A 71,643-nucleotide genomic window follows, 5' to 3' on the forward strand; every position below is an offset into this window, starting at 1 on the left:
GGATGTGCTTGGCAATTTTCTGCCAAATACCACGGTGTGTGAGAAATCGTATAAGCTCTAGATGAGCTCTAGTTCCTGATGGGCGGTTATATAAATTACCTTGATTCAGTTAGCTAGTGAGCTAATTCAAGTTGGAGTATCAATCTTTTAAAGCTCTGGTATATATTTACCTCTTCCTAATTCCTCAAGTCCTTCAGAGATTCCAGCTGGGGGTCTTGTGGTATTTACCAGGGCCCTTCACCGCTGGTGGGATCTGAAGTCCACGTTAGATCATCTTGGTACATGGTCTGCTGAAAGCTCTCCTCGGTACCTCAGGCACGTGGCTGTTGTGCATCTCTCTCATAATTTATCTTATGCCATTTACTGGTCTGCTCCTTATGGGAAACAAAGCTCTACTGGGCTTACTTTTCTTCACTTCTCTTGTCTCCAAAGTTTTGCCACTCAGGTCCTACTGTCTTAGCTCAGAGTTCCCTCAGGTCCTAGAAGCCAGCTGCCATTCTTTGGCCCATGGGTTTCCTCAACATGGCTGCTTACCTCATCAGACCAGCAAAGAAAGCTTCTTTCCAGTCTGCTAAGATGGAGTCTCATATGACACACTCATAGGAGCAACATCACACCACTTTTGCCATACTCTATTGTCTAGAAGCAAGTCTCAGTTCTGCCCACACAAGGGGAGAGGATTCCATACGGCACAATTAATTGGAGTCACCTGGAAAGTGCCTGATAACAGGACAAGAAGGAAAGGAAGTAATGTGAGCAAGTAACATTCACAGATATCACAGTGAAATAAGCTTTATATTTGTTTGGTGTCAGTGGTCAGTTTTGTCTCATTACTTGTGCTATCTTTGACCATTCAGTACATCTCATCTGTGAAAATCTGTTAGCTGATAACTTATGTCACAGGATTTGATGAACTATGGAGGTATTTTTATTTTTATTTAAAAATCACATATAGATAATAAAATCACAGGATACCCATTCTCAACATGCAAATATATTCTCAAAACCAAAGGCAAAGCTGAAAGGGAAAATGGATGGGAAGGAAGAATCCAGTATATACAGGATTACTGTAAATAATTTATTGGCAGTTTCTGGAGACTGTGCTCAAAACATTTAAAAACCGATTTCCCAACACCCAAATGATAATTTGCTTAATAATTTGGTATATTTCCTTCCTAGCTTTTTGTTCTATGTGTCTACTACCTACATATACACATCTAAATAGATATAAATACAAATAATATATTTGCACATAATTTTACTCATCATAAGGTTGCCATATTTCTACCACTCAGAATCACTGATACAATGGTGCATATGCTTCCTCTATGTATTTTTTTACACATTAACCATATATTGTTTTATAACCCATTTTTTAAAAATTTAACAGATTACCACAAACATTTCCCCAAATCCTCAAACATAATAAAGAAAAGATGATTCTTAATTGGTCCATATTATCAATTGGCTATTACAGGATATTCATTTGTTTTTCAACTTAAATAATATTGCTCTTACAGGAGATACTCTGAAAATTAAAAATCTCTTATTGTATCACCATAAAGTGATTACTCTTTCTTAAAAGACAAAGAGTATTAAATTCTAAGCACTAATTCTAAGCAAGGTGAGCCTTCTCTGTAAGGGATGTGCATTTTTGCACTTAAGATGATGAGTAACATGTATAAGATCTCTTCGAGCCCCTTTGTTCCAGGGATCCTGATGATTCATCCTCTCTCACGCTATTTAAGGGAGCAACTTTTCTATTTAAGAAGTAACATGGGGGAGTTTGCCCCAGCTGGGATTAATGGTTTATGCTCTGTACTGTTCTTTCAAAAATGTGATACTCTATTCTACAGTGAACCTCACTTTTTATATTTAAGTGCTTGTTTGCAACCTCTGCACCTTTCCCACAAAATGTTTGGTGTAGAATATGGAACATGGGGGTGCCTGGGTGGCTCAGTTGGTTGGGTGACTGGCTTGGTTTTGGCTCGGAGCATGATCTCAGGGTCCAGGCTCGGCAGGGAGTCTGCTTGTCCCTCTGCCCCTCCCCCCACTCATGCACATGCTATCTCAAGTAAATAAATAAAATCTTTTTAAAAATTATGGAACATGTTTCTTTCATAATTGCTAACACGGTTTTCTAAACTCATTCAATTCTTAGTTCTTCCTAAGCATAAATACCCTGACAGGCAATGGCATTTAAATTCTTTCTCAAGGATATCTCACTCACAATTTTGCCACCTTGGAATTCTCTGATATATAATATTCCACTCACGGGTAAGAATTCTGGGTAAAAATCTGATCACATTTACTGCATGCTCCTGGAATTATGCTTTTGTACCATTTTTATATCAAGGTACATTAAATAATATCTTAAGAGTTTCCGACATTCTTGGCATTTATAAGGTTACTGACCGGGATGAACGGATACATAATGAGATATAACGAATAGTGACATTATCTCACGCTCAAGTGTCTTAATAGGTTTTATCTCCTGTGTGGCTTCTCTGATGTTTAATGAGAGTTGACTTCCCACTAAAGGCTTTTCCACAGTCCCTGCATTCATAGGGTTTTTCTCCCGTATGAGTTCTGTGATGTACAATGAGAGTTGATTTCACACTAAAGGCTTTCCCACATTCACTGCATTCGTAGGGTTTTTCTCCTGTGTGTATTCTCTGATGTTTAATGAGAGTTGACTTCCTACTGAAAGCCTTCCCACAGTTACTGCATTTGTAGGGCCTTTCTCCTGTATGAATTCTCTCATGTTTTATCAGTGGTGACTTCTCGCTGAAGGCTTTCCCACACTCATTGCATTTATAGGGTTTCTCTCCTGTGTGAGTTCTGTGATGTACGATGAGGGTTGACTTTTCACCAAACGCTTTCCCACATCTTCTGCATTCATAAGGCTTCTCTCCTGTATGAGTTCTATGATGGACAGAGAGGTGTGATTTCCCACTGAAAGTCTTCCCGCATATGCTGCATTTGTAAGGCTTCTCTCCTGTATGAATCCTCTGATGAACAGAGAGGTGTGACTTTCCCCTGAAGCTTTTTCCACATTTACTGCATTCATAAGGTTTCTCTTTTGTATGAGACCTCTGGTGTTTAATGGGGTTGGCTTTCTCGTCAAAGATCTTCCTGTGTTTATTGCACTCAGGTTTCTCACCCTTATGAGTCCTTGGATGCATAAGGCTGGACTTACCACAGCGAATTCCTTCACAAAATGCTTGTCTAAGGTGTGTTTTCTCATGTCTAATAAGGTGATAGGAACTCTTAAAGGCTTTTGCACATTCACCACATACAAATGGTTTCTCGGCTGTGTGAGTTCGCTTGTGTTTAATCAGAGTCGACTTCTGGATGAAGGTTTTCCCACATTCACTGCACTCATAGGGCTTCTCCCCTGTGTGAGTTCTCTGGTGAGCAATGAGGGTTGACTTCTGGCTGAAGGCTTTTGCACATTCAAAGCATTCATAAGGCTTCTCTCCTGTGTGAGTTCTCTGATGTACTACAAGGTTTGCTTTCTGGATAAACACTTTACCGCATTCAGCACACTCATTGAGTTTCTCCTTAGTTTGAAATCTTTGGGTTTTATTAAGTGCTTGCTTCTGATGGAGGGTTCTTCTATGTTGATTAGGCTCAAAAAATTTCTCTACAGGTTGAGCATTATTGAGATTAGAATGGAAGCATAATTTCCAATGCGCCTGACGTTCACCATCTTTCTTTCTTACATAGCTTCTATTTTGACAAAGAAAGTTTAAATTGTGTTTTGAACACCTTCCCCAGGAACAATATTTAGGGAGTCTTTGTCTTATAAAAATAAAGTCTGTGTTTGGATACACGATTTTCCTCAAGGTTGTGAATTCTTGGCCACTTTGATCCTTCCGTGCTTCCTTGTCTGCTAATGCAGCTTGCCACTGAGGTTGGTCTCGGCTTTCCTTGTGGTTGTCTATCTGGTCATGAACTTTCCAGAATTCTAGAAGAAAAATGCAAGGAACTCTTCAAACTTGTAAACATTTCTACTACAATGTTATGGGATAAAATTAGTTCATAAATGTCTTGCTATGAACTCCTATCAACAGGCTATGAGCTGATGTGGGTGGGCTCCCTCAGTGCCTCACTAGCGCCACCTCCTCTGACTGTAAACACAAGGAAATGCTGGCCCACATTTAACAAAAGTAATTTAATACACAGTCAAGCTCAAAACCAAGAAAAGTATTAGGTGTCAAAAGTGAAGCAGAAATTGAAAGCGATGAGGTGAAGAGAAACTGAAGCTTGAGGATGTGCAGTAAAATCCAGACCAAAGGGTAAAAATGCTCAGGAAACTGGTATGTAATTCCCACTTATAGCTGGAATTACAAGGGGCTTCCATGTTTGCTAATGGGGAGTTAGAAAGACTCTCCACTGGTCAAGGAAACTGGAAAGAAAGGTTTTATATATAAGAAAGCAAAAGCCTAGTAATGTAACTCAATCTGAAAACATCATAGTTATAGTACAGAGGCCCACAAGCTGAAAAACTAACATAAAAATTGGTCCTATTATTCACTGATTCCTAGCAGTAGCAAACTTGAAAGATATATTCTTACGTTTTTATAGCTAAGGACTCACAGAACTTCTGTGGAAAACCAATTCTCACTGAAGAGTTCACAGTAAAATAATTTAGATGAACCATCTTGAGAGATACTCAGCAGATACATTTAAAGATGCCCCATTCCTAGAACTGTAGCTGACAGAACAATCTAGAGTTTATAATTTCAAATACTCAAAGAAATAGCGTAAGATCTACATTATGGGGTTAAAAAAAAAAGGAACATCTGAGAAAAGAAACATGTAAATGGAAAATATAGGCATTGTTGAAACTAAATAGAGAGGTTGAACGGTAGAATAGTCACAGATTAAGAGATTTAATGAATCAGATGACAGATCTTAGGAAATCACCCAGAATATAACATGCAGAGCTAAAAAAAATGGAAATATGGTAAGACAAATAGAAAAACGTAAGTTCCAACACAGATTTTAATGTAAAATCCAAATGGAAAGAAGAGACAGAAAGCGCCAGGGGCAATATGCCAAGGAAAGGATTAATAGAGCAGCCCTGAGGCTACCATACTTAGGCTAGCCTGGGATGCTTGGGTGGCTCAGTTGGTTAAGCGACTGCCTTCAGCACGGGTCGTAATCCTGGAGTCCCAGGATCGTGTCCCACACTGGGCTCCCTGCTCAGCAGGTCCCTCTGACCTTCTCCCCTCTCATGCTCTCTCTCACATAAATAAATAAAATCTTTAAAAGAAAAATAAGAAGAAGAAAGGCTAGCCTGCAAGGTTGGACCTTGGCTGACATCTGGGAATTTGGAGTTCAGGAATGTCTCCACCATTCCCTAACGGATAACGCTGCTTGTACAAACCATACGATTTATGCTGAACATTTCCTTTCCTTCTGCGAGTCTGGAGTTTTGGTATGTGCCATGCAGAGTAACCAAGGGTGCTGAGTTTCTAATGGGCTTCTGTGCACACACATGTTATTGCATTTTCTCTGCTGGGAGAAGTGTGCCCTGTGTGACCCTAGATGGGAGGGAGGGAGCACAAGGAATCCTGTACATGGATTCATTCAGATTCTGCTGGTGTCTTTTCCCCTTGTGTTCCAGTAGACTATCTTTACTACATTGCTGTAATAAAGCATAGCTGTAGATACAATGATATGTGGAGTCCCAAGAGTCCTTCTCAAAAATTTCTAAATTTGGTAATGGTCACAGGGATGCCTGAGTTGGGCAATATTTGAAGAGACAATGACTGATAGTTTTCTAGATGGAAGAAAGGTACATCCTACCACTGAATGTCCAGAGTCCTGAGTGTGGTCAATAAAAGGAAAATTGAATCTGGGCATAGTTTAGTGGAATGACAAGAGTTTTAAGTCAGAAAGTAAGTACGGAAAGCTACCATGGAGACATTTCTTAAATCACCTATAGAGAAACAATGAGATCAACATTAGATTTCATCAGCAAGGAGCCAAAAGATTAAACAATGTATTCAAAGTCCTGAGAGAAGCTTGATGTCATCTTAGAACTCTATTCCCAGATAAATTATCTCAAAGAAAGATGATAAAATAAAAGTGGTTTTGGACAAGAAAAGGTAGGGAACTTACCACACCACAAAGCCTGGCTAACAATAATGCTTGATACTTAAATTTTTCAGGAGGAAAATAACCAAAGGGAAAAAGTTGGGGAGGGGGTTAAAAATGCAATAAGGGCAGGAAAAAAGAGGTAAAGAGAGGGCACCTAGGTGGCTCAGTAGGTTGGGTATCCAACTCTTGATTTTGGTTTGGGTCACGGGGAGCCCCGTGTTGGGCTCTGTACTCAGCATGGAGTCTGCTTGGGATTTGCTCCCTCTCCCTCTGCCCCTACCCCTGCTTGCTCTCTCGCTCTCTCTAAAATAAAGTCTTCTAAAAAAAAGAGGTAAAGAAAAAGCAGGATATGTAGAAAATACAAGAAATACTAACATAGTAATGGCACAATATATATTAACCCCATTCATTAAAGGGCAACCATATTAAATTATACTTTTGTTTTTTTTAAATATTTTATTTATTTGCCAGAGAGAGACACAGCAAGAGAGAGAACACAAGCAGGGGGAGTGGGAGAGGGAGAGCAGGCTTCCTGCTGAGCAGGGAGCCCAATGTGGGGCTTGATCCCAGAACCCTGAGATCATGACCTGAGCTGAAGGCAGACGCTTAATGACTAGAGCCACCCAGGTGCCCCAAATTGTATTTTTCAAAATCAGCTTTATGTTTTCCAAAGACAATTAAAGCAAAATGAGAGAGAAATGTTGAAAATAAAATTATGGAAAGAGATGTACTGGTACTTAATAACCAAAACACAGGTGGTAAAACAATGCTTATGTTACATAAAACAGATTGACCTTGATGCCAAAAGCAAATAAGGACAGAATAGGAGTATATTTTAAAGCAATTTCGCTTAAATAGATGCAAAACTTTTTTTAGAAGATTTTATTTGCAACACGGGACTCAAACCTACAACCCTGAGATCAAGAGTCACACACTCCAGTGACTGGGCCGGGCAGGTCCCCAAACAGATGAAGAACTCTTAAATATACAAGGCAAATTGATTCTATGGAATAACATCCAGTGATGTTGAAAAGGTACATAACCTACTATGTATTCCACTTGTAGTTCTACCACAGGAAGTTCTGCCCGTGTGAGCCAGGGTACATGTCCAAGAATGGCAACAATTCTAGGGAACAACGAAGTTCTCAGTAATGGAGGTGCAGACTGATGGACTGCAACGGTCAGATGGCGGAATGTTATACCAGAGTTAAAATGAATGAACTACATGTAATGTATCAGTATAGATAAGACTCAAAGGGCAATGCTGAATACAGAAAGAAAGTCTTAGAAAGAACCTTATAGTTGAAGTCCGCTAATCTGACTACAGATACAAATACATGTTCTGCAAGTATAAACACTTGGGTGAGAAGGATACTCACAATTCATAATTCTGTTTGCCTGGAGTGAATAAGGGCAACAGGCCTCAGGAAAGGAAAAGGGGCTTCACCTTTATTTGTAAACCTCTATTTCTACAGTTAAAAAAAATACCACCACCAAGTATCAAAATATTGACATTTGTTAATTCTGGGAGGTAAGTACAAGGGTATTAGTCACGATGATGACTTTCTGTACCTTTCTGTAGTTTTAAGAGAAATGCCCTAAGGCAGGACTTCTGGAAAGGCAGTGAGGATCTCAGTAAATCTCCCCCATGGAAATACTGGCAAAATAATCAATATCCATCCTTTTGAGACTCCGGAAACTGATCAAAAGCATACAACAAATTAAGAAGCATTTACTCAAAAAGAACCAGTGAACCTGGGTGAGAACAGCCAAATCTATGGTGTTTCACTTGGCACTACTCACCTCTTCTCACCCAAGCCACTAGCTCTCCAGGTCTGGCCCATAAGCGGTGAAAACTGGTGGTCTCACAGCAGCGCGGGGCTGTCCTGTTCTGGATCTCCACCAAAGCCCCATCCGCACATCTGCTGTGCCATCTGACCTAACTTGAAGCTAAGCTCTAAGAAGGAAAGGACACGAAGAAACGAAGAGCACCAGTAAAGGTAGCGGGCAAGTGAGTGCTCACACAGCAGTCCTGGCTCCTGGCTCAAGTCCAGGAATTCAGCTTTTGGAATGTTCCCTATATTGATGACTATTTTGCCTGCTTGGGGGCACCGGACACCTGTTGCTTTTCTGGGAGCCTAGATGCCTGATCATTAGAGGCTGATTTGAAGATGATGATTTTCTGACCCAAGGTGCCTGTTTTTACTGGGTTACCTTGGAATCTTCCACAAAGTGAAAAGGATTTAAAAACAAAACCAAAACAAAAACCAGTCTTGCCACTTAGACCTGAAATGTAGCCATCTAGCTCTTCAGCATCTTGGCTCTGCACTAGAAAGGAGCCTAAGCCTGTGGGGATTTATCTCCTACCCCAATGCCCAGCAATACTGGTGAAAAGGATCCCATATCAGGGCACATGGAGAAATGTCAGAGGGCATGAGATAAAGGGTGAAGGGAGAAGTGTACAGACAGAAAAAAAATTGATACCAGGTATCAATGATCAGAATATATTCAGAGCCCTCAAAAGGAACACTGAAAATCAGAAGACAATGGTGCAATGCCTTCAAAAGTCTACGGGAAAGAAATGTCCATCCTAGAACTCTACCCCAAGCTCAGCTCTCCATCTAGGACAAGGATAACAAACATGTCTAGATATTTAAAAAAAAATCTCAAAAAATTTATCTCCCCTAGACCTATATTCTTTCTTAGCTAGGTACTGGAAGAAGGCTCCAGTGACATGTGGAAGAAGGCATGGCATAAAGCAAATGGGGAAATCCAACGATGCAGAAAGTAGAGAAAATCCCCAGAATAATGGGGAGGGATGTAAGGAGAAGTCACCCAGAAGGGAGACGGTCAAATGGCTCCGCACAAACTCGGGGGCGTGAACTGATGGAACACCTGCTAGCTGGGGAGCCACTCAGAGTCACTCTCGACAGCTGGATAAGGGAGTATTAGAGTTGAACTGGCGGTAAGGACATAGAGAAAGAAGCAAATGGAAGAAACAAAACAATTATTAACCAAAAGAAACAAAAAGTTATGCAGTAAAGCTAAATGAATCCTAGATTACTGCATGGCTCAACTGTGTCCAGTGTTTACATAGTCATAATGCCATAAACAGCAGTCCTGTTGGAAACTGTATTTGGGGTATAATCGTACTGGGAATATTGGGGAACCAAAAGTCTCTGTGTGTGAGTATGTGTGTGAGTGGCGGGAGCAATGAGGTGAGCTAAGTCTCAATCTTCTGCAGCAGAAAATTCTGTATAATTATTTGAAGATACAGTAAATTATAGTGATACAAAAAAAAAAACCTGCCTATCCTCCACTCATTAAAAAACAAATTATCGTGGGGTGCCTGGTTGGCTCAGTCATTAGAACGTGTGACTCTTGAGCTCAGGGTCGTGAGTTCAAGCCCCATGAGTTGGGTGTGGAGCCTACTTAAACAACAAAAAACCCAAATTATTGTTACCTTTGAAGTTGATGTGCCCACTGCATTTTCTTTCTTCTCAGGTCATCACTATTCTGAATTTTATGTTTATATGCCTTTGACTTTTCTTATAGTTTTATCACACTTATTTTATTCTTTAAACCTTGGCCATGATTTACTTTGACAAAATCAAATCTATTTTTCTTTTCATCAAGGGAATCCTGCCATAAGTCAGTAAATTAGAAATACTAAACAAAACATAATTAACTAAAAAAATGACTAGAACTGGCAGAAGAGGTACAAAACATGAATAAATCAGCAATTATTTTTAAAATAGTAAAATATATTCTGTGATCAAAAGTCTTGCCCTAAAAAAGGGCATCCTATCTAGATATTTTTGTAGATGATATCACCTCACAAGAACAGGTATATATCAGTCAATACAGTTTCAGGAAGTAGAAAAAGAAGGAAAAGTACCCAGTATGTTTTATGCAGCCCATATAACTGTGTATAGCAGAGTAAGAGGACAGCACAAGGAAAGGAACTCTAAGCTCCTTTTCCTTTCTAAACATCAATGCAAAACTTTTAAACATGAGGAGACCAACTTCAATGAATTAAAAAAAAATCCTTCACAACTAATTAGAGTTTAGCATAGGAATGCAAGAACAGTTCAATATCAGAAACTCTAGTAATATAATCCACGCCATTAACAGATCAAAGGAGAAAAAATTATCTTCTCAATAGATGTGGAAAAGAAGCATTTGAGAAAATACAGCATCCATTCATGATTTTTTAAAAGATTTTATTTATTTATTTGAGAGAGAGGGAGAGCAAGCGATCACGTGAGCAGGAGAGGAGGGAGAGGGACAGGGAGAGGGACAAGCAGACTCTGCACTGAGTACAGACCCCAATGTGAGCTTGATCTCATGACCTCGAGATCATGACCTGAGCTGAAATCAAGAGTCAGATGCTTAACCAACTGAGCCACCCAGGCACCTCTCACAATTTTTGAGAAAGTCTTAGCAAACTAGGAATATAAAAGAAGCTTTTGGTGAAAGGGAGCCTTCAAAAATACCGAAGCAAATACACTTAAGGAGGAGTTGGAGAAGCTCTCTCATCTCTCTGTGCCTCAGTTTTCTCATCTATAAAATGAGGATCACAACTAGCCTAGTTAATAGAGTTGATCAGAGGATTAAGTATGTACGATGTATCCAGAACGCAGGAAGCATTCAGATACTGCCTATCATTATTTTACTGTCACTGTCCCACTATTTTCATTAAAATCAGAAACAAATAAGGAATTCATTATCACTGCATCTATTAAACACTACACTATAGGCCCTGACTAACATAAGAAAAAGAAAGAAAATGTGTAATTGTTTTTCTTAACTTTTAATTTAAATCACAGTTAACATTAGTGTAGTATTAATTTCAGGAGAATTTAATGATTCATCACTTACATACAACACCCAGTGCTCATCCCAACAAATGCCCTCCTTAAACCTCATCAACCATCTAGCCCATCGCCCCTCTCACATCCCCTCCAGTAACCCTCAGTTTGTTCTCTATAGTTAAGAGTCTCTTATGGTTCGCCTTCCCCTCTTTTTCTTTCCCTTCCCCTGTGTTCATCTGTTTTGTTTCTTAAGTTCCATATATGAGTAAAATCATATGGTATCTTTCTCCAACTGACTCGTTTCACTTTGCATAATACACTCTAGCTCCATCCATGTCATTGCAAGAGTTCATTTTTTTGATGGCTGAGTAGGATTCCATTGTACATACCACCTTTTCTTTGTCCACTCATCATTTGATGGGAAAATATATAATTGGAAAGGAAAGGACAAGATTGTTTTTATGAAGAGAAGTGTTTACACAGAAGACTCAAGAGAGGGCACCTGGGTGGCTCAGTGGGTTAGGCCTCTGCCTTCAGCTCGGGTCATGATCTCAGGGTCCTGGGATTGAGTCCTGCATCAGGTTCTCCGCTTAGCAGGGAGCCTCCTTCCCCCTCCTGCTCTCTGCCTGCCTCTCTGCCTACTTGTGATCTCTCTCTGTCAAATAAACAAATAAAACCTTTAAAAAAAGACTCAAGAGAATCTAAAAACTATGATTATTAAGAAAAACATCTAGAAAGGTTTCTGTTCATAAGCTGAATATATAAACATCACTAGCATTCTCATGTACCAGTATTTACCAGTTAGAAACTGTCATAGGGAAAAAAAAAGATCCCATTCATAACTGCTATAACAACTAAGAGATATCTAAAAAGATGTGCAAGCACTTCCTGAAGACAAATTCAAAACACTACTGAATGGCAGAAAAGAGAAGCTGAGTTAAGAGTTCACTGATGGGAAAATTCAATAGTGTCGAGATGCCAATCCTCAGCCCACTCCCAGCTCGTCTCTAAACACAGTGCAATTGCATTAGAGATCCCAAACAGGGTTTTCCATAAACTTGAGAAACTAATCCTAAAATTCCTATATGGATGACCAATGAGTCAAAGGAGATAAGGGGGAGCATCCGACCAGCTATTACTAACATCAGTAATGTAAGAATGGTGGAGCAGCTGACGTTTATATCACATTCACTAAGTGCCAAGCAGTTTTCAGAGCTTCGCATTTTTTTTAACTCATTAGAATAATGATAGTGGCAGAACGACAAACAGACCAATAGAACAAAATAGAGAGCCCGGGCACAGACCCATGCCTCTGAGGAACTTGACCTCTGACTGAGGCATCACATACCATGGTGGAAAGAGTTCCATATGTGGCATGATACGAGTGGGTGTCCGTGTGGTGAAAAAAGGTGAACTAAGGGCTCCTTCCTCATGAGTTACATAAAAACAAATTCCAGGCAGATTGTAAGAAAGTAAAAAAGCAAAATTTTCCAGTGTTAGAAGAATACTATGTGACAATATCTTTATGACTGCAACCAAAAAAAAAAAAATTTCAATTTACACAAAAAGCACCAACTAATGAAAAACTGATAAATCTGATTACATTATAATAAAAACTTCTCAAAAAACGCCATCAATAACCCAAACTAAGATACTGACTATACACAAAATTGCAATCTAGAATATACAAAGAAGTCATTTAAATCAATAAAAAAAGACAAACACCCCAACAAAAAAACCAAGGATATGAAGAGTGAAGCCACAGAGAAGGAAATCCAAACAGTCAATGCCATTTAAATGATAAATACCTTTACTAGAATGGAAAATGGAAATTACAATAAGATACCAATTCACACTTAACAGATTACTAAAATGGAAAGAGTGTGCCCACACTACAATTTTATATATAGAGTAGAAACACTGCCATCAGTGCAAAAAGTTCTACTGGGCGGCACTTGTCTAAATCACACCCTGTCTGTACTAACAGTTCGGCCACATAAAGTTACAGAGCTTTGCATTTTAACATCGATGCTTCCTGTTCCAAACCTCAAGTTGCAGACATTTCAGGAAGCTCTGTCTGTCCACCCAGCTGCAACCCATGCTCTTAGGGAATTGGTTTAACATGGTATTAAAACCCATGTAAAGCAACGTGACTATAATTAATAATACTGTATCATGTATTTGAAAGCTGCTAAGAAAGTAAATCTTAAAAATTCTCATCACAAGAAAAAAAAAAGCCCACTCTTTTTATTTCAAAGGCTGGTAATACAATTCTACCAAGCGCTACTCCAGTCCAGAGCCCCTTGCAGAACCTAACAGGAGCAGGTCAAAACCACTTCATGTCCCTCAGCACTAACATATACCTCAAGAGGTTAAGATCAAAGAAGCTTCTGGGAGAGCTGTGGCAAAACCATAACCTTTTCTCTCTCCAACATTACGGGTGGGAGGAGTATATCCATCTGACCCTGAGTCTAGTAAGGACTTCAAGTAGACAATGTGCTTGACACATGTTGGCTAGAGTTTGGGGGACACAGAGGACTTGGCACCTAGTTTGCTCCTAGAAAACCTATAAGTGTTGGTGGGCTCAGGCAGTCCGTGGCAGCAAAGAGGTTGCATAGGGGCTAAAGAGATCAAGGTGCTGGACACATATGGATGACACACAGACACACAGACACAAACTACAGGGCTGATGTGGCCCCTTAGGATGTGAACAGGGCCGGATTACTCTGGAAAGAGGACTTCCTGCTAGCATCAAGGTAACCTCAGCAAAGAGAGACTGGAGGTGTGCCATGGGGCTGGAGGTTTGCTAAACGGGGAGGAGATACGCTAAATGCCTTGCTGGAGTAGAGACACTGCCTATAAGGAGAAAATTGCAATCAGGGCCCTAGCCAAGGCATCTCCAGGAAACCACAAAAGTGCCAAGGACAGGAAGAAGAATTGGTCTTTGGAATGTGCTGTGTGCAGAGGGCACCAATAGCAGATTACATGTTTATCAGTCAGGTCAAACGATTTTTGTCCTTTGTACCTCCTTCCTTCCTCACTTGCTTCAGCCAGGGATCCAGGGAGCCAGAGATGGCCTAGTTGTGGAGTGGGGGATGAGGAGAAGGGAGAAGAGCTAGTGAGGAGAGTAAAGAAAGAAAAAGCTAAGCATGCTTCTTTTGCCACGAAAACTGCTCACCCAAAGCAATGAAGGAGGCACTAGCTGGGGGAGAGATTTCCCTTTCAATGAAGTTCACAGTTTTCACTATTACATGTCATTAGACCTTTAAAATGAGAATGAGGCTACCAGGGACCCTCAGACATTAAAAGGAGAGTAAAAGAATATTATGAACACTTTATGCTAAGAAATTTGACAACTTAGGTGAAACAGACAAACCCCTTGAAAGACACAAATGACCAAAGCTCATTCAGGAAGAAATAGTATGAATAAACCAATATCCGTTAAATAAATTGAAACTATAGTTTAAAGCCTTTCCACAAAGAAAACTCCAGGCCCAGATGACTTCACTGGGGAATTCTACTGCGAATTTAAGGAACAAAGCATACCAACTTCTATTCAAATTCTTCCGATGAACTGAAGAGGGAAGAAATCCTTCCCAGCTCATTCTATGACTTCGTTATCTTTTTAAAAAAAGATTTTATTTATTTATTTGTGAGAGAGAGAGCAAGCAAGCATGAGAGGGGTAAGGTCAGAGGGAGAAGCAAAATCTTCCCCTGATGTGGGACTCAATCCTGGGACTCCAGGATCATGACCTGAGCTGAAGGTAATTGCTCAACCAACTGAGCCACCCAGGCACCCATGGCTTCATTATCTTGATTGTGGTAATGGATTCATGTGTGCACATGTCAAAACTGACCAGGTTGTACAACATAAAGATGTGCAATTTCTTATATACCACAGTAAAGGGGTGAAAACAGCTAAAGTAGTAGTACTCGAGACAGTCAAAGATTTCCCAATGCTTACATTAGAAAAGGAAGCATTCAAAGCAATTACCTAAGCTTCTACCGTATGAAACCAGGAAAGGAAAAAATTCAATTCAAACTAGCAGAAGGACAAAAATAGCAAAGATAAAAGCAAGAAGGAATAAAACCAAGGTTTTCATTACTGGCCACAATGGAGGAGATCTACCACAGCCTCTCTCTCCTATTGATTCTTGCAGTGAATAACTCTGGACAAAATACATAAAGCAACTTCTTGAGGATTCTGAAAAAATAAACAATGCCGGCACTCTGAGGGGGAGTCGAAAGGTAGAGAAGCAGCTCATACAGTGGGTTTCCTTTTTGTCCCCCCTCATATTTTTGCAAGACTCTGTCCCCATGGCATATGAACTCATCCAAGGGTTATATGTGCAGGGGTAAGGAAAGCCTTACACCAAATCTTTAAGAACTGAACTAAACTAAGATTTAAACAGCTCCAGGGAGGCCTGGGTGGCTCAGTCGGTTAAGCACCTGCCCTCAGCTCAGGTCATGATCCCAGGGTTTTGGGATCAAGTCCCACATTGGACTCCTTGCTTGGTGGGGAGCCTGTTTCTCCCTCTGCCTGCCGCTCCCCCTGCTCGTGCTCTCTCTCTGACAAATAAATGAGTAAAGTCTCTAAAAATAATAATAATAAAAATTATTATTGTTATAATAAAACCCACAGCTCAAGTCTGAGAGTAACACTGGAGTGACAAATGCATGAGACAGGCCCAACGCACGACAGCAAAGTCTTTGATAATTGCACAAAGACTTAAATCACCACTCAAATCTCAAACTAACCCTTGAATGGTGCATACACAGGAAAGATCCAAACAAGCATGGCAAAGTCTTTGAAAACTGAACTGAATGGAATTAACACCCAAAGAAGGTGAGATAAAATTGGTGGTCTGAATCTAACCAGGTGTATTACGTAGTAAACAAAAGTTAAAAACAAAACCCATCTCCATTATTCAAGATAGAATCCAAAATTATTCAATGTAACAACCAACCAGCAAAGTATGACCAATTATTAAGGGAAAACACAATCAACTGATGCCAATCCTGAGATCACTCAGGTACTAGAATTATCAAAGACATTTAAGCAACAATTACAACTAAGCTCTATGAGATAAAGGTAAATACATTTGAAATAAAAGGATAAATAGAAATTCTCAAGATTACAGAAACTGTAAAGAAGAAATTGAAAATTTAGAACTAAAAGACACAATTATCTGAAAATAGAAAACCAACTCATGGGATGGACTTAGGAGAATGACAATGACAGAGGCAAGAGTCAATGAACTTGGAGTTAAGCTGACAAAGATGATCCAACCTGCCAACCAGCAGAACAGTGAGGAAAAAGACTGGGAAAAACAAAAGAAAGGAACAACAGTATCAGATACCTATAGGACAATATCAAAAGGTCCAATATTCATGTCATTAGAGTTCTCAAACGAAGAGACTAGTGTAGAAAAAAAAAGATTGAAAGAAGTAATGGCCAAAAAATTTCCAAATTTGGGGGCACCTCGGTGGCTCAGTTGGTTAGGCATCTGCCTTCAGCTCAGGTCATGATCCTAGGGTCCTGGGATCAAGCCCCACATCAGGCTCCCTGCTCAGCAGGAAGTCTGCTTGTCCCTCTTCCTCTGAAGACCCCATCCCCACTTGTGCTCTCTTTTTAGCTTTCTCACTCTCTCTCAAATAAATAAAATCTTAAAAAAAAATACTTAAAAAAAAATTTAAAGTCTCCAAATTTGGAGAAAGACATAAATTTACAGATTCAAGAAGCTCAGCACAGGGGCACCTGGGTGGCTCAATCGGTTGGGTGTCTGACTCTTGGTTTCAGCTTAGGTGATGATCTCTGGGTCATGGGATCCAGCTCTACACTGGGCCCTCTGCTCAGCCAGAGTCTGCTTGTCCCTCTCCCTCTGCTCCCCCTGCTCCCTCTCTCTAATGAATAAATAAAATCTTACAAAAAAAGAAAAAAGAAGAAGCTCAGCACCCCAGAAAAAAATATAATCAAATTGCTGGAAAGGAAACAAAACAAAACAAAACAAAACCTTGAACTGCATATGAGGAAACAATGATCCAAATGACTGTGAAGTTATCAGAAACAACGGAGGCCAAAAGATAATGGAACATCTTTTTTTGTTGTTTTCAGAATTTTATTTAAGAGAGGGAGGGTGGGATAGGGCAGAGTGAGAGAGAGAATCTGAAGCAGACTCCATGCCCAGCACAGAGTGCCGTGTGGGGCTTGATCTCACAACCCCAAGATCATGACCTCAGCCGAAATCAAAAGTCAGACACTTAACTGAGCCATTGAGGCACACTGATAAAGGAACATCTTAAAAATACTATAGGTGAAGAAATGTCAACAGAATTCTATATCCAGCAAAAAATATCCTTCAAGAATGAAGATAAAATTTAAAAATTCACACAAATGAAAGTGAAGAGATATTGTCACCAGTAGATCTGTTGTAAGAGGAATGATGGATCTTCAGAGTGAAGGGAAATAATATCAGAGGGAAGCACAGAACTTCGGGAATAAATAAAGAGCAGCAGAAAGCATAAAATATCTTCATAAGCCTAACATTATTTTTCTCCTTTTGAAGTCTTTAAGATACATACGGTAGTTGGAAGCAAAAATTATAACATTGTCTAGGGGGGTTAAAATGTATGTAGATATATAATGCATTTGAAAACTATAACAAAGAGAAGATAAGGTAAAGGGACCTATATTAAAACTTCCACATATTGTTTGAAATGTTAAAACATAAGCCTGAGTAGCCAGGAGGAACTGCATGGTGTGTGGTCCCGAAGGCTCCATTAACTCTAACCCTGGGGCAAGGACCATCTCCAAGCCTGGTGAGGGCTGCCTTCCTGCCCCCTCTGGACCCTCCTCCCCCAGGCTGCTTCCCAGGATGAGGAGGCATGGCCCAGGCTCCTCTGAGCTGCTGGCTGCTGCTAAACCTGCCAGAATCTGTTGCCATAGCAACCTGCTAGGTTACCAAGGCTCCCCAGTGGGACGTCCTTGGAGCAGCTGGTAACATTTGAATACAGACAGTGTGTTAGCTACCAGTACTATATCAGTGTGAAAGTTCCCAATTGTGGGAATCCTGGTTTTTAGAAAATATACAGTGATGTGTTATGGGTGAAGGGATATTGGACCTCCAGTCTTCAATGGTTCAGAAAAGTCTATTTAAATATATGCCTATAGATAACAGACAGACATGGACACAGGACACAGCAAAGCAAACAGGGCAAAATGCAACCCGCTGGTGAATCTGGGCAGAATCAACAGGAGTCTTTGGAATTGATTTTGAACTTTTCTGTAAATTTTAAACTGTATCAAAACTGAAAGTTATGAAAACAACAAAGCAAACTAAAATACATGTCTAAGCAGACTATAAAAGGTTAACTATGTATCTTAATCCCTAGAGCAACTATTGAACTAAAACAATGAGATATTGACAAAAAGTAAATGTATTAAAAAGAGAATAAATTACAAGTGTACGTCCCATACAAAACTACAATATCACTGAGATAGATTTTAAAAGACCTAAATAAATAGATATATCATGTTCATAAATTGGAAGGCTCAATATTGTTAGCATTTCAATAATCCAGATTCAGTGCAATCCCAAACAAAATCCCCGGAGGTTATTATGCAGGAACTGACAAGCTGATTCTAAAATTCATATGAAACTCTTTAAGGATCTAAAATAGCCAAAATGTTATGAAAAGGAAGAACAAAGCTAGAGGAGTCACACCACCTGATTTGAACACTTAACGTAAGGCTACAGTAATTAAGAAGTGTTAAAAAAAAAAAAAAAAGAAGTGTGGTACAGACCAACACAGATGTGTTCAACTGTTATCAACAAGTAGACCAAGGTAAACCGATAGAGGAAATACAGTATTTTCAAAAATGCTGCTGGAGTAATTGAATATGTTTAGGCAAAAAGAAAGAACACTGATCTTTACCTCACATCAGGTAAAACATACTTCTCTCATTATGTGCATTGGCCTAAATATAAGAGCTAAAATTGTAAATCTTCTGATTTAAATCATATGAGAAACTCTGTTACCATGGATTAGAATGAGAATTGTTTAACAGGGCACAAAAGGCATGGATCATAAAAGCAAAGCTTGACAAACTGGGCATTATCAAAATAAAGCATGTCTTTTTTTTGAAAGATCCTATTAAGATAAAAACAAGCCACAGCCTGGGAGTAAATGCACAGAAAACACATAGGTGCTAAAGGACCTGCATGCAGAATATATAAAGAACTCGGAACCATTTGATAGTAACAAAAATGGCAAAATGTTACCACAGACAGTTCACCCAAGACATAGAGATGGGAAATAAGCACTGAAAAGATGATGAACATTAGTTAGAAAGACTAACAGTACTCATAACACCAAGTGCCAGCAACGATGCAAAACACCTAGAACTCTTGCACTGTTGATGGTCGACACGAATGGTATAGCCATGCTGGGAAATGGTGTGGTGAGGTCCCGTGAAGTGAAACATATGTTCACTATATGACCGAGTAATCCCAGTCTGGGTATTTACCCAAGAAGATAAATACGTATCCATACAAACATCTGGACATGAAATTTCATACCAGTTTCTTTCATAATAATGAAAAATTCAAAAAATTCAAATATGCATGAACTGCTTAGTGAATAAACAAATACAATGTAATTTACCTTTGAAAAGGAAAAAAAATGCTAATATATCTTAAACATGGATGAACCTAAAAAAGCATCAAGTAAAAGAAGCAAGACACATGAAGTTTTTTTACTATAAAATGCATTTATACGGTAATGTAGAAAGAATAAAACTAGAAGAATAGAAACGAGAAGAATCCAAACCCAAATCCCAGATATGGGAGTGAGAAAGAATTTTTAATTACAAAGGGGCACAAGGTGATGCTTTAAGGGAATGAAGAGGTCCAGTATGTTGATGGTGTTGGTGGTTACATGACTAAATCTTTGTCAAATCTATAGAACTATACACCTAACAAAGGTGAAGTTCAGGATACATAAATCACACCTCCATAAACCTCACTTAAAAAAAGAACAGTCATTATCTGCATAAATACATAATGAAAATATGTGAAAGATATATATATTTAATTAAAACATTATTGTATACAACCAAATACCATATGCTGCTATTTATGAATTTCCTTTTATTAAAATATCTACTAAGCATTAAGACTAAACAACATTAAAAAGTTGTGACCTCTAGTTAATGATTTGCCTGTGGAAGTATTTAGGGGTGAAGTGTACCGATCTCTGAAACTTACTACGAAAGTTGTCACAAAAAGAAAGGACTGATGAAAACACAGAGGAATTAGTACTTAGAAGACAAAGCAAATACAGCAAAACGGTCACTGTAGAATCTAGGGGGAATTCTGTGGGTGTTCAAGCTATAATTCTTTCACTTGTCCACTGTGAACATTTTTGTAATAGAGTGTTGGGGGGAAAGCCTAGATAAAGAATAGCAAAGTAAGGGGCCCGTGGGAGACTCAGTCATTAAGTGTCTGTCTTTGGCTCAGGTCATGATCCCAGGGTCCTGGGATCAAGCCCCGCATCTGGCTACCTGCTCTGTGGGAAGCCTGCTTCTCCCTCTCCCACTCCCCTGCTTGTATTCCCTCTCTCACTGTGTCTTTCTCTGTCAAGTAAATAAATAAATAAAATCTTAAAAAAAAAAAGAATAGCAAAGTAAACCCAAAATATGTAGAAAAAAAGAAATAGAGGTAAAAGGAGAAGTGAGCAAAACAGAAAACAGAAGACAGGGAAAATTCAGAAAGGCAAAGACTTTTCTGTGAAAAGCTCAACAACATTTTGATGGACTTCAGACTTCACAGTACATGTGAAGTACTGTGAATCTCACTACATGGGTTTAGACAAATCGGATTACTACAGTGAGGCCACTCCTGGGACTAACTATTCCTAGAAGATTTCTTTTATTTCAGAAGAACCAGAGAATTTTTTAAAAGATCTACTGAGAGAAAGAGAGAAGGAGAGACAGAGAGACAGAGAGATGGAGAGGGAGCAGAGGGTAGGGCAGAGGGAGATGAGCGGACTCCCCGCTGAGTGGAGAGCCCAATGCAGGGCTCGAGCCCTGGATACCCAGATCACCACCTGAGCCAAAATCAAGAGTCACACACCCAACCAGCTGAGACACTCAAATGTCCCATCAGAACAACCAGGGAATTCCTGGGACCTGCCAGAAATTTCTTCCAGGGCCCAGGGGAAGAGGCAGTCTGATGTAGCTTAAAGTCTGGAGGAATGAGAGAAGAGAAAAAGCTTTCCGGTAGTGAGTCCACCTGCTCCCATGGTCTCATCCCACCTGCCCCCATGCTCCTGGGTGAGGCCTGGCTGTGTCTCTTGAGCCTTTGGACCCTTCCCAGGGGATATTTAAACCAGTGCATCCTACATGGCCATGGGCGTCAGACTATCTGCAGTGTGACTCACAGTGCACAGAATCAGAACCACCCTGGGGCTTTCTGGAACAATTACCATAGGATGGGGCCTAACTGTGAGGATCCTGAGAGGTTCACAGGTCACTACATGAATGCCTTGGGTTAACAAAGATGGTGGTAAGACCTATTTTATCATCAACAATAGAATCAGTGGTAACATCTCCGGAAATCTCCTGGGGGCCAGGCACCCTTTTTTGGTGCTTTACTTCATCCCCTCATTAAATTCTGGCAATCTCACAAGTTCTAGCATGAGCCCCATTCTATAAACAGGCAAAGGGGCTCTGAGGCGAGTGTGCAGAGGGACAGCTAGAGAGTGAAGATACCAGAAATGCAATCTGGGCTGTGGCTCCAAAGCCAGAGCTAGTGACCGCCAGCTGTGGATGAATGCTGAACCTCCGTGCTCGGCCCTCCTCCAGAAGGGAAGATTATCTATCGAATGTCCCACCAGAGCATCGTAGGTAAGATGCAGGCGTTCTCTCTAGGGTTTTGTGTTCTAGGCAGAGAATAAGCCACAGACACTTAGGTAGGTTTAAAAACAGTTACCAGGGGCACTTGGGTGGCTTGGTCATTAAGTGTCTGCCTTCAGCTCAGGTCATGGTCCTGGGGTCCTGGGATGGAGCCCCGTGTCGGGTTCTCTGCCAAGCAGGAAGCCTGCTTCTCCCTCTCCCACTCCCCCTGCTTGTGTTTCCTCCCTCGCTGTGTCTCTCTCTGTCAAATAAATGGCTCAGTCATTGGGCATCTGCTTTCGGTTCAGGTCATGACCCTGGCGACCTAGGATTGGGCCCTGCGTCAGGTCCGATGAGAAGCTTGCTTCTCTGTCTCCCACTTCCCCTGCTTGTGTGCCCTCTCTCGCTGTCTCTCTCTGTCAAATAGATAAATAAAATCTTTTTAAAAAGATTTTATTTATTCATTCATTTGTCAGAGAGAGAGCATACAAGCAGGCAGAGGGGCAGGCAGAGGGGCAGGCAGAGGCAGAGAGAAAAGCAGGCTCCCCGCCGAGCAAGGAGCCCAATTTGGGACTCAATCCCAGGACCCTGGGATCATGACCTGAGCCAAAGGCAGCAGCTTAACTGACAGAGCCACCCAGGCATCCCAAATAAAATCTTTTAAAAATAATAAGAAACAATTAAAAAATTTAAAGTTACCAAATGGAATGCCGAAATAGAAGCTTAGCTCTGTTACTTCCACATTAATGTAACCAACAGAGAAACTACAAATAACTTAACAAGCCTTGTGAAGAGCTGAGAAGGCCAAGGTGTACTTGAGATAAATCCTGACTTTTCATAGGGGGAGTTAACTAGCAATCTCCAGAAATGTAGGTGTGAAGGGATTCCCGGGACCTAGGAGGTGGCCATCCACAGAATGACAAAGAGAAACCCTGAGAAGAGGCAGAACTTGGAGGTGGGGTTGGGAATGTGCTGACAGGACACCAAACGCGGGGACAGCTCCTTCCGACATATGCGGTTACTGGACTCAATGACTGTGCCTCTGACCTGGCGCTTCCTCCTTCTAGGTCACCACTGAACTGAGAAGGAGACTCAGCCACTTCGATTCCTGAAAACCCTGGAGGTAGGAAAAGGCAGGCCACGAGCAGAGCAGCAATGCTGACAAATCTGAACAAGGCAGTGGATATGGGGTTGATGGAGCATGAAGAGGACACTGTTTCCCCAAACAATCATGGGAGAGGCCGGTGCAGGCAAGCCCAGGTAAGCCCCAAGAGAAATAGGGTACATGGTCCGGCGAAGGCGGGCTCTAGGGAAGGCCTCCAGGGTGGGCGCCCAGAGTGGCCGCCGTAATGATGCCAGAAGACGAGGAGGACAGGTGTGTGAGGGTGTGTGGATCCCCACAAGGGGCCCAGAGCCAAACCAACCAAACCCACGAATGAGGAACGAGTTGCAGTGTCCAGGACAGAGGCAGTGCTCGCTGGAGCAGGCCGCCTGGGAGGAATGTCCTCTCTGGATCCCTTGTGTTCTGAGTAAAGACAGAGATGACATGGAAGACAGAACAGGTGAGTGGGAGGGAGGCGGTATGGTAAGAGCAGGAAGCTGATGACAGGTGGAGTGGAGCTACAGTTACAAGAGACAGAGGGACTGAGAAGCGGGGACTCGATCCCATGAAGGATGATGCTGTGGAGCACGACAGGAGCGCAGAGAGAGCATGGGGGCTGCCCGGCCCGGCCAAGCTGGAGGCCGCCAGCAAAGCTTTTGGTCTCCACCACCTCCAGCAAGCCAGGCAAGATGACTTCCCGAGGCTGAAGAGGAACCCCAGCATCAGCTGTAAAGGGCCCACAGGATGGCACATAAAGAGGACGTGTCACACTGACACCACATCTCTTCTGAGGAAAGGGCAAATGCCCAAGGAAGGAAAACACCCTCAAGGCTTCCAGAAAGAAGAGGGAGCAGGAAAGGAACACCAGGATTTGGAAATGGGATCTGAACAGCAGTGGCGGCCATGCGGTTGGAACCCCAAGAAGGACAAGGGGGCTGCAGAAGGGTGCTGGGCGGGGGCATCATGTGGATACCATGGTGGCTGGTTTCTGTGAACCCAAGTCATGTCCCCGAGCCTAGGGGCTTTGAGAAGCACTCCCAGGCCTGCCCCTGACACCCAGCTCCTGCTGACCTTCTAGGTCCCCGGCCCTGGCCCAACAGGCCCTGTGCGTGCTCACCTGGATGGTTCCGGGCTGGCGGCTCTCCCTCTGCCCCCATGGCCTCTTCTACTTGTCCCGGTCTCAAGACCTCATCTGGTTTGGTAATAAGGTATCCTGAAGAAGGAAAAGGACACAGGACGTCATTAGTAATGCCGGAGGTGTTCTGGAACCAAGACCCAGCCTTGCCAACCGAGACAGTCTGGCCTTGGTGCGGCCCCATGAGGACGGCTCTGTGCCCCTCAGTGCAGAACATTCGCCAAGAGGATGAGAGCAAGACACCCCGGGTGGGACTGCAACTTCCTAGTGGTGAACCCGAGGCCCCGGCTCATTCTGGGCTTCAGAGGCCCCAGAGCAGGTAGCAGCTGAGGTGAGCCGAATGCATGTGTCCCGGTCACCCTGCACAGCCATCCCTCACCCACAGACACCAGGTGGCTGTAGTTCTCCAGCGTGACATCTCTGTAGAGGTTCCTCTGAGCAGAGTCCAGTTGCTGCCACTCCTCCAGGGTAAAGTCCACGAATACATCCCTGAAGGTCAAGGATTCCTGCAACGGCACATTCTGTATGAGCCCGGAGTGCTGGGATCGGGGAGCGGGACACTGTGTCCCATCCACAGTCGTCTACACATGGCAGAGATTCAATCCGGCGTCCACCCCAGAAGACCCCGGACAGTGGAGGACAGACTGGCTTACCTCAGAGTGGAAGGTCACTTGCCCAGGGTCACAAAGCAAGGAAAGAGGGATGAAAATGCATGTGTTCTGCATTCTACGTCCACGTTTCTCAACACGACACTGCCCTGCCTTTCTTGACACAACTGTTCCCTGCCCAATTTGAGACCATGTAGTGTATGGAATGCTTCTGTCACCTACATTATTTTAAACTTTATAAAGAAACAGAAAAGGTGGTAAAGATATCTTCCTCCAGAAATGCAATCTCAGCTCACTGACTGAACACCAACCAAGCTGCTAAGTCCAGAGAATATCAAGATTGATAAAAAGAGACACCTTTTCTGAACTGAAGGTGTGTCCGTCTGGTAGAGAAATACCAAGTTTAGAAATGCACACAGGAAAGGGACAGAGGGCAGGAGGGCCGGCTACCTGTCCTCTAAGGGCAACGGGAGGGGCAGTATAGGGAAAAGAGAATAGAAAGAAGTCAGTTTTGCTCGGGGCAGGCAGAGAAGGCCTCGCAGAGGACAGAGAGCTAGGACAACAGTTATAAACACAGCTCTTCAGTCAGGACTGTGAGGAGACAGAAAATATATCCTAGTCTTGGCTCTAGGTCCCTGTTGCAGAGCCCCCCAAACCCTTACAAGTCCCCACGTGAGAAGAATACAAGGAGCATCTCATGTTCTTATGAGGAGACTAGAGGTGCACGGCAGGGGCTGGGGACCAGAAAGGCCAAGACATGACTAGAAACTCTGGATTTTCAGCCCCACCACCTTCTCCAGAGATGGAAGAGGGGCTAGAAATGGAGTTGACAACCGATCATTGTTGCGTTATGAAGCTGCCATAAAATCCCCAGAGCATGGGTTTTGCGGAGCCTCCAGGTGCGGGAACGCATCCACATCTTGGGAGGACGATGCTTGCCGAGTCCACACGGACAGAAGCTCTTGTGCTCAGGGTCCTCCCAGGCCCTACCCTATGTGTATGTTCATCTGGCTGTTCATGTGTATCCTTCCTCATATCCTTTAATAAACCAGAAATGTAAGTCAGCATGTCCCCGAGTCCTACAAGACGCTCTAGCAAACAGTCGAATCCAAGGAGGGGGCCACCGGACCTCTGACCTATGGCCAGTGGGTCAAAAGCCTGCAACTGGGGGCTGGCATCTGCCGGGAGGTGTGAGAGGCGGCAGTCTGGTAGGATGGAACCCTTAAGCTGCGGGATCCGATGCTATCTCCGAGGACACAGTATTCCAACTGAGTTATGTGTAGGATACCCAGCAGGTGTGGCAGAATGTCTGGTGTGGGGGAACCTTCCACATATCAGTGACCAGAAGTGTCAGAGATAAAGTGTTCTACGTGAGACCAGGGGAGACATGCTGGAGAAAGACACAGTAGAGAAGGGCTGGGCTGTTTCCATACAGAAGAAGGCCACACAGTCACCCGAACGCTAATTGTGGCTAATCAGCCTGAGAGGTAACCGGAAGCAGGAGGGTGGGAGTCTGCATGGGCAGCAGATGGAGGGGAAAAAGGAAAGGTCTGTGTTTGGTCTTGGCAGCACCAAACAAATGCTCACTTTTCGGAGGGCCTGTTGTCCTATCAGAGAGAGAGCAAGACCCCCCCTGCTGACACCCTGACACCCTGCCTGTTCCCCCTGCACTGACTGGTCTTCAGTCCGGGTGGCCCAGGTGGCACCCATGGGGCCCCAACAGGCCACATGGGGCAGCCGGTTTCCCAGCGCTGCAGATGGAGACGAGCCAGGACATGCCTTGTGTGGCAGGACAGTGACAGGCAGGTGTCGCCAGCAGGAGGAGTGCTCAGAGCGACCCACCCCTCCTGTTACCTTCCCAGGGGACAGTGCAGGTGTCAGGGACCATGACCACACTGGTGAGCAGAGGGGAACCACTGGCTCAGAGGCCCTCAGCTGTCAAAATTCACGATGCACAGAGCCTCTGACCTAGAAGCCTCACCCCCAGAAAGCTATCCTGCAGAGGAGACCCGCTCCTCTGAACCAACAGAACCATACACAGCTAAGTATCATTGCATCCTTGATGATATCAAAAGACCAGAACATCCTCAATGTACACCCCTGGCAGAAAGCAAATATATAATATGGTAGTTCCAGCCAGCAGAATGTCACAGAGCCGTTAGTGCCAATGGCATACCACCCGGGGGTGATATAGCCCTTCAGGGTACAGCTGGCAAGGTCTGTAGAAACTCTTCGTTGTCACCACAAGGGGCAAGGGGTGGGGACATTGGCATCAGGGGAGTCCATGGCAGGGTCAGTTAGATATCCTCCAACGCACACAACCGCCCTCCACAACACAGCACTGCCTGGCCCCAAATGTCAAGCGTGCCCAGGGGGGAAAACGGGTTGTTCAGACACACAGTGAAATACAATGATTGTGGAAAAGTCCAGAATGTGTTGTACTATACGATGAAGGAAGAGATCCAAAGTAAATGGCACTCTTACGTGGAAAGAGATGTACACACGTGATCTCTCCAGGATCGTATGAAACAAGGAAGGAGATGGGGCATGGGGTGACAGGGAGAATTCATTTTCACCTTTTGTTAAACAAGCTTTTAATGTTTTACCATATACACCAATCATCTTTCACAATGCTCAATTCAATGTATTAACTCTGTATTCAGAGTATGTGTTTAGGATCTTGACATCCAGGGTCTCAAGTCAATCAGGTGCATCATTTATTTTCTGTAGCCTCTTTATCAAATCCAAGGTTAAAGGGCTCCATAAAACCAACTAGTTTCCTTTTCAACTTTCAACAGCCCGGGAAAGCTGAACGCAGAAATGATCTGGTCTTTAACATTTTGCGACAGTCGTAATTAGTCTGGGATCTGGAATAGCCAATTCAAGCGTGAATACCTTTGACCCCCAAATCCAACTTCCCGATGTAGCCTCCATAAACACTTGCACTACTGAACATACACGTAACAAGTCATCCAGGAGCCACCATATAGAACAGAAAAAGAAAATTCAAAAGCTGAGTATGTACAAACAGAGCAACAGGTGAATGACATACCCAGAGCACTGCACGAAACGGGAATCTTTCTGTGCTGAGGAGGACCACCACCCAGAAGAGAACGAGGCAGGAAAGGGAAGATGACAGTGGGACTCGGATGGCACTTGTGCAGACACTCATCCAACAAAGCCTACAGACCCGTTTTCAGCTCACGAAACTGACGGAAACACAGCCACCCCACCCCATTCGCATACTGTACCAGCGGGCACTCTGAGGAGAAGCATGGCATTGGGCACAGAAGAAACGGAGATGCTGGGACTTCCTAGTGCACAGAATGTCAAGCACAGATTTACTTTCATTATTTGAATAGAATAAAAAAGTAAACAGTGAGGTGGAAGCGAAGACACAGAAAAAGTGGGTCTCTGGGCTTTAGTGAGCTTCCCTGAGAAGCAGAACAACAAAGAGGAGGTGCATTTCCCAGAGGAAGCAGCAGACGAGACCCGTCATTTTCCTTCTGTCTTTTCTCATTTTAGATTGTTGGTTTTTGTGGTGAGGGGAAGGACTGGAGAAACCGGAACTGGATTACAGCTGGAATGGAAAACAGCCGCAGCAGAGAGGAGGGACAGGTTTGTCGAGCTTACAATCCAGATGTCCCAAAGCTGCCTCAAGTTCGCTGAAAACTAGAGGGAGGGGATAAGGAACTTACCTGGGCTGTGGCCATCCTGTTCTGCCTTGGACAAAGGGCGGAGATCTAGGAAGACAGAATGAGGGGGGTCGCGAATTCAGTGCGTTCAGCCATGAGACCATCCCCACCAGCCTGAGGGCAATCACCCGTGCACCTGGGGAGAATAATGTGCAGCGAGCCTGGAAGCTCCAGCCTGGTCCCTGGGATGTGGATAAGCTCGTGTGGGCTTTGCACAGGACCTGTGTCTATGGGCTTCCAAAATGCCCAATGTGAATCGAGTTTCTCTTCCTAACATATATAAAAGCAGATTACAAAAACGCAGGTGCAGCACAAGCTCATTTGTTCCCCAATTATGTACATACTGAGGAACGGCAGTGTCCCAGAGTGGTTACTAAAATATTGACACTGGTTTTCTCTGACTGGCGATTTCAGTTCTCTTTTGTTTACCTGCATTTTTGAATGTGGATATTATCACTCATAAAACGGATAACACTGAGCCCCAGAAGTGACAAAGCCTGGGCAGAGTCTGGAGGACAGGGACCCCTGCCTGTGGTTTGCAGGAGGGAGACAAACCAGGGCTGGAGAAGGGGCAGGGAATGGGGGGGCAGGAGGCAGAGAGGGAGGTGAAGAGCCCAGCACTGGTCATTCCCTGAGGAGCTGGAAGCCACTGACCTTGGCCGCCTGTGAACACTGCCCTTCACTGCCCTCCTCCACCCTGTTCCCGGCTGGTGACGTCCTCCTTTCCTGCTCTTCCCTGCTGGGCAGTTTTCTCCCCCCCCCCTTTTTTTTTTTAAAGATTTCACGTATCTATTTGACATACAGAGAGTAAGAGAGAGAGAGCGCGCATGCGCGCAAGCAGGAGCTGTTGCTAGCAGAAGGAAAAGCAGGCTCCCCACCCAGCAGAAAGCTCCAATGGGGCTCAATGCCAGAACCCTGGGATCATGACCTGAGCCAAAGGCAGACGCTTACCCACCTGAGCCACCCAGGCATACCTGCTTGGCAGTTTTCAAAACAAAGTCTCCACACAGAGTTTCTGCAGAGTAGCTGCTGTCATCGCAGCACCCCTGGGGCAGCCTCAGGACACCAGAGTTCAGCTGCAGGCAGCTTAACGTCTCATGCTCTCAGACCCAGTCACAGCAGCACCAAAACGAGGCAGCAGAACCAGAAGACAGCGGACCTCTGACTACTTGAAAATTTTACCAAGGAGAAAAGAAAACCATACAAAAGTGTTCTGCACTTTACTCAGAGCAGGGGGAGTGTCAACATTTGTGTGGAGGTGGGTGTCAGAAACAGTGAATTGGAAAAAAAGGGGGCCATTATGCTGTGCACACAGGCATGTCAGCAGAGGAGACAGTCCTGCAAGGCTGGCAGTGTCACTCGTCACCCTGATCCTGCCCTTGCAGGACCGGGGCAGGCTCCCTGCCTCATGGCACCGTCCCTCCATCCACTTGGACATCTCATCTCTCTCCTCCAATGGGGTCCAACTGCCCACCATCACACAGTGGGCATGCTCTCCCTCAGCTGGAGGAGGGACAGAGGCCACTGCAGGTCCAGCTCTTCCTGGACCTGCTAATCCTCTAAGCCTCCACCCCCTGGCCTAGGGTCCGGGTCTGTCCCGGGAACCTACACCCCCTGCACTGGGTTCTGGCTCTGTCTTGAGTCCCTGCCCTTCTGCCCCAAGCTCTGGGGTTGTGCTCTGAGGCTCCTCCCTCTGCCATGGGCTCTGGGTCTGGGCTGAGGCTCCTCCTCTCAGGCCCCTCAGAAGAGCTCTCTTGTTCCTAAGGATGCAGGACCTAAGGATTCAGAGACAAACGCGTTTCAGCTGGGACCATCCCTGCGGCACCACATCTGTGTCTCTGACCCAGGGGGACTCACCTTCTGAGGCCTCAGACTGGCTCTTCTGTAGACTCGGAAGCCCAGGTGCAGGTGAGCTGGGTCCCGCAGTCGGTGAGCCCTGGTCCCAGTGACGCACCCCGCTCCTGCAAGGAAGGACCACACAGGAGATGCAATCAGCAACCCCTGTGATGGACTGAAGCTGAGGAAAACTCCAGTGTTTTACCTTATGCGAGGAAGCCCAAAGCCTCATCTGAGTTGGAAGAGCGATGTTCAGTAGGACCCTATTAACACCAGACAAGGAGCTGAGCACTGCCTCTGCAATCAACTCACGGCCTGCTCTGTCGCTTTTATTCGTCCAGTGAAAATGGGGAGGGCCCGCTATGTGCCTGTACTAAGCGCTGCAGATCCACCAGGGAACAAACTCGGCAGAGGTCCCCGACCTTGTGGAGCTCTAGATCCACCAGGGAACAAACTCGTCAGAGGTCCCCGACCTTGTGGAGCTCTATTCGAGCCTCTATTCAAGGCAGACAGCAACCACAAACTTGATCAATTTCGGAAACGGTAGTTAGAAAGGCCAAGCGCTAGGCAGGAGGGAAACAGGCAGAAGGATGCCCCGGGGTTGCGTGGCCGTGTGACTTGGGACAGCGGCCTGAGCCTTTCTGTTCTTGCTTCCTCGCAATAAAACGAAGATAACCGTAGCACCTGCTCACAGGCCGTCAGGAAGAGGAGCGGGGACCGCAAAGGTGCCTCGCACTTACTAGGCACTCCGCAAACTCACTGACTGTATCACTCGCCGCCGCCCGCATCCCGACGCCCGCACTCGGCCCGTCGCCCAGTGCCGCGAGCCCTCAGAGGCGCGAACCCACCAACCCCGCCCTCCCCTGCAGCCCGTATCCGCTCCGCCTTCCCGTACTCGACTCCCACAACCCGACGGTCGCGGTGGATAACAACAACCGGCGCGACGGCGCGCCGCTCTCGGGTCAGCGGAGCACTTCCGCTCCTGTCGCCCCGCAGCCCGAGGTCGGAGCGCGGCGCACGCGCACGGAGACGGGGCGAGGGGGCCGGGTCCGCACTGTCTATGGGCAAGATGGGCCGTGTCGCGGACAGTGATTCTGTCGGGGTTCCTCTGCGGCGCGAAGCGGCGACCGGAGCGTGCGAACATTTTCCGCGACGAGTCGCACATTCAGGCGCGGGACGGGCTGGGGCGGGGCGGGAATGGGCCTCCGGGCGGCGAGGCGCCGGCGGAGGGTTTCAGCGGCTCCAGTCCCGCCGCCTCGGAGGCCGAGGTGCTGTGTCCCGCGCGTTGTGGTGCGCACCGGCCACCCCGCAAAGCCACGCTCTCCGCTTCCTTCAGCTCGTCGGAATAAGAAACGGTAGCGGCTCCCGCTGCCGTCCTCAGCGGCACAGGGGCGCGGCCATCTTGGGGGCGGGGCCGTTCCCTGGGAGCCGGGCGGGTCCCGGGTCCGAGGGGGCCAGAGGGCAGGGGTCAGCCCCCGTCGGGGGAAGAGTCCCGGAGGAGAGCCTGGGCGCGGGGCTGGAGGGCAGCCACACCCACAGACGCGGACGCCTCTGCCCGATTCTCCTGAAAGAAATCGTGCTGCTCCAGTTTCAGGGACCCCGGGCGTCCTGGGAGAGTGTGGTTTTGCTGACAGCACCGCCTAAAGAAGCAGAGAGTTTTGGTCTCTGACAGTGGCAGGCACTGGTGGCGTGGCCGCTAATAAAGCCTGTCCGTGCCGTTGAGGAAAGTTTGCTGTTTCCGTCAGGGTGTGGGGAAAAGAGACCAAGGGTGTGGCGCCCTTGTAGCTGCCTGGGCCCCGAGCAGAACCCTGGGCCGGTGTCAGGTCAGATGTGCCCGATTCCTTGTGAGCTGGAGCCACAGGTGCCACGCACTGTGAGGGAAGCCTGTGGCAGAAACCGTCACGCAGTCCCGCGTACACGTCGGTAAGCTTCCACGGGAACATACTGCTTTCTCCCTGTCTTTCCCTTTGCTCTCTAGGAGTGAACTGAGGTTCCCGGTGGTTTGGGGGATTCCTAGCCGGGATCTACAGCGCAGAGTTCTGGGAAGTGACGGCCCAAGCCTTTAGGATCCCAGGGAAAGAGCCCGCTTTCCGTGAGGCGCGTGAGTGGGTACTGCTGCCCACTGTGAATGCATTCCGTGTGCGTTTGTAAGTGACGGCCAGACTTGGAGACGCCGCCTGTTTCTTTCTAGAGAAGAGACCTGCTGTCCTTTTCGGCCATCACCGTCGGGAGGCAGGAAAGGTTTAGCCGAGTTGGTATGCTAGTGTCCCTAGGACAGCTGAGAAACCCCAGCTGCCGAAGTCCCTGGTGCTGGGCCCTGGTCAGACTCTCCCGGATCCTCGTAAGACACGGGCAGGTGCTCGCACAGAAAGGCTATGCCGAGCGGTTGGCGTGGGGCCTGGGGAAGGACACGTGTGTGTTACTCCGACAACGGTAGCATTTCTAGTGTGACTTTGCCATTTCAGACCGGAGAAGCATGCAAGGTGTTCTTCCGGTCCGTCCTCTGCCCGGGATTTTCGGATATATCAGTCCATAGGGGGGAAGGCTTGTCTACAGCACTTTCTGGCCCCTTGGGTCACAGCGGAGGACCACCTGCCTAAAGGGCTGTTGTGACTGACGTAGGGCGCATCTTAGAGCCCCAAGCCCAGGATTGAGCCCACATTGGGCTCCTGGTTTGCGCTGGTGGTTTACGCCCTCTCGCACACACTCGGTAGCACGTTGGTGCCGTTGCTGTACCTTCCCATAGCGTGGGCTTCCCCTTTGCTGCCTTCTTGCGCAATCGTGCCCGTGCCCGGTTCCATCCTTACCCAGGGTCACCACTCATACTCACCTGAAAACATTTTTTCCCGTCGGCCTCTAGACTTCTAATGAAGTGAAAATTAATTGTAAAGGGTAAACCCAGGAGACCCGGATTGCTCGAGGCCCGTACATTCCCCAGAAAATCCTGTTGCGGGAGCACTGGTCGTTGTCTGGCTCCCGGGAGACCACTGCTAAGCCCCTGTCACATTCTGCCTAGTGAGACTGTAGTCTGAGCATCGCTGTTCCAGTGTGGCCCGAGAGCGTCTGCAGACAGTGTGGCTCAGGGTGAAGGTCTGGGTTTGTCTGCGTGAGGCCCTGGGCCGTGCTGTATTAGTTTGGCCTCTGGAGGGCGGTAGCCTGAGTAGCTACTGTCAGTCACAGGGATGCCGCCAGCCAGCACAACCTCCCAGCAAGGCCCCAGGCCCCAAGACTGGAGCGAGCTTCCCCGGCTGGCCGGGCATGGCAGGTTTTGTCACACACATGGTTCCTGGGAGTATGAATCGGTGACCTTGGGACTCCTTTGGGGGGCAATCACTGCCATGACATGCCTGGCTGTTTCCCTTTGCTGCTTCTATTCCGCATGCTTTCCCGCAGTAAGTCCTAACCATGCATCAAACAGCTCACAGGCCTCTGAGAAGCAGAACAGCATTTCTGAGTCCTGAGTCCTAGGGCATCATGGTGCCCAAGCGGGGCCTTGGAGACCTGTGTCGCACCGCTGTTGCAAATGCTCAGATGGTTACTCACTCTCTAGTGTGTTTTTGCCATCCCAGGACGTGGACCTTCTGAACCCAGTGAGTCCGCTCTCAGCAGTGCACGAGTCGCAGCAGCGGCATCTGGGAGGCCTGGAAGGCGCGGCAGTTGCTTTTTCATGGCTGAGGAGCAGAGGGCCCGGTGCATGCCCTGCGTGGGAGCTGAGCAAGTCTGCTTTCTTGCAGTTTTTAATTCTACTTGTATAGTTACCCTAGAGCTTATGACAGACACCACCGATATATTAGTCTCTTGTAGATGAATACCATTACTTCCTCCCGAATTCAATGATGTAAAAAATTGTTGCTCAGTTCCATCCTTTTGTTCTGTTGTCAACCTGGTTTTTAACTCTACGTATATTTTATTCCTCTCGATGTGATACTATAATTGTTTAAGACCGTCAGTGTCTATATAGATTCACCCACTTATTTTCTCTTTGTAGTCCTCTCCATTCCTTTTTGCCCTTTTATTTTTTAAGGATCATTATTTTCTAACTTTAAGGTGTATCTTGAGTATTTATTTTAGGGTCAGTTGCTGAAAATTAATTTGATCAGTTTTGGTTTTTCTGAAACCAACTTTATTCCATCCTTATTTTAAAAGGGTGTTGCCTCAGGGTGCCTGGGTGACAAAGTTAGTTAAGTGTCAGACTCTTGGTTTTGGCCCTGGCCGTAATCTCTTGGTCATGAAATCAAGCCCTGCCTGGGGCTCCATGATTGGCTCGGAGTCTGCTTGAGTTTCTCCCTCCCTCTCCCACTGCCTTTCCCCACTGTGTGCTGGGTCTCACTCTGTCTGTCTCTCACTATCTCAAATAAAAAAATAAATCTTATAAAATCTGGGAATAGAATTACAAGTTAGCAGTACTTTCATTTCAGCCCTTTAAAGATACCATTTCATTCAGTCAGTTGAGTGTCCAGCTCTTGATTTCTGCTCTGGTCATAATTTCAGGTTTGTGGGAAGGAGGAGCCCCTCACTGGGCTCTGCACTGAGTGTGGACCCTGCTTGAGATTCTCTCTGTGTGGTGCCTGGGTGGCTCTGTTTGCTAAGCATCTCCCTTTGGCTCAGGTCATGATCTCAGGGTCCTGGGTTCAAGCCAGTGCATGGCGTTCAGTATGCGGTGGGCAGTCTGCTTCTCTTTCTCCCTCTGATTCCCTCCATCACCACCCCCTGCTCGTGTTCTCTCCCTCTCTCTCAAATAAATTTAAAATCTTTTAAGAAAAAGAGATTCTCTCCTTTTGCCTCTCCCTCCTGCTCACACACGCAGGCTCTCTCAGAAAAAAAAAAAGAAAGAAAGAAAGAAAGAAGGGGAAAATAAAGATAGCACTTCATTGTATTCTGGTTTTCATTGAATTTGTTTAAAAGGCAGCTGCCATTTTTATTGTTCCTCCTGTGAAGGTGATGTGCCTTTTTTCTCTGGCAGCAATTAGATTTTCCCTTTTTCTCTTTTGTTTTCTCTTTTGTTTTCACTGTGATTTGCCTAGCTCTGATTTCCTTTGTATTCATTCTGCTTTGCATGAGTAGAGAGCTTTTTGAATCGATGGCTCATTATCTTTTATGAATTTTGGTATCTCTTCAAATTGATATCCCTTCCAGTTAAACATATATTGGATCTTTCTACTGTGTTCCATGTCTTATATTCTTTCCATTGTTTTTCTTTTTTTTTCCCCACAGTGCTTCAGCCTGGACATTCTCTACTAACTCTCTTCCCATTTACCAAGTTTCTGTTATGCTACATCTAACATCTATTTAGTGCTTAATTTAAGCTATGTTTTCAGTTCTAGAATTTCCATTCCATTCTTTGTAATAGATATCAATCATTTTGTCACCTAATTTCTTGACATAGTAATCATAGTGTCTTTTTTTTTTTAAGTCTGTGTCTGATAATGCAAATATTTGGATTGCTGTTGGGTTTATTTGTATCATCTGTTATATCTTGGTTTCCTTCATCTAACTCATGGCAGCCTGTGATTTTTTTTTTCTCAAACACCAGAAATTGTATATGCAAAGTTTTAAAAGATTTCTCTGGGTTGCCTGGGTGGCTCAGTGGGTTAAAGCCTCTGCCTTCAGCTCAGGTCATGATCTCAGGGTCCTGGGATCAAGCCCCACATCGGGCTCTCTGCTCCGCATGGAGCCTGCTTCCTCCTCTATCTCTGCCTGCCTCTCTGCCTACTTGTGATCTCTGTCTGCAAATAAATAAATAAAATCTTAAAAAAAAAGAACAGTTTACTCCTAGTACCCAGATCTTGATTTTTAGTACCATTCCCCCTAAAAGGAAACGAGAGGGTTTTAGAGGAATGTCTTGATTCTGGGGCTGGGAGACTACATGGTGAGCATGGGTAACTTACACGCTGATCTTATGCTCTAGAAAGCAAAGATGGACTCAAAGCCAAATGGGACATGTCTAAAGGACGCAGGAAGCATCATGAAGGACCTTCGCTGGCCACATCTGAGATCATTTGAACACCAATAAGTAATGGCTACAATTTATTGTAATACACTAAATAAATAGATAAAAATCCATGAGTTCATTGTGATACTCAAAAAAGGAACAAAAAAGATAAAAGAAGAAAAGAACAAAGCTCTTTGTCTTATTCTTAGAATGAGTTCTAACTTAATAGCGAGGGAACTGCATACAGATTTATTGGGGAAAAACATCTGCAAGAGGGTAAAAAAGATAGGGTTGGACAGAGGGAGGATTTGCCAAGAATGTAATTGCAACCAAGGCCTCAGACAACCCTACGGGGAGCTCTGGAGCTGAGATGGCCCTTCAGAGTTGTCCCAAGTTGAGGAGATTGGGCTGGACTTCTGTATTCCTACATCAGACACGCATTGACTACCGCCTGCACCCTGGGCAGTGGTGGGGGTGAAGTATAACTTCGAGTGAGGTAGTTCTCTGTGGCTGAGAGAAGTTTCCAGTAAGAGACAGGTGTGAGGTCAGAAGCTGATTCTCCCAGAAGCTGGGGGGATAATGTATTGGCCCTCAACAGGAGCTCTGAGTGAATACTACAGTATTCACTACAGCAAATCTTTCTGTTTCTATTAAGAAGCAAGACACCAAAGAGGGCGTATTGTCTGACCCTTTTTAAAAAAAGATAAAGAAGATATGGTCCGTATATACGATGGGATATTACTCAGCCATCAGAAAGGATGAATACCCAACATGGGTTTTCATCAACATGGATGGTACTGGAGGAGATTATGCTGAGTGACATAAGTCAAGCAGAAAGTCAATTATCATATGGTTTCACTTAATTGTGGAATGTAAGGAATAACATGGAGGACATTAGGAGAAGGAAGGGAAGATGAAGGTTGGGGGATTGGAGTGGGAGATGACCCATGAGAGACTGTGGACTCCGGGAAACAAACTGAGGGTTTTAGAAAGGAGGAGGGTGGGGGGATGGGTGACCCAGGTGATGGGTATCTAGTACATGGAGCACTGGGTGTTATGTGCAAACAATGAATCTTGGAACACTACATCAAAAACTAATAATTTACTGTGTGGTGACTAACATAATAAATGAAAAAAAAAAGATTGATTTATTTGAGTGCAAGCGAAAGCAAAAGAAGGGGAGGGTCAGAGGGAGAAGCAGACTCCCCACTGAGCAGGGAGCCCGATGTGGGGCTCAATCCTGGGACTCTGGGATCATTGCCTGAGCCGAAAGCAGATGCTTAACCGACAGAGCCACCCAGGCACCCCTTTCACTACAGCAGCTATTCTATAAGAATGCCACCTAATAAATATTAAAAATTGATGTAAATATAAAATCACTTTTTTACATACCTCCATGTAACCATAATTGATTCAAGCAAGGAAGCTTAAGGGATATTTTCTTAGTTTGAACTGTTAAAACAAATACCATAAACTGAGTAGCTTATCAACAGCAGAAATTTACTTTTCATAGTTCTGGAGGCTGGAAGTCAAAAATCATGGTGCCAGTATGGCTGGCTTCTTGGCAAGAGCCCACTTTCAAGTTGCAAATGACTGTGTTCTTGTATCCTCACATGGTGGGAAAGGGGTGAGCTAGCTCTCTGCCCTTTTCTTATTAGGGCACTAATTCCATTCATGAATCCACGCTCGTGACCTAATCACCTCCCAAAGGCCCCCACCTCCTAACACTATCATATTGGGGGTTAGGATTTCAACAAATGAATTTGAAGGGGGGGCACAAACATTCAGTCCACAGCAGATGTTGAAAGTGTTTGATAAAAGGTGGTTTTAGGGGCACTTGGGTGGCTCAGTGGGTTAGGCCTCTGCCTTTGACTCAGATCATGATCTCAGGGTCCTGGGATCGAGTCCCACATCGGGCTCCCTGCTCAGCAGGGAGCCTGCTTCCCTTCCTCTCTCTCTGCCTGCCTCTCTGACTACTTGTGATCTCTGCCTGTCAAATAAATAAATAAAATAAAGGGAAAAAAAGGTGGTTTTAGAACAGGTCCTTAAATGTAGAATCAAAGCATCACTCTAAGATTATTTGCTCCTTGTATAGAAAACTTAGCATCACAAACAGCGGGTTGCATTGTAGCACCTATGACATATTCTTGGCAAAAATGCTTAACCTGGGGGTGCCTGGGTGGCTCAGTGGGTTGGGTCTCTGCCTTCAGCTCAGGTCATGATCTCAGGGTCCTGGGATCCAGCCCCGCATTGGGCTCTCTGCTCAGCAGGGAGTCAGCTTCCCTCTCTCTCTGCCTACTTTGATCTCTCTCTCTGTCAAATGAATAAATAAAATTTTAAAAAAAATGCTTAACCTGAAACGGATCAAGCCTGGAGACCTAACTTCAATTCTAGAAAGTACAAGAGATATATGAAAAGTTTAGGTGACATCATGAAGAAACAGAGGATACAGAGGGTGAGACTTCTAGAAGCCAACTGGACTAGCTTTTCTTCTAAAAGTCAGTGTTAACCGGGTTGGGGGAAGGTGCTGATGGTAGTGTAGTTTTTGATTTCCCTAAACACGGTCTCAAAACAGAATCATTACAGTGAAAGAAAAAAAAAATCACTGGCTACCTTTTGAACAAAACAAGCTGACAAGCATCCCCAGGAGCCCCGGAATGCAAATGGGTGAAACCAAGCCATTGACAATAGCAAGAGCTTCGCAAGTTCTGCACAGGCTTAGCAGTGATACAGAAGAGCAGCAGAGGGACCGTAGGGTCATTCTGGTGGTCCCATGCCAAAAGACATACAAACACCCCTCAGCTCGATTACTTACTACCTCAGTTTCTACCACAGGAGTTACTCCTAGGCCCCAGTCTCCTCCACTGATAGGCTCTCAACTTAGGGCAAGATCCCTCAAGATTCTTCCAGGTGGCTGCCTTCTGTAGCATCCACCTGACCCCTGGGAAAACTCACACCCTCACTCCACCAGACTCTAGAACTGCACACTGTCTACACTGCCGCGCTCTTTCTTCACCCGGCCATTCCAGGCTGCCACATCAGCCTGCTCTTTACAGGTTCATCCGGGTGGGAGCAGTCATCAGTATAGCCTCCCACCCCCAAATCTTAAGGGCAAGCCTTACCAGAAACTCTCAAGCTGTGCCACAGAGACAACATCTGCAGATCAGATGTTAGTCTCCCCATCTAGAAGGCAACCTCCATTATTCTGAATCACCTTGGGGTCCCCTCTCTTAGCTTGAGGTGGTGGTGCAGGGTCCAGAAGAAAGGGGCAAAGTGCTCCCTACTGAAAAATTTCCTTTCAAAAAATATATTTTTTAAGAATTTAGTTATCTAATTGACAGAGACAGTGAGAGAGGGAACACAAGGAGGGGAATGGGAGAGGGAGAAGCAGGGAGCCCGATGCAGAGCTTGATCCCATGGCCCTGAGATCATGACCTGAGCCAAAGGCAGACACTTAATGACTGAGCCACCCAGGTGCCCAAAAAATAATTGTTAAAAAAGAATCTCCAACCCGCTCTCACATCAGCTGGAGGAGGATGGGCTGATAATCCAAGAACTTGCTGGCACCTTACAGTTAAATTGTCTAGACTATGGGTAGACACCTCATGAATATGAGTATGCCTGGAATTAATGGATACCAATAAAATATTTGTGCTCTTCTTATTTTATCCTTGTACCTGCCTTGAGCTTGGTTTACCTGGTATTTTGTAAAGCCAAAAATAATCTTATTTTTTTCACTGATGGATGTGTTTTTCTAGAAATAGTAGTCCTTCAGGTTGCCAGAAAATGACATTAGATAATTCTAATTCACTTGAAGAAATTGAAATCTCCAGAAAAGGTAAATATGTAGGTAAATTTAAAATACTGTATGTTTTAAAATCTTCTCTTAACAGATTTAAAAGATATAATATTGCATAAAATAATTATAAAACTTTGCTACTGAGCTTATAACATATAAAGATATATATATGACAACAATGAAACAAAGAGGGGAAAGGAAGAAATGGAGCTATAATAGTGCATGTTTTCTATATTTTACCTAAAGTAAGTTAGTACTAACATGAAGTAGATAGTGACAAGATAGATTTTATAATCCTTAAAGCAACAATTAATAACATGATTTTTTAAAATGCAGTAAAATAATTCAACAAAGGAATTTAAATGGTATAATGGAAAAAAAATTCTAACACAAAAGAAGAAAGAGAAGAAAGAGTGAAACAAAAAAGACACCAAACATATAGAAAAGAAATAACAGAATGGGAAATAGAAATTCATCATGTAAATAATCAGATTAAACATGAATAGATTACATATTCTGGTAAAAAAGCATGGACTGTTAGGTCAGAAAACAAGATTCAGGGGTGCCTGGGTAGCTTAGTCAGTTGAGTGTCTCTGCCTTCAGCTCAAGTCATAATCTCGGGGTCCTGGGATCGAGTCCCACATTGGGCTCCCTGCTTGACCCCTCACCCCCACTTGTGTGCTCTCTGTCATACTGTCCCTCTTGCTCCCAAATAAATAAAATCTCAAGAAAAAAGAAAAAAGATTCGACTATATGCTGTCTACAAGAGACATACTTTATTCTGGAGGACATAACTACATTGAAAAAGGATGAGGAAAGATACACCATTCAAAGAACAACTGTAAAAGTGCTTGGGTAGCCATACTAATACCTGACAAAATAGACATTAAGATAAAAAATATCAGAGTCAAAGGGGGTATTTTGTAATGATAAAAGTGTAAATTTACCAGGCACATAGAACAATTTGAACCTATATGCATGTAATAACAAAGCCCCAACATACATGAACCTATATGCATGTAATAACAAAGCCCCAACATACATGAAGAATAGACAGAATTGAAAGGAGAAATGGACAATTTAACAGTAACAGTTGGAGCTATCAACACCCCATCTCTCAATAATGAAGAGAAAAGCCAAGCAGAATATCAGCAGGGATATAGAACACTTGAACAACATCATCAACACACTTGAACTGACTGACATCTATGAAACAGTCCATCCAGCAGGAGTAGAACACACATTCTTTTCATGTGCCAATGGAACATTCTCCAGGATAGACCATGTGCTCAGCCATGAAAAGCCTCAGTAAATTAAAAAGATCTGAAATCATATAAAACATATTCTCTGAACACAGCAGACCTGAATTAGAAACGACAAAGAATGAAATTTGGGAAATTTCCAAATATTTGGATATTAAATAACACTTTTTTTTTAAAAGTAGGCCCTATGCCCAATGTGGGGCTTGAACTCATGACCCCAAGATCAAGAGTCTCACGTTCCGCTGACTGAGCCAGCCGGCTGCCCCTATATCACATAGTTCTAAATAGCTCATAAGTGAAAGAAAAAATTGCAAAAGGAATTTAAAAATATGTTGAAGTGAAAGAAGATGAAAATACAACATATCAAAATTTATGGGATGCAGCTAAGGCAGTGCTTAGAGGAGTGTTTTCTAGTTTAAATACCTAGATGAGAAAAGTAAAAAAAAAAAATCCAAATCAATAACTTAAGATTCTACCTTAAGAAATTAGAAAAAGAAGAGCAAACTAAATCCAAAGCAAACAGAAGAAAGAATATAATAGAAATTCGAGCACAAATAAATGAAATAGAAAAATGACAACAAGAAAAAATTAAGAAAATCAATGAAACAAAAAGCTGGTTCTTGGGGGAAAGTCCCATGCATTTTAACAACCTTTGGTTAGAGTGACCAAGAAAAAAAGAGAGAAGGCACAAGTTCCCAATCTGGAATGAAAAAGGAATCATTTGTATTGGTCTAACAGTAAGTAAAAGAACTGTTAGGAAACATCATGATCAACTTTATGCCAACAAATTAGAAAATGTAGGTAAAATAGATAAGTTGCTAGAAATACACAAATGACCAAAATGGACTTAAGTACAAATAAATAATTTAAATAGACTTATAATAAGTAAGGGCACTGAATTAGTAATTAAAATTCTGCTCGTGGGATGCCTGGGTGGCTTAGTCATTTAAGCATCTGTCTCTGGCTCAGGTCATGATCCCAGAGTTCTGGCATCAAGTCCCGCATCAGGCTCCTTGCTCAGTTGGGAGCCTGCTTCTCTCTCTGCCTGCCACTCCCTCTGCTTGTGCTTGCGCACTAGCTCTCTCTGACAAATAAATAAATAAAATCTCTAAAAAATAAAAAATAAAAAATTCTGCTTTTGAATAAAAGTCCAGGTTCAGATGGCTTCACTGGTGAGTTCTATGTAATATATAACAAGAATTAACTTTGACTGTCACAAATTTTTCCAGGAAATGGAGAAGAGAACACTTTCCAACTCATTCTATGAGAATGGTATTGCTCTGATACCAAAGCCAGATAAAGGCAGCACAAGGAAAAAAAAAAGCAAAAACTGACAGATGTTCTTCATGAATATGGGCATAATAATCTTCAACAAGATATTAGCAAACCAAATCCAGCAACATATAAGAAATATCACACCCTGTGACCTAGTGGAATTTATTTCACAAATGCAAGATTGATTTATCATTTGAAAATCAATTTATATAATAAGTCATATCAATGGCATAATGGATTAAAAAACACACTTTCATCTCAAGTAGATACAGAAAAAATCATTTGGTAAAATCTTACACCCATTCATGATTTTAAAAACCAAAAAATAAAACCTCTCTAGAAAATAGTAATAGGCAGGAACTTCCTCAATTAGCTACATAGCATCTATGAAAAAGCCACAACTTAAATCATACTTGATGAAAATTAAATGCTTTCCCTGGATTGGGAACAAAGCCAGAATCTTCACTCTTGCCATGTCATCTTTATTCAGTATTGAGCTGGATGTTCTAGCCCACGGGGGTAAGAAAAAAAGGCATCCAGATTGGAAAGGAGGAAATAAAAATTATCTTAATTTGCAGATGATATGATTTAAAATTTTTTAAATTCCTAGGGTATCCACCTGTATTTCAAAATTTTTTAAATTTTATTTTATTTTAAATTTTTAAAACTTTAGAATTGTATTTTATTTTATTTTTATTTATTTTTTAAAAGATTTTATTTATTTATTTGACAGATAGAGATCACAAGTAGGCTGAGAGGCAGGCAGAGAGAGAGAGGAGGAAGCAGGCTCCCTGCTGAGCAGACAGCCCGATGTGGGGCTCGATCCCAGGACCTTGGGATCATGACCAGAGCCGAAGGCAAAGGCTTTAACCCATTGAGCCACCCCGGTGCCGCTAGAATTTTATTTTAAAATTCCTAGGGTATACACAAAATATTACTAGAGCTAATAAGCAAGTTGAACAAGGCTACAGGACATAAGATCAACACACAAAAATCAATTATGTTTTTATACACTAGTAATAAACAATCTGCAAATGAAATTTAAGGAAAGGATTCCATACACAATAGCATCAAAGATATGAAATATTTAGAAGTCAATGTAACAAAAGAAATGTAAGATTTGTACAAAACGTTGAAAAATTAAGGAAGATCTAAGTAAATGAAGAGACATTCCATGTTGATGGATTAGAAAACCAAATATTGTTAGGTAGATCTATAGATTGGTATAGATAGCAAATAGATCTATAGATTTAACTCAATCCTTATAAAAATCCCAACTGGCTCCCCCACCCCCAGAAATGTACAAGCTGATTCCAAAAGGACCCAGAATAGCAAAAATATTTTGAAAAAGAACAAAGTTGAAGGACTTTCACTTCCGGGTTTCAGAAATAAATAAATAAAAACAACAAAGTTTCAGTAATCACGACAGTGTGATATTGTCATGAGGACAGAATGGTATAGAATTGAGAGTCCAGAAATAAACCCTTACCTTTATGGTTAATTAATTTTTGGCAAAGATGCCAAGACAACCCAGTGGAGAAAGGAAAGTCTTTTGAACAGATGGTGCTGAGACGATTGGCTATCCATACGCAAAAGCATGGATTTGTACCCTTACCTTGCAACATACCCAAAAATTCCCTCATGGTGGGTCATGGATCTAAATGTAAGTGTTAATAGCACTGAGTGTGGTGCATAAACAATGAATCTTGGAACACTGAAAAAATAAAACTAAATTAAAAACAAAACAAAACAAAACAAATAAATGTAAGTGCTAAAGCTATAAAACTTTCAGAGAAAAAACATGGGAACATATTGTGGTTTATGGTGGATTAGGCAAAAATTTCTTAGGTGTAACACCAAACAGTACATGAAAGACCACATTGATAAGTTGATCTTCATCACAGTTATAAAACCTTTGTGTTTCAAAATACACTGTTAAGAAAATGGAAAGACAATTCACAGACCGGAAAATTATTCGCAAATCATATTTCTGGCACAAGATTTGTGTCCAGAGTATACAAAAAACTCTTACAATTCAATAATGTGACAAAAAGCTTGATGGGCAAAAATTTTGAATGCACATTTCACCAAGGAAAATCTACAAATGACCAGTAAGTGCAGGAAAAGATGCCCTACACCATTCATCTTCAGGGAAATGAAAATAAAAACCACAACATGATACCTTTCCTACCCAGAATGTTAGTGAAGATGTGGGAAAATCAGAAGCCTCATGTATTGCTGGCAGGATGGTTAAAACAGGACAACTACTCTGGAAAAAGTTTGGCAGTTTCTTAAATAAACAAAGTTACAGTAAAACCGAGCAATTCTTGAGGTATCTACTCAAGAGAAATGAAAACATAATTGGCGAAGACTTGTATGCCCACGTTCATAACCACGCTATTTGTAATAGCCAAAAAGTGAAAAGAATTAAAATGTCCATCAATTGACAGATGGATAAATAAAATGTGTTATATCCATTCAATGGACAATAAAAAGGGATGAAGTACTGATACATGTTAGAACATGGATGCATCTCAAAAACATGCTGAAAGAAAGAAACTGGAGGCAAAGACCATATACTGTGTGATTCCGTTTTCTATGAAAAGTCCAGAGGAGGCAAATCTATAGGGACAGAACGCAGCTTAATGGTTGGCTGGGGCTAGGTGGTGAGAGTGGGGATGGCAAACACCATGTAGGATATTTTTGGAGTGATGGAAATGTTCTTTTTTAAAAAGATTTTATCTACTTATATTGAGAGTGAGAGAAGAGCATGAGCAGGGAGGAGCGGCAGAGGGAGAGGGAGAAGCAGACTCCCTGCTGAGCAGGGAGCCCGATGCAGGGCTCTGTCGGAGGACCCTGGGATCATGACCTTAGCCCAAGGTAGGTTATGATGCTTAACCCACTGAGCCACCCAGGTGTCCCAGAGATGTTCTTTTTTCTTAAACTGGATTGTGTTGATGGTTTCTCAACTCTATAAATTAAAAAAAAAAAAAATTCATCGAGTTGTACATTCAAAATGGGCCAGTTTTGCTGTGTACAAATTATTCATCAATAAAGCTGTTTAAAAGAAAAAAAAAGTCAAAGCGGGCCCAGTTCTTATCCACAAGATGCAGGGTGCCTGACATTTAACAGAAGAGACACACACATCTGCGAATGTTATATTTTGAGCTAATTTCATTTATAAAAGTGTATTTAATGTGTAATGGTTTTCTAATTATGTTTCACACCAGATCTCAAAGTCCAACCTTCTCCTTGGAAAAGGTGGATTTAAATAAGAGCATCCTGAAATCTCTCATATTAAGCCTCTCTCTTTCTCTCTCTCTGTCCTCTATCTGTTAGTCCATCCATTATCTATCTACCATTGAAATAGTGTAGAAGACTACATGGAAAGACTAGATGAAATGCTTGCTTTTGAGTAGTTTATATGTAAGTACACGAAGAGAGGCAGTTTCCCCGCCATTTTCTCTCTGTCTTTATCTCAGTCTCTGGTTTCCCCCCCGCCTCCAAGTAGAAGATGCTGAAATGATTGGTTTGACTAAGTTTTCTGAGTGGAGTCTGGAAACATTTTGCAGAAAAGATGAATTTACAGGTAGAAATTTCCTGGAGTGGAAGGAATTGGTATGGTGGAAAGCATAAAGTAAATGCTCCAGGAAAGGGAAATACATATGGGAGAATAATTTGATTCAATTGTTGTTGGACTGTGTATGGAGAAGAACAAATGCATTTGCTTGGCTAACCTTATTCTGTAGCAGATTTTTAAGGAGTGGGTGGAAGGTGGAGAGTTAGTTAAAGAAGACTTAACCAGTTCGAAATTCGGTTGAAATTCCTCACAATTCGCACAGCTCATAGCTAAGACATTGATTAAAACTGGTTTCCAAAATTTTTTTACTGAATTCCAGGATGAACCTTTTAAAAAAAAAAAACCAAAAAAACAAAAAACAAAAAAAAACAGTTTGGACACTGCAGAAACAGAAATCAGAATGCCAGAACAAGGGTCTTTGATTTAAAAAGGATAAACCAGAATTTAATACTGGGATCTCTTAAGCTGTCCTGGAGAGATTTAATGTTGTTGTTTTTTTTCCAGTTTTTATCATAGGACTTCCCTTGGGACACAGTAAAGGAGAAACCCCCCCAACCTTACCCAACATATTCCCCAAACTAGTTAATTTCACATGTCTGATGTTGGTATAGGAAATCTACATTCATGTGGTTGCTGATAGCAAAGGCTGTACTGTGGCCACACTGGGGCAGCAGACACTTTGCTTTTCTAGCTTTCTCGCTTAGTACTGTAATAAATGGAGCGATCATACACATTACTTTCTTTGATTTAAATGTCTTTCCCAGAGTGCTATAGTGAGAGAAAGGACTGTCCTTAAAATACTAACAAGAGACCTCATGTGTTAATTAAGAGGTTGGGTAAGAGCTTGATTTTTTTTTTCCTAAGAGGCTAGTTTTTCAGAGGTCACCAAAAGCAAGGGACTATTTCTTAGTCATTGGATAGCCTCAGGGCAATCATAGCACCTGGCATCTCCTGAGAGCTTAATAAATTTTGGTTACTGTTTTTAGAAGGCAACTGCTCCAACTCAACAAAGCATAATCTCTAAGCTTTCAGACCACCGCATCCAGAGGGACCTGCATCTTTTCAGCTGAGGGTACTCACACTGTCTAGCAGATCTGCACCTTTTCTATAGTTCTAAGGTCATGAATTTGACGGGATTCAGTTCCCAGCTTCTCCAGGAACCTAACAAACAAAAATCAGTGATTCTGAGAAAGCATGTGTGGCATGGTTACTTTTTATCTACTTATGAAAATTAACAAAAGGAAACCTCATTAAAGCGGACTCAGGATGCTAGAAGGGGGGACCGGTAGAGGAAGCCTCCCAGGAATGTCAGTTACAGGAAATTGTCATTTACAAACCCCTAACAGAAGAATCTGCGGGAAGAAAGAATGATCAATTAAGAAGGGCAAAGATGTACGTTGCATCTCTTACAAGAAACAGACTGCCGCTGCAACTCAGCCACTGAGAAACCCATCATCCCCTGAACTCTTGCTTCTCTCGAATGGACTTTTGTTCAAAACAACCTCTCCCAACTCCCTCCTTCTTCTCCATAAAATAATGTTCCTCTCTTTTCTTCGTTGGACCTGCATATGGCTTTGCCGAACCTTGTTTGTTTGGGATTGCAATTCTTTGCTCTTCCCAGATAAACCTATTTTTGCTGGTAAAATAACTGGCTGTTTTATTTTTAAGGTTAACAACCTATATGGTGCCAGCACCAAAACTACAGTTGGAGGTCTGGGGGTGGGATTTGAAGGTGGGAGGGCAAGGTTGCAATCCTGTGCCCACTACTCCATCTGTCTTGCTTATTCCCCTACCAGCTATAAACACTGGTCTCCTGGATGAGGAGTGGCACTCATGAGGGCACCAGCTGCCTTCACTCTTGTGAAGATTAAAAGGGGAAACCTCCCTAAAGTGAAACAGCAAAGCTAGAAGGGGGAGCATACCACTCAATGTCAATTACAGACCCTAATGGAAGGGTCCTCAACAGGAAAGAAAGATCAATTATAGGCCCCAAGAGGAAAAGAAGTGCTTTCACCTTCTGTTAGAAACTGACTATCCCTGCCACTGGACCAAGGAGAAACCATCATCTCACTGCACTCCTGCTTTTCTCAGTGGACTTTCATTCTAAACAACCTCTCTCAATTTCCTCCTTCTCCAAAAAATAGGATTCTTTCCTCCATTTGTTGGACTTACCTGTGGTTTTGCCATTGCTTGCTTGTCCCAAATTATAATTTTCATCTACTCTGGAATAAACCCGTTTCTTTCTTTCTTTCTTTCTTTCTTTTTTTTTTTTTTTTGGCTATTAAGATAGCTGGCTATTTTCTTTTTAAGGTTAACACTTTTTTACCTTTCACTGGCCCAACACTATTTGTTTAACCCATTTGTTGAATGCCTACTTTTTCTTAGGTGCTCCTTACAGATCTCAGGTCTTGTCTTTACACTGTAGGAAAGCTGGCTCACACCCTCGTTTCGCAGGTGCTGTTCCTTCTGCCTGGAATACCCTTTTCTTCTTCTCGAGCTAATTCCTCTATGTCTTCACAGTCCAGCCCAAGGCATGCTGCAACTGTCCATCCCTACTGCAGTTGAGACGCGGCTACAATGTGTTCGTAGCCCTCAGCCTTACCCTCAACATAGGACGAGATCACAGACTCTTCATTTTCCTCTGTTAGGAGACCATAAGCTCCTTGAGGCCAGAGCCCTGCCTTATTCGGCTTTGCCTTCGCAGAGTCTAGCCCCATTTCTGACACATTGGAGTGGCTCCATCCATGTTGGTGGAGTGAGTAAATGAATCAATCCACTTACCACTGAATGAGATGTTTCATTTCCTTCCCTTCTTCTCCCCAGTTAAAATGCCTTGGTATTAAAAAAAAAATCCCTCTTAGGAAGGAAATTATTTTAGAAAGAGGCAGTCAGTTCCTACCTCCCACACAAGGAACATCAGAGAATACAAATGAGCCATAATTTACAAGTGGGACTTCCTGAAGGAGGAAATTTGTAGCATAAACCTCTCAAAGTCTCAGCCACTGTGGAGTCCTATGGTGATAGAGGCCAAGCTCCAGGCCTTCAGCTCTGGGAGATGCCCCACATGGGGCTTCCAGAAGCCCCTCAGTGTTCTAAGGATGCTATTTATCGATTCTCACAACATCTCTGAATGCTAAGCCTGAGAAACGGAGAATTTCTTTCCTTCCTGCCCTTCTCTCTTTCTCCATGAACCTTCTTAACAGTTTGTAAGTTAGAAAACAGAAAAAGACCTAAGCAAATTGCCTGGCATCATGTAAACGAGAACAGCCCAGCCGGGACGCGCTCTGGCGCTCATTCCAGAAATCCAAGTTTCCTGTAACTTAAACAGGTCTGTGTTTTAATGAATTCGTGGCATATGGGCCATAATATTCAAAGTGCCTGGCATTTCCTGCAATTTATGATGAGGTGGGGAATAGGTTGTTTTCTCCTTTTGAGTGAATTTTCACATGCCTAGCTTTGGAGTTAATAAACTTGCCATAAGTGAAAATAGTTTCTAGAAGAGGTAATGCTTTTTTGTTCCTTCTGTGATCTGGACCCACATCTTCTATTTCTCACCCCAGACCTCATCCCTACCCATGAACTGCCCTCACTGTTTCTTCTCTGGCCTTCTGAGAATGAACAGCAAGATATTGTTGTCGAAGTCTGCACCACGGGGGCAGGACGATCATTTTGTTTGGTGCCTTCTCTATGAACAGAGAAGCTTACAGGCCCTCTCCAGTGACCTACAGTTGCTGGACACTTGTGTGTCGATAAAGAGCTCTCCTCCGGACTTGACTTTTGTTCTTCTGGTTTCCAAAAAGCCTTGTTGATTCAGGCAGCAGTGAAAGTCTGTGAATTCAGAAATGGTTCGACTCATGCGGTCCGTGTTTGGTTCTCTTCGTTTTCAGAGTTGTCTTGAGCGTGAGAACAGTAGCTAAGTACTTTTTGGTTCCAGCTCGCTGAGAAAGTTGCCATTGCGTATTTGTTGTGGGCATTTAATGCTCAGTGCGTGTTATACCAATGATGTCATTGAGCTTAAGCAAACACCTGTGCTACTAATATTGATGTTTGTCTTATGTTCTGGAAGTGAATTGAAGTTCCCTGTGAGCCTGACCCTCTCTTCTCCACCAGATCTCTTGTTGGCAAATGGTAGCAGTGATTTTTTTTTTTTAAGAACCTCAAATTGCCTTTCTCAGGAGTGCCTTCTAAAGGAGATTTTCCCATGCTTTGTTTTCTCTCTAATATCTTATGTGCGTGATTCTTCCCAGCTTGCAAGAACTCTTTAAAATGGAATCCCCAAATATGTCTGTGAAATGCATTCTTTTTCTGAGACAGACTGTCACGGGAGCTATTTAGAGCCTACATCATTCTGTTTGATGGCTGAAGGCTGCACTTTTCTGAGCATATTCTTAACTCCAACAGCAAAAGGCTGCAAGTCTGCTGAGTATTTCCAGACCCAGGCAATTTGTCAGAGAACTGTAGAACTTCAGGATTTTCTCTTGCACTAGGAGTCCTCCAGAAGCACCACTGGAATTTCCAGAACGAGCCCTATGCATGTTGAAGCCACTGGCATGACCCTGGGTTCCCTGGCGTCCAGGAGAGTACTTTTCTCAATATTCAAATGACTCCTGCCCTACACCTGGGTTAAAATATTTGGAATTCCTGAGCTAATATAATAATGAGGAAACTTCTAGGTTTCAAAGATCCCAGTTCAAATATAAACATCAGGAAATCGAGGGAGTCAGTCTCCTGGGTTTGCAATTTGTTACAGATGTGCAAGTCTCAGGGTCTGTGGGAGCATAAGAAGTCCTTCTCTCACTGCAGGGAGACGGAGGCTGGGGGAGAAAAGAGGAGTGCTTCCCAGGGAACTTAGTTCAGCCAGGTACACGGTATCTACACTGATCTTGTTAGTGCTTGATGGGGCACGAGGGTTCCCATGGTAATTCCCTGAGGTTAACCAGCTGTGACAGGGGAAAGTGATAGCCATGATTCATGAATGTGTATAAGCAAACTGTTCCAGGCAAGGTTCACAGGGTCACGTAGAGACCGGTGTCTGAGGTCAGATTTTAGGCGGTGTGCGTGTGCTATCCTGTAAGCAGACTGAGAAAGAAATGGTAGCTGTTGGCTTGAAGAATGGCTCCGCCATCCATGATTCAACACCAGTTAGGAATTAATTCGTAGAGGCACAAGATGAAGAAGTGGTGGTGTTTTTGGTTTTTTTTTTTTCTCTCTCCTTTCCTTTCCTGTCACATCAGAATGGACTAGAAGAAAAATAGCTCATAATTTTACTTGGATCTTATTGAGTATAGGCTGGTATCATGTAATTTATTTGGATCTTATGGGACGTCTCAGATTCACAACTGATTTACCTGGCTTGTGGATTGATTATTTTAATACTTGAATGATGGATGGTAACATTCCATGGTTCATGGTGGAATGAATTTAGAAGGGGAAACAATGACCCATGGTGTAAGCCAGAGGCACGTCAAAATCAGAATCTGTGCTAATTAAAATAACTTCCTCTTGAATCTCAGATTACCTTGGGAAAGTGTGTGATTTTCTGTACCAGTATTTCGAAACATCTGAGCTTCCGTGATGCTTGCTTGACTTAATTCCAAATGTATTTACCTCCTACAGATAGAAATGAGAGCAGGAGTTGACTTTGTAAATAGTATAGATCAAATGAGGCCCGGCGACTTGCTTGCCCAGGCTAATAATTGGTAAAACCAAGACCAGAATATTAGAAAGCAGGGCTTTGTCATCTGAACAAGTTTTCTTAGTGTTCCCTCCCTTCGGCCACCTCAGTTGTTCAAGTTGGTGATGATAACATTTATCAAATGGAGTCTACTGTAGAGTCATTCAGTCTTACATTTTATGCCTTTGCTTACAAATAGTAGTACAGCAAAGAAATGTTGACATTGCATTGGCTACACTCGTATTTACCTGTTACATCACATGAAACACATACAAAATTGAAGAAGTCATTTTTTTATAGTGTTAGGTCTAGAAATCTTAGAAGACACATTTATCAACGTCCCTGTTTTTTATTTTAAAGTCTACTTTTAATATAAGAAACTGCAATTCAACCCAGTAGTAAAAAAAACTTGTTTTCCTATAGGCACAGGCTTAGAATAAACTGAAACCAGATTGAGGCAGGTTTATCAGCTGAAGTTTGAGAGGCGTTGCTCATCTAATTTTAACATGTTTTTACTCTGACAGTTAAGTTGGTGAATTTTTTGCTCTTGAACAGATTCTATTAAGAGTGATATATTTCTTGAGATTTTTTAATCCAGCATAGGCTTTACCCTTTATTCTCTTAAAATTAAAAAAAAAATTTTTAAATAATCTCTACACCCAACATGGGGCTCGAACTCACGACCCCAAGATCAAGAGTCATGTGCTTTTCTGACTGAGCCAGCCTGGAGCCATCTCCTGTATCTCCAGTTAATCTCACAGTTGGTAGGGAAAGGTCCTGGTTTATAATGTGAGACAATCCCTCTTTCTCTTTTTATTTATTTCGGGATTTTGTTTTCAAGTCATATTCTATTTTTGCTCGTGTAGGAATTACAGAATGCTTTTTATCCTTTCTCGGAGAATGGAAATCCTATTCATGTTCCCAGACTATATTCAAATACTACCTTCTTTATGAGACATTGTTGATTTCTACCCCTCCACAGGTATCAGAAGAAATTCCTTCACCTTCAATATTCTTTTTTTTTTTTAAGATTTTATTTATTTATTTGAGAGAGAGAGAGAGAAAGACAGAGTGAGACAGCATGAGAAGGGAGGTCAGAGGGAGAAGCAGACTCCCCATGGAGCTGGAAGCCTGACGTGGGACTCGATCCCAGGACTCCAGGATCACGACCTAAGCCCAAGGCAGTTGCCTAACCAACTGAGCCACCCAGCTGCCCCATGCTTTCAATATTCTTAAACCTGTTTCTTTATACATCTCCTCCAGTGCTTAATTTAAATCTGCCTCTGGGTTTCATTTATTTGTTGAGTACCCACTACATGCTAGGCACTGGTCTAGGCCCAGGTGTAGAACATGGGACAAAACCTCCAGTCTCATGGAGATTATATTCTAGAGGGTGTAGACAGACAATAAGTGAATTAGTATTGAGAGAAAGACAAAGTTAGGTAAGGGAGGTAGGGACTACTGGAGAGAGAGAGAGAGAGAGATGTGTTACTATTTTTTTTTATTGCATGGCTGGGGAATGCTTTGGGTGGGAAGGTGACAGTTGAGCAAAAATCTGAAGGAAGGGTGGGAGTGAGCCATGCAGTGATTTTTGGGGAATCACATTTCAAGCCCAGGGAAGAACAAGTATAAAGGCCCTAAGGCAGAACTGTGCTTGGCATATTTGAGGAGTAAACAAGGAAAAACAAGGATGTGGAGTGAGTGAGGGGGAAAGCTGGAGGAGATAAATCAGACGAGGAGCAGGACTTGGATTTTTACTCAGGGTGGAATGCAAAGTCCCTGGAAGGTGTTGAGTTGAGGCATGACAAAGCTATGGTGCTGAGAACAGACTGTTGGCAGGCAGAGGGAAAAAAGAAGATAATGGTGGTTCCCACTGGGAAATAGTGAGAGGAGGTCAAATTCTAGATATATTTCGAAGGTAGAGCGGAGTGGGAGAATTGATTAGACGTGGAGTGTCAGAAATCAAGGTTGACTCCTAACTTTCTACCCTGAACAGCTGGAAAAATGAAACTGCCAAATATAGGGGAAAATAGGGAGCAGGTGAGGGGCTCAACATCAGGAGGGGTTTGTTGTTCTTGTTGTTCATTATTTTTTATTAAAAACAAATAATTTTTAGAGGCACCTGGGTGGCTCAGTCGGTTAAGCATCTGCCTTCGGCTGAGGTCATGATCTCGGGGTCCCGAGATTGAGCCCACCTCGGGTTCCCCGCTCAGCAGTGAGACTTTTCCCTCTCCCTCTGCCTCTGTGATCTTTCTCTCTCTCTCTCAAATAAATACAATAAAATCATTAAAAAATTATTTTTAAAAAGGTTTTTATTTATTTCACAGAAAGAGAGAGAGAGAGAGAGAGCACACACAAGTAGGGGGAGCAGCAGAGGGAGAGGGAGAAGCAGGCTCCCCACCAAGCAAGGAGCCCGATCCCAGGGCCCTGGGACCATGACCCGAGCTGAAGGCAGATGTTCAACCGACTGATCCACCCAGGCGCCCTAAAAAATATTTTTAATTGAAATATCATATTCTAAGAGAAAAATAGTCACTGACTTTTCACAAAGTGACTTCCCCTGAAACCTGCATCCAGATCATGGAATAAAACACTGTCAAAGACACGGAAGTAGTGATTTCAAGTAGGTATCTGGATAGCAGTTGTGTTGTTCAGGGGAGATATAAATTTGAGATTTGTCACCATATAGATGGTGTGGTAGTTAAAGCCATGAAACAAGATGAAATCACCTAGGAAGTGGGTGTGGGTAGAGAAGAGGTTTGAGGACAAAGCTGTGGGACCTTCTAACATCTAATGATTGTGGAGAGATGAAGAGAACACAGCAAAGGAGACTGAGAAGGAGCCGACAGGGAAGTAGGACACACCAAGAGAAAGTGAGAAGAAAGGAAGAATCTAAGTACATGAATTCTGCGAGATACTGGAGATAAAGCAGTGAGTAAGACTGACTGTGTCCCTCCCCTCAAGAAGCTGATGTCAAGTAAGTTACACAGGTTAAAAAAAAAAATCATCTTATGTATCTAACTATCATCTATCTATCATCTCATTATAAAGTATGAAACAAGCTCTGAAGATAAAGCACAATGACAAGGCACCCGGGTGGCTCAGTTGGTTAAGCCTCTGCCTTTGGCTCAGGTCATGAATTCAGCGTCCTGGGATCAAGCCCGGTGCTGGGGGAGGGGGTGTCCCTGCGCAGCGGGGAGCCTGCTTCTCCCTCTCCCTCTGCTACTCCTTCACTTGTGCATGCTCTCTCTCTCTCTCTCTGTCTCTGTCAGATAAATAAAATCTTCTTAAAAAAGAAAAGTCAAAGGGGCGCTTGGGTGGCTCAGTGGGCTAAGCCTCTGTCTTTGGCTCAGGTCATGATCTCAGGGTCCTGGGATCGAGCCCCACATCGGGCTCTCTGCTCAGCGGGGAATCTGCTCCCTCCCATCCCCTGCCTGCCTCTCTGCCTACTTGTGATCTCTTTCTCTGTCATATAAATAAATAAAAATCGTTTTAAAAAAAGAAAGAAAAGGCACAATGAAAATATTTATAGGGGGGATCTGCTTTATTTAGGAATGGCTTCCTCTGAGGAAGTGATATTTAAGTTAAAGCCTGAAGGATAGAAAGGGATTATCCAAGATAAAATGTGGGGGGTGTATGAGTTTGCTAGGACCGCCATAATGACATGCCATAAACTGGGTGGCTTAAAAACCACAGAATTTTATTTTTTACAGTCCTAGCAGCTGGAAGTCAGAAATCAAGGTACAGCAAGGTCAGGCTCTCTCTGGAGGCTCTAGGGAAGCATCCTTTCTGGCGAATTCCAGCCTTTGTAGCCCCAGGCACTCGTTGACCTGTGGCAGCATCCCTCTAGTCTCTGTCCCTGTCTTTATGTGGTCTTTTCTGTGTCCTCTCTTCTCATCCAACATCAGTGACTGGATATAAGTCCTCCATGAAATCTAGCATGATTTCCTCATAAGATCCTTAACTCATTGCACCAGCAAAGACCCTATCTCCAAATAAGGTCATACTCTGAGATTCTGAGTAGACATGAATGGGGGGGGGGGCACTATGCAATCCATTACAGAAGATGACTGGAAGATATAATATGTTCAAAGCAGTGATGTGCTGGAGCTGGTTTGAACCCACTTGGAAGAGCTGATTGTAGAGTTTTTAGCAGTTTTGTTATCTGGTTCACTTTGCATCAGTAGCTTGAAATTGGCACCATGGGAATGAATATTTCCACCATGGAAACTGCCAGATGCTACAAATCAGGTTTAGTTATTTTTCTTTTGGAGAGACTTTTTTTCTTTTTAAGTTTTTATTTTAATTTCAGGTAGTTAACATACAGTATTAGTTTCAGGTGTACGACATAGAGATTTCAACACTTCTGGGCATCACCTGTTGCTCATGGAGACAAGTGCGCTCGTTAATCCTCATCACCTGTTTGACCTGTTCCCCCAGCCACCTCCCTTCTGGTAATCAGCAGTCTGTTCTCTAGAGTTCAGAGTCTGTTTCTTCGCTTGTCTGGAGAGGCGATTGTTAAACATTCAACCAGTATACCATGAGTTGGAAGACCTTGAGTCTAAAAAAGACCTTGAGTCTAGTAGGGTTGGACCATACCAAAGGGTGGAGCTAGACCAAGGCATATAGGGCCTTGAATACCAGAACGAGTCTTTTGGATTTTCACCCAAGTACAGCTGGGGTTTATCTGAGAATTTTAAACAGTAGAGTGGCAGGGTCAGATTTATGTTATTGTTCTAGTTGTTTATATGCCAGTCTTTCCAAGGAGAGAGCCAATTCCTAGAGAAGGATTTTATATTCATTGTTTTTTTGCATCCCTCATGAAATTTTGCACATAAAAGACATTTGATAAATGCCGGTTCATGTAAACAGGGTTTTATAAGTACCACACCGACTGGCAAAAACAATGGTTAGTGAAGCCAATAAACTCGATCAGTCATGAATATGTCATGGAGGAATCGCAGGACAGTTGTACCGTTCTGTATGCTGTCCATTTAGCAGCTATACATTCAGAATTTACTGTCTACAAGCACAGGGGTAGGGGTGAGGGAGCAGTATGGGGATACGGCCATGACAGATACGCAGTCTTACCTGTAACCTGGAATCTTGTAGAAAATGGAACAAAAGCCTGTCAGAGCTCCTTTGTGATTAAAGGTGTGTGACAAGGTGAACACGAGAGCTTATGTTGAATGTGGGGAGTTTGGGGGAAGTTCCCGTACTAAGCACAATTTTTAGAGAAAGTATTGCCACCTGAACTGTGTTGTGAATTCAGTATTGCCCCCTTAAAAGGGTGGTGAGCAGACTTAGAGGTATGAGGAAGCTGAAGGACTTCGTGTCTTTGAAGTGACCTTGGAGGCTTGTTATGCCCCCTATTCGCCCACATCCACTGTTTCCACCATCTTTGTCCCTGTGGGCCCAAGTAGGAAGAATTCTAAGATGGCTCCCAATGAACCTCATCTTTGTATAATCTTCTCCCCTTGGAGGGTGGTTAAAACCTGTGAATAAAAGATAATAGGCCCCTGCTGATGTTATGTTACATAGCGAAAGGGAGATTATCCTGGGTAGGGCTGACCTAATCAGGTGTTCCCTTTAAAAGCAGAGGAAAAAACAGGTCCTTCTCTTCAAAAGAGCAAGGCAGAGATTTGAAGCACGAGGATTCAATGCACGGTTGCTGGCTTGAGGATGAAGGGGACAGTGTGAGAAAGAATGTAGGTGAATTTCTAAGAGGGGAGCCTCGCCCCCAGTTGAGAATGAGCAAGGAAATAGGGACCTCAGTCCTAAAGCTGCAATGAACTGAATTCTGCCAACAATTAGAATAAGCTTAGAAGTGGATTTTCTCCCCAGAGTCTCCAGACAGGAATTCAGCCAGGTCAACGCCTTGATTTCAACCATGTCACACTGTGAGTAGAGAACCAGCCACCCTATGCCGGACTTCTGACCTACAGAACTGTGAGATACTAAATTTGCATAGTTTTCAGCTGCTGCTCCATTTGTGGTTAATTTCTTACCTAACCAGAGAACTCGTACCAAAACATCTGCTTCAGAGGGCTGGCTCAAGAATAGTGAAGACGGGCGCCTGGGTGGCTCAGTGGGTTAAAGCCTCTGCCTTCGGCTCAGGTCATGATCTCAGGGTCCTGGGGTCAAGTCCCACATTAGGCTCTCTGCTCAGTGGGGAGCCTGCTACCCACCCCCCCCCCGCCCTCTCTGCCTACTTGTGATCTCTCTCTGTCAAATAAATAAATAAAATCTTTTAAAAAAAGAGTAGTGAAGACAGGGGTGCCTGGGGGGCTCACTGGATTAAGCGACTGCCTTCAGCTCAGGTCATGATCCCAGGGGTCTGGGATCAAGCCCCACGTCGGGCTCCCTGTTTGGCAGGGAATCTGCTTCTCTCCCTGCCTGCCACTGCCCCTGCTTGTGCTCTGTCTCTCTCTCAAATAAATAAATAAAATCTTTTAAAAAAATAGTGAAGACAAAATTTCTTTCACTTACCCTACTGAGGTGAGGTGAAGAAAGCTCAGTGCTAGTTTGCAGAGCAGGAGCTGACCACAGAGAAATGTCTATGAGGCTCCAGAGGCTCCTACAGGGGCAGGAATGACATTATTACAAGGTGTTATAGGATTCTGACTTCGCAACTGTCCTGTAAATTCGAGTCGCGTTTATGGTATTCTGTGCCAATTCTTATGTGGTGTGCTCTTACAAATAACAGGCATGCCAAGCTGTGGACCTGATGCAAATCCTGGCCATAGAAGAAGAAATCACATGAAATGCTGCATCATGTTCTTTCACAATCCAAGTTCTTCTCTTGGAATATAGTTTTTTTTCTTTTTGCAGGTTAAGGACGTACTCAGGAGGGTGGGGGGTCTTGAACAGAGCTCCAGACTTCTAGTTGTTCTATAGAAACGGCAGCTCGCACAACAGAAGCCTCGTTAAGATAGAGAGAACGGCAATATTTCTAGAGATTTCCAATCCGTGCAAAGAGGCATTCTCTAAAGAGAATTTCAGATGCAGTGAGATGTGGTTGTGGCTCATTTTACTTGTAGCATTTGACATCACTGGCTTCCTGAAGTCGAGCTGATCTGATGAGTGATAGGTGCTGTTGGGGCGACAGACCTTCCTCTGGCCCTTCTAGCTGGACACCGATTAGTTTTTGTAATGTTCATTTCCTTCCGATTCTCCCTAAAGATGCATTCTGATTCAGATTCCATACTTCCTAGCTTCGTTTATTAAGGTTGGGTCTCTATAGGAGTAATCAATCTTGCTCAATTCTATGTCAAATCAATGCATGTTGGGCGGGCGTTACACATGACAGGGTATGGCTTACAGGGAATCGGTAAAGGAAACAGAAGCATCTGGCCCTTCTCCCATGCAGATATCCTAGAAAAATAATGTAATAATCCCATAATAATACCTTTCCTTTATATAGTACTTTTGAATCAAAAACATTTATTATCTCCATTGGACATACACATAAACAGTGAAAGTCAATAGCTTCCCATTGAGAAAAAATAGATCGGCCAAATATCTAAAACGAGATGTGTGAACGAGGAGAGAATTAACACAGCAAAGTACTGGTGATGCAGAGAAGGAGGGAGGAGGAAGAGGATTTTAGAAGAGGGTTGGGTGGGAGAAAACTTGCTGGGTGTGTACCCACAGATTTTAAAATCTGTGTGCTTTGGGGCACCTGGGTGGCTCAGTCAGTTAAGCATCTGCCTTCAGCTCTGGTCATGATCCCAGAGTCCTAGGATCTGGCTCCTTGCTCAGCAGGGAGCCCGCTTCTCCCTCTCCTCCTCCCCCCACTTGTGCTCTCTCTCCTCATATAAATAAATAAAATCTTAAAAAAAAATAAATAATAAAGTGTGTGTGTGCTTCATTTCAGGTAACTTCTAGTGGCTTGAGAAGGAAGACACCTCCCACTTGATAAAGATAAATTCAAAGGGGCAAAACGAATTTTATTACATAAGCCTAAAATACTTCTTGCAGACAATATTTCATGGTGGTGCAGGGGGAGGAAAAACTTTTCCCCTCTACCCTCCTAGGTTCACTGGCTGAGGCCTGTGAATGAAGCTGATGAAAGAACCGATTCACAGGAGAAAACAGCTTTAATTACATATGTGCACACAGGAGTTCACAAAGAAAAATGTGGCTCAAGGAGGCAGACCATTGTGAGGCTTATATACCAGCTTAGGCAAAAGGAAGGAAAAGAGGTTTGGGGTTTCTTTCTTTTTTTTTTTTTTTTTTAAGATTTATTTATTTATTTATTTGACAGAGAGAGATCACAAGTAGGCATAGAGGCAGGCAGAGAGAGAGAGGAGGAAGCAGGCTCCCTGCTGAGCAGAGAGCCCGATTCGGGACTCGATCCCAGGACCCTGAGATCATGACCTGAGCCGAAGGCAGCGTCTTAACCCACTGAGCCACCCAGGCGCCCAGGTTTGGGGTTTCTGGGCAGGGGAGGTGGGTTATGGGAAGGTAAGGGGAGAAAATGTTTGGTAATAAGTGTTGTCTTGTAAACAGGTAGGAGTCTCTCTGGGGATAAGTTGTCTCCGGAGGGGTAGCTATCTTCCTGGTAGGAGACATCTTTATAAATGGAAATTTCCTTTATAAATGTAAATTTCCTTTACAAAAGGGAAAATTTGTACCCTATTTTTAGGCAGCGAGGGGGAGGTGAAGAGCTTCTCCTGTGTCTGCTGGTTCTCCATTGCCTTTAGTTCAAAATAATTCACATGTCAAAGAGGCACATTTTGGGCTGGCATACCGTGATCTCTTCTGTGAGTACCTATCAAGTTTTCTTTAGAAGTGGCTTTTTCCGTGTCCCTTATTTTGCAAATTATTTTCACATATTTTTGCCTCTTTACATCAAAGATAGAAGGAAAAACCCGTCCAGTCAATTTATAGCAATATCCCTCTGTTTGTTACTTGAGGTGAGATGGCTCCGAGGGAACACTTGAGCAGGGACAGAAGAGCTCCAGGTCAGTTCGCACAGCAAACAACAGTTGAGCCAGATGTACAGATAAGGTCCCTGCCTTCATGGAGCTTACAGTCTTGTGGAGAGGAGACCGAGACTTAAGCAGCGAAACTTAATAAGATAATTTAAGGTGGTAAAGAGGGTCAGAATATACCCCCTCCCCCAAATATACCACTTTGGCATAAGGATTATTTTGAACCAAAGGCCACTGAGAAATGATAGACACAAGAGGAACTCTCAGCCTTCCCCCTTTCTGCCTAAAAGCAGGGCAAAAATATCCATCTTGTCAATGGCATCTCCTTCTCACATACCAGGAAGAAGAGAATAATCCTTAGTCACCAGAGTTGACTCTCATCCCTGGAGATGGCATTGACCTGAGTCTGCATAATGAACTGTGTAAAACAGCTCTTATCTACCATTAGTCTCCCCCATATACTTCGCTTCCCACAATTTACTGCCCCTAGGAACCCAAATCCCTTTTCCTTTGTCCCATCACTTTTTCACAATTTATCATTCCTTCCCTCAAATGGGATATAAGCCCCTGGCTCTAATCACCACTTTGGAGTTTTCACTTCTTTTCCACATAGTTCCCCACCCTCTGTTATGCACATATGAAATTAAAAATATCAATGAAATGTGTATTTTTCCCCCTCCTGTTAGCCTGTCTTTTGTCATTTTAATTCGCAGCCTTCCGGAATAGAACCTAAGAGGGTAGAGGAAACACTTTATCCTCCCCTACATTGGTGATGACAGTTATTAAGAAAATAAAAGAAAGTAATGAGGTAGGGGATTGCAGGAGGTGACTTAAGGTAGTTGGGGAAGGCTCATCTGAGGAGATGACCTCTTCGTTGCAGCCCGTAGGGTAAAAAGGCACAGGCCATTCCAAAACCTCAGTAAATGCATTCCAGGCAGAGGGAATAGTAAGTGAAATATCTCCGGGTTAGATATTGTTGGACTGGCAGAAAGAAAGGGCTACTTAAGATGGTGAAAGTCCCCGCCACAAATCCTGAGCTCGGACAGGAGAACAAAGACCCAAGCAGGAAACTGAAAACCCTCCCACCTTGGGACTCCCGTGGACCAATGGGACCCTGACAAGCGGGAATCTGAGACCCCCGCCCCAGGCTCCAGTGGACCAATGGGACCCCCACGAGCAGGCGAAATATCCAAATAAGGGAAACTTGCCAAAAGACCCCTGAACTCCCCTCAAGGCCGCTTAAAAGCCCCCTTCTCCCTGCCTTGGGCGCGACTTCCGCCACTCTGCTTTCCAGAGTCGAGGAACCTCGCCGGAGGGTGCCCAGCTCCTCCCAGCGCAACTTTCCTGGCTCCCCTTCTCCTGAGCCCTGAAACTTCGCCGGAGAGTGTTTTTAAATAAATCTTGCCTTGCACCCACTTTGCCTGGTATTGTGTTCATCTCGCCAGAAAAACTTTACAGATACCAGCCTGGAGTATTCAACAAGCAGAAAGACAAAGCCAGAGCCATTGGAGTGGACTGCACTGGGGAAAGAGTTGAACTAGATGAGGTCAGAAATGTTGGAAAGGGCCAGACTGTGCAGGATCTTGTAGGTCAGTGGTTCCCAAACTTAAGTGAGCATTAGAAATCACCTGGAGGACTTGTTAAACTCAGTACAGGTTCTTGGGCCTCATCCCTAGAGTTTCTTTTTCTTTTGAGTTTCTTTTTCTTATTCTTTTTTAAGATTTTATTTATTTGTCAGAGAGAGAGAGAGAGAGAGAACACAGGCAGTCAGAGTGACAGGCAGTCAGAGTGGCAGGCAGAGGCAGAGGGAGAAGCTCTGCGGGGAGCCCCATGTGGGACTTGATCCCAGGATGCTGGGATCATGACCAGAGCCAAAGGCAGCCAGCCATTCAACCGACTGAACCACCCAGGTGGCGTCCCATTCCTAGAGTTTCTGATTCTGGGTATCGGGGGCAGGTCCCAGAATTTGCATCTTGGAAGGACCTGAGTTCTTATCCTATTTCGCCACACCTGGAGTGAAACCATTGGTGTCACTGAGTCTCAATTTCCTACTTGAATATTAAACATCAGAAAGAAAAAATCTATATAGGGTGTTAAAGGATCTCATCTATGTGCTAGAACAGGGAGAATTTAGAGCCTTATGATTGTTAACAAAGATTACATTTCTGGGTTGCATACAAAGGAGATCTCAAATGTAGTTGTGGAATACACTAAATTAAAGAAGGATGTGCAGAAGAGTGAGCAGGCATGGAGAGTAGGCATGATTTTTTAAAAATTAAATTTAAGGTAAAAAAAAATTTGTTAAAAGGAGGTCCCAACATGGACCAGAGGATAGGTTTTTAGACCAAGCTTGAATGCCTTAGTCTTGAATGCACTTATTCATAGAGCTCTGTGACTTTGATCTTTGAAAAAATAAAACACTCTGTTAAAGACTCAAAAGACTTTTGTCAGAGGAGACCAGTAAGCAACCCTTAAAACCTTTTTGAAGTGGAAATGATTTGAACTGCCCAATATTTTACCCATCAGGGGAGAGGGTTTGGTGAGGCTCACCCTAGGCGCTGTCTTGGACTGTACCCTTAATGCTGATAACAGCTGGGAATTTAACCTAAAGGTTTTTGAGCATAATGTGTGTGTACGGGAAGAGTCAATATTTATTTAATTTTAGATAACACAATTGAGAAAGATTGGAGGTAGAAAAGAGGTTGTGTGTGTGTACATGTACACGTGTGTGTGTGTGTGTGTGTGTGTGTGTGTGTATGTTCACAAATATGCAGGCTATTCCTGTTTCTAGTCTGATAGCAGTCAAAAGAAATCTACTTGATCCATGGAGAAGTTGCAGATGAGGGTAGAAGTTAAAGTACTCTTCCTAAATGCCTTGACACCAGTCCTCACACATTTTCAAGGTCATAGAGACCATAGTTTTTATAGTTTTATATTTAAGCTATTGTTCTGTTCCTTGGTTTGGTAAGAGCCTAGTAGTAACCCCTATGTTTTATGTTTGAATTCTTTGAAATGAGAACCCGTTAGCAGGGAGACTTTTTCTAAAAATTTCTAAGGAAAGGGCAGACTCCTGTCTTGTAAGAATAGTGCCTGTATCATGTTTTGTGGGTGTGGGTTAAATCAGAGTTTCAAGATGTATCTAAAGTGGTCTGCTAAATCCTCCTTCACCTGTGTTCTCAAGAGAAGGGACAGGGTTGGGGAAGGCTTTACTTGGGTGTTTCTTGTTGGAATTCAAATCCTAGGAGCCTGTCACACTTTCAGCTCTGATCACTTAATAGGGATTAATGAGCTGGATACCTAAAGTTGGTGAGGTGCTAAGCCAGAAGGGAAAAAAGGAAGTGATGGGCTGGTGCCAAAAGGCAGACTTTGGCCTGGAGCCCCCTCCTTTACCCCAGATACAGCAAGGCCCTACATGATGGTGGGGGGAGAGTTTGGGTAGGACTCAGGTTTCTTAGACTAGAAACTGGCACCACTGTAGTGGCTTCTTGATGAAACTTTTCAATGTGTAGAATAAATACCTACCTGATATCTTGTTCTTTTGATATTTCTCTCATGTGTCCAATAGCTACAGAACTTTGAACTCTCTGCCCTCTCTTTCTTTCCCAGGAAGGACAGGAAGATTCTTAATCATGGAAGACAACTGTAGACTCTTATCAGTTCAGAGACCACACTGGAGGCACTACTAACTAGTCCTGGTTTTCCATTCATTTCCCCATATATTTGCTTTCCCACAATTTGCTTCCTCCCCAAACTCAAAGTCCTTCTCCTTTGTCAGTTCTCTAAAATGTATTGTTTTTTTTTTTGTTGTTGTTGTTAAGATGCTGTGTAAGTCCAAGTTCTAACCACCTCTTTGAGTTATTACTTAATAATACTCATCACGGAGTAGTCCTGTGTATATGTACGATGTACATGTTAATCAACTGTTTTCTCTTGTTAATCTCCCTGTTGTCAGCCCGATTTGCAAAGCCCCAGTCCAAGAACCTAAGAGGGTAGACGAAAAAAATTAAAGTTTTTCCTCTTCTACAACAACAAATGCCGATTATAAAAATTTTGAACATAGCAAAAAAGACAAAATACGGGGGCACCTGGGTGGCTCAGTGGGTTAAGCCTCTGCCTTCAGCTCAGGTCATGATCTCAGGGTCCTGGGATCGAGCCCCGCATCGGGCTCTCTGCTCCGCAGGGAGCCTGCTTCCTCCTCTCTCTCTCTCTGCCTGCCTCTCTGTCCACTTGTGATCTCTCTCTGTCAAATAAATAAAAAAATCTAAAAAAAAAATGACAAAATACACTGGGCAGTTAAGGAGATGATTTTATTAAGGCCATTGCAAAAGGAAGAATGTTTATTAATTAGAAACATTTCAAAGAAGAAAGAAAACACTTGAGGTTTTATAGAGGCAAGAGAGCAAGGGTGTCCTGGGGCAGGTGGGCAAGGAAACTAATGGTAGTCATCAGGAGTCATGAGAATAGGTGGAGGTAGGTCTTATCTCTGAATTCCAAGAATAGGGTGGTCCTTTGCATTTGTTCTTTCCTAGAAAAGGAGGAGGAATTTCTTAACCATTGCTGCTTCCTGGGAGCATGGGGCTCAGATAAAATTTAATGTAGTCAGCACTCACCCCCACTTTTGTTGAAGGCAAATAGCATGAGTCATTTAACAACTCAGAGGTGATCATAAAAACCCGAGTGGAGGAAGGAGGGTCTAAGAAATAGTCTTTCCTAGACTCTTGTTGCCATTGGTCCTGTAAAACCAGTTAAACCATCAGTTGAGATTTGCTGCCAAAGGTAAGTTGTTTTAGGATCCTGGAGATCAGGCATTTCAAAACAGGGTTGCCTGAAGTGAAAAAGAGAAACGCTGATATAAAAATTAAAAACAAAACAAAACAAAACACTAACTATAAAGTTTATCAACTGGAAAGACATCAGAGAAGTTTTGGGGGAACAAATGGGTAGCAGTTGCTTCCAAACAGTACAAACGTTCTCTGGAGGCCAGAATTCTGTGAGCACCAGTCAGGCAGCACAGCTCACTGACCTTCTGGAAGCTCTTAAGTTAATATGTTCACACTCTTGGTCATGCTGCTCAGTCTTGGTTACCACTCATATCAGGGTATCCGTGACCTGAACATTTCACTGGAGTTCTTTAGTGGTCCAGACAGTGGTTCTGGTCTGTTGCAATAGTGGGTCTTTCAAGGTTTAGATCAAGTCTTTGATTTCAGCTTGCAAGGTTTCTTCAGGTCCTAGAAGGGAAAAGCCTGTTGCAAGGGAGTCCAGAGTCTCGACAGCTAGAGTCTCTGGCCATTCAGGTTTTAGTTCATGGTCATTCTAAGTCAGGTGGGAGGGAAAGAGACTGGATCTATGAGATTGAAGTGTTGTAGCCAGATGCTTAAGAAAACTGGAAGAATTGACAATTTAGAAAGAATGGTAATTTGGGCAAAGTAACAGGATCCAGTCCAATTTGCAGGCAAGGACCAACATTGTTTCTTTCCAGAGGGAGAAGAAGTCAATGAAATCTCTGTCAGACAAGATAGAAATTGTATATCTATTGATTACCAGCAATTTAGAAAGAGATGCAAACTAGTTCATTGACAACGAACAGGGCCGCAGTCTGACAGCCTGGAAGGGTGTGCTAGAAATAATGCAGAGATCTTTACTGAAACAAAATTTGTCTCTGCCATTGAGAATTATTTACTTACCAATTCTACAAACATTGTTACATAGTTGAGACCATAATGAATTTTTAGCCCAGTATTTTGATTTATTTTTTGTACTTTTCACTCCCCCATTGAATAGGAATTCTTTAGAAGGGGAAAATGTTAGATATGTATAGAATGACACATCATTCTGAAAACAGAATCTATTTTCAATGCCAAAAATTAGCAAACAAAGTTTAAACATCAACAGGATATAAATTAGGAAATTTAGAAAGGAAGGAAATGATACCACAAAATGCCAAATATTTATGTACTGGACTCTCACAAGTGACTTTTCACATATTTAGTTTTGCGTCCTGCCAGTAGGAATGTAGACATCAGCACTGAGAAGCCCTTTATTGAAGTACAGGAAAGAGTGTGTTTTGATCCTAATTAGAAACAGAAATTTGTCTGCCTCAATGAGTGGAGAAGCTGAAGAAACCGTCATTGTTCCTGCTAATTTGGTGTTATGATTCAATGCAAGGTTGGAAAACTGTGCCCCTTGGGTCAAACCCAACTTTGGGGGACAAAAAAAGCCCCACCTTTTTCTCTACCCTCTTAGGCTCTGTTCTTGCAGGCCTGCAAATTAAATTGACAAAAGTTGGATTAGCATTGATTCACAGAGGCACTCAGTAGTTCACAGAAAAATGTGACTCAGAGGGAAGTTAGAATTTGGAGCTTATATATCATCTCAGTGGGGTATGGGGAGGAGCAGAGGCCCTTAGGAGAAGAGATGAGATGGGAGATAGGTAGTGTTGTGGCCCTGTTTGGGTGTGGTGTCACCTTCTCCTCTCCTAGAGAAAAGAAGACCAGAGTTGTTCCCAGGAAGGGGATTAAGACAGTTCAGCTCTTTGGGGAGGCTTTGCTTTTAGCACATAAAAGATTCCAGGAACTCAAATGCCTTCCACTCAAAATAATTTTTATATCAAAGTGACATATTTTGGGGTGATATCCTGATCGCTTTCATGGCCTGTTTTTATAAATAATGCTTTATTAGAATACATCCATGCCCATTTATTTATACGTTGTCTATGGCTACTTTTGCCATAAGAGTAATGGAGATGGGGCGCCTGGGTGGTTTAGTCATTAAGCATCTAGCTTCGGCTCAGGTCATGATACCCTGGTCCTAGGATCAAGTCCCTCATCAGGCTCTCTGCTCACTGGGGAGCCTGCTTCCCACCCCCACCCCCTGCCTGCCTCTCTGCCTACTTGTGATCTCTTTCTGTCAAATAAATAAATAAATAAATAAATAAATAAAATCTTTTAAAAAAATCATTCAAACTAGCTATTCCCTGGACTGGTTTTGAGACTTCCCAGTCTGAAAAAAATAATTTCAAGCACTGTCATGATGTCTTTAACAGTTCTGAAACCTATATTTTTCCATTCGTATTGAAAACAAAAATATCAGTTATATAAGACCCTTTAGAAAGGGGGTATATTAGCAAATTAAAAAATGTAGCACTCAATCCTAAGGACATGGTAAATTAATGTCGGATGGACTATGAGTTTTGTTTTTCTTTCTTATTTTTTTAAGATTTTATTTATTTATTTGAGAGAGAGAGAGAGAGAGCGCACGCGCAGGATAGAAGGGCAGAGGGAGAGGCAGGCTCTCTGCTGAGCAGGGAGCCCGACCCAGGACCTGATCCCAGGACTTGGTCCCAGGAATCTGAGATCATGATCTGAACCAAAGGCAGATGCTTAACCAACTGAGCCACCCAAGCTCCCTGTTTTCCGTCTGATGTTTGGCTTTCCCTAGACTAGAGAAAACCTCTGTGATTTTTATAATGACATTTTCCATGAGTTAACCATGCCACTGTCTTTTGAATGTCTGGAAAGAATAGGCCACAGAAGTGGTGGGAGTTAAGAGTCAGTCAGTCCCTACCAAAGGGAGGCAGAGTTGCATAAAAAGAGGCATCAGAAAGACAAGGACTTCCCCCTGATTTTGGCACTCAGTAGTTGTGTTAGCCTCTATACACCTAGTTTGACAGATTAGTTAGCCCCTCAATGCCTCCGTCTCCTCCTTTTAAGATGGGAATAAAAACATTGCCATGAAAGTTAAATGATCAAATGCTAGTAGAAAGCAGCTGGTATGGGGCTGGGCATGGTCAGTGTCAGCTATAGTTATATTTCTTTTTTGTTTTTTGTTTTTTTAAAAGATTTTATTTAGGGGCACCTGGGTGGCTCAGTTGTTGAGTCTGCCTTCAGCTCAGGTCATGATCCCAGGGTCCCAGGATTAAGCCCAGCATTGGGCACCCTGCTCAGCAGGGAGCCTGCTTCTCCCTCTCCCACTCCCCCTATTTGAGCTACCTCTTTTGCTGTGTCTCTCTCTGTCAAATAAATAAGTAAAATCTTTTTTTTAAATAAAAATTTTATTTATTTGAGAGAGATAGAGCAACAGAGAGCACAAGTGGGGTGAGAGGCAGAGGGAGAAGCAGGTTCCCCGCTGGGCAGGGAGCCCGATGTGGAACTTGATCCTGGGACTCCAGGATCATAACCTGAGCCGAAGGCAGATGCCCAACTAACTGAGCCACCCAGGTGCCCCACAATGGTTTTATTTCTATTGGAGCTGGTCATCCTTTGCTTCATGAGCAGGCCTGATACTGATGTGGCTGGTACTCTGTGCGCCTCTTCTCAACAACCCAAAGGATTCCATTTTTTAATTTCTCTTCTAAAGATTCCATATTAACTCTTCTGTCTCTTTTGGAGGAAATTGTTTAGGTATGGGGAAGAGTTTGTTTTTCTTGAAAAGTTTGAGTTTTCACTTCCCCCATTCTTCCTTAAGTTCAAGTTTTTAGAAGGTGAACTTGAGGCTTAGTGTCGGGATGAGATGTCTAATAGACTGAAGCTTTATAGATTTATGTGTCTTCCCTATGGATATGTTAGCCATTTGAACATGATCATCTCTCCACTCTTACTATCTACCTTGGAAGTTTGGAGTTAGCCTTCTAAGAGTATTTATACTACTCCAGGTGAAAACCATGCTTTCCACATTCTGCAAGAACATTGTTGTGTTATTGAGGATTCTCCAGAGAATCAGAACCAGTACAAGAGATAGATACATAGATGGATACATAGATAGAAGAGATTTATTAGAGAAATTGGCTCATGCATTTATGGAGGCTGAGAAGTCCCATGATCTTCATCTGCCAGCGGGAGAACCAGGAAACCTGGTGGTCTAATTCTGTCTCAGTCCAAAGTTCTGAGAACGAGGAGCACCCATGTCCAAGGGCAAGAGAAGTTAGATGTTTCAGTTCAAGCAGAGAGAGTGAACTTGCCCTTCCTCCCCCTTTCTGTTCTATTTAGGCCCTCAATGGATGGATGATTCCCTTGCATTGGTGATGGTGATTTTCTTTATTCAATCTACTGACTCAAATGTTAATCTCTTCCAGAAACACTCAAAGACAGACACACCCAGAAATCATGCTTTGCCGACTATCTGGGCATTCCTTAGCACAGTCAAATTAACTCATAAAATTAGCCATGGCAATTGACCATCCACCTGAAGGACTTCCTGCTTTTGATTGTGTGTTTTTTGCGAGGGGGGCAGAAATCTTTTGAATTAAGTAGTAAAGAGTTAGTATAGAAAATAAGGCCTTTGCTTCTCCCCTTACCAGCACCACCAGCACAAGCAAAGTCATGATAAAATACATAAGAAAAGGTATGTTTTGTTAGGTTGTTTTTAAATGCACTGCCTTCTAGTTTCTTGGGTGCCTTTGGCCTGCTTTCCATAGGATTTGGGAATTTGTGAGCAAATATACTGGACCTATTTGCTATGGGGAGGTTACTTGTACTTTTGGCCTTGTGAAAAGAATGGTGTGGGAGGGCCGATAAAGGGCGATGGTCTTGAAACTCTTCTCATTGGAAACTAGATAACTCTAGTCCAATCCAAAAAATCAGAAGGGAAAAAAAGGATGCTGAGTACTGGAATTATGTCTTCAATTAAAATATATTTCCTAATTGGAGAAATAATTGACACCAACAGTCATATAAGCATGAGTTGGCTGTGAAAGCAAAGTTGTTACCTGTGTGTTTTCCCCATCATGTTTTCAGAGAACTGGCAAATTCTATCATTCTGGGGAGCACTGGCCTTTTTTGAGTAAAAGATGAAAAGAGCTTTGTCTAGAACAAGATCTAGGAGGGCTTTCATGTGTCATGCCTACTTTGATTTCAAAGCATGGTATGTTTGAGGATGGTTGGCTGTGAAGCAGAAGTTGTAAACTTTGCTCCCAGCCCGTCTCTGTTTTCTGTACTATTTTGAGCATGCTTTTCCCTAGGAGTTCTTTGTACAATTAGGGACAGAAAGTGATGTGCTCATTCTCACTTAATTAAGACATGTTCCGCTTGTACACAGTTTGCATAACTGAGTTTTTAAAAAGATTTTATTTATTTACTTTTAGAGAGAGAGAGAAAGAGCAAGTGAGAGCAGGGGGAGGGGCAGAGGAAGAGGGAGAAAGCGAATCTCAAGCAGTTTCTGTGCTCAGCGTGGAGCCCAATGTGGGGCTGGATCTCAAGACCCTGAGTTCATGACCTGAGCTGAAATACAAGTCAGACACTTAACTGACTGAACCCCCCAAGCACCCCCCCATAACTGAGTTTTAAGACCAATATTAGCTGGTCTATTGTAGCAATCATATGCATTAACTTTCCCTGCCAGTTTGATTTCATTTTCATTTTTTCCTTTCTAATGAGTATTTTTTGAGGATAGCATCTCTACTAAAAGCTCTTTTTCCTCCCAGGTAGCTTTGAATGAATTAACTAAACCTGTGTTTAACTCAACAAAACACTTCCGTCCATTTGTTTAACTGTATGAAAATAGCTTTTCTCTTTCTTAGTGAGGGTGAATTATTTTCTCAACTCTTTGATTTAATATCAAACTTTCTTATTAATGTTTTTGTTATTATGTGAGGGTCTAACTAATGACCTACAGAATGTTATTCATGGGAGTGAAAAAGCTGACCTTGTCAAAGATGCCTTAAGTGGAGGAAAATGTGACCTCTTCCCCACATGCAGTCATGGCTTGGAAATATTGGTTTACGGTCCCTGAGACCTAGTTATCTTGTTTTGCTTTTAAATTTGAGTTCTTTTTTTTTTTTTAATGATTATTTATTTATTTATTTGACACACAGAGAGAGAGATCACAAGTAGGCAGAGAGGCAGGCAGAGAGGAGAGAAGGGAAAGCAGGCTCCCTGCCGAGCAGAGAGCCCAAGGTGGGACTCAATCCCAGGACCCTGAGATCATGACCTGAGCTGAAGGCAGAGACATAACCCACTGAACCACCCAGGCGCCCCTAATTTTGAGTTCTTATTGT

The 71,643-nt window shown here is 43.2% G+C and overlaps 2 protein-coding genes across 6 annotated transcripts; one reads left to right on the plus strand and one right to left on the minus strand.

The window, feature by feature from the left end:
- Positions 1–978: 978 nt before the first annotated feature.
- Positions 979–31,222, minus strand: ZNF674 (zinc finger protein 674). Of its 5 annotated transcripts, none has more exons than XM_013057579.2 (7): positions 31,091–31,222; positions 30,217–30,320; positions 29,334–29,527; positions 28,363–28,407; positions 24,436–24,562; positions 24,039–24,134; positions 979–3,970 (listed from the first exon to the last, which is right to left on the minus strand). In XM_013057579.2, exons 4-7 carry the CDS (start codon positions 28,375–28,377, stop codon positions 2,478–2,480), a joined length of 1,731 nt encoding a protein of 576 aa, XP_012913033.1. In that variant the 5' UTR covers positions 28,378–28,407; positions 29,334–29,527; positions 30,217–30,320; positions 31,091–31,222; the 3' UTR covers positions 979–2,477. The 5 variants fall into 5 exon arrangements, with proteins under 5 accessions (XP_012913033.1, XP_012913031.1, XP_012913030.1 ...); XM_013057577.2 differs by lacking the exon at positions 31,091–31,222 and adding an exon at positions 30,936–31,043 and having other exon boundaries at positions 29,334–29,524; XM_013057576.2 differs by lacking the exon at positions 31,091–31,222 and adding an exon at positions 30,936–31,043.
- Positions 31,008–36,819, plus strand: LOC123388591. The gene is made up of 2 exons (XM_045068406.1): positions 31,008–32,118; positions 36,104–36,819. Exon 1 carries the CDS (start codon positions 31,256–31,258, stop codon positions 31,862–31,864), a length of 609 nt encoding a protein of 202 aa, XP_044924341.1. The 5' UTR covers positions 31,008–31,255; the 3' UTR covers positions 31,865–32,118; positions 36,104–36,819.
- The last annotated feature ends 34,824 nt before the right edge of the window (positions 36,820–71,643 follow it).

Source organism: Mustela putorius, unplaced genomic scaffold (assembly GCF_011764305.1).
Source record: "Mustela putorius furo isolate JIRA1106 unplaced genomic scaffold, ASM1176430v1.1 tig00003903_pilon_pilon_pilon, whole genome shotgun sequence".
Classification (NCBI taxonomy): domain Eukaryota; kingdom Metazoa; phylum Chordata; class Mammalia; order Carnivora; family Mustelidae; genus Mustela; species Mustela putorius.

Bases quoted from the DNA above. Each gene is read 5' to 3' on its own strand.
- ZNF674 (XM_013057579.2), bottom strand. The intron at 24,135-24,435 runs GTGAGGGATGGC...TTCCTTCTTCAG, and splicing joins CAGCCACCTGGTGTCTGTGG to GATACCTTATTACCAAACCA. The intron at 3,971-24,038 runs GTGAGCACGCAC...TTTTTCTTCTAG, and splicing joins GCCAGCCCGGAACCATCCAG to AATTCTGGAAAGTTCATGAC.
- LOC123388591 (XM_045068406.1), top strand. From the start codon at position 31,256: ATGGGCAAGATGGGCCGTGTCGCGGACAGTGATTCTGTCGGGGTTCCT.